At 41.2% G+C, this 67318-nt stretch overlaps 1 protein-coding gene across 3 annotated transcripts; it reads right to left on the bottom strand.

The window, feature by feature from the left end:
* Positions 1-6570: 6570 nt before the first annotated feature.
* Positions 6571-66543, bottom strand: lmo4b (LIM domain only 4b). Of its 3 annotated transcripts, XM_054788838.1 has the most exons (8): positions 66297-66543; positions 46689-46825; positions 46510-46595; positions 31691-31823; positions 26675-26924; positions 11719-11815; positions 10406-10561; positions 6571-7298 (listed from the first exon to the last, which is right to left on the bottom strand). In XM_054788838.1, the coding sequence occupies exons 5-8, from the start codon at positions 26917-26919 to the stop codon at positions 7290-7292; spliced, it is 507 nt and encodes a 168-aa protein (XP_054644813.1). In that variant the 5' UTR covers positions 26920-26924; positions 31691-31823; positions 46510-46595; positions 46689-46825; positions 66297-66543; the 3' UTR covers positions 6571-7289. The 3 variants fall into 3 exon arrangements, with proteins under 3 accessions (XP_054644813.1, XP_054644814.1, XP_054644812.1); XM_054788839.1 differs by lacking the exon at positions 31691-31823; XM_054788837.1 differs by lacking the exons at positions 31691-31823; positions 46510-46595; positions 46689-46825; positions 66297-66543 and adding an exon at positions 28425-28780.
* Positions 66544-67318: the final 775 nt, after the last annotated feature.

Here is a 67318-nt window from a genome sequence, read left to right as displayed (position 1 = left end):
ACTGCTTCTGAAAGACATATTACATTTTACGAAAAGTGCAATTAACATATATTTAAAAAATATGACAATATATTGCAATCTACAAATTCAATTTGTACTACATTACATTCTTCTGCACTCTGTGTGTATGCTTTCGGCCCCGCCTCCACCCACCAAGACAAAGACACTGTATAACTGACAAAAAGGGCTCACTCTGTTCATGCCCTTGTTTTATGGTACAAACATGCCGAGGTGACTCTCTTCCTGCCTGTTTGGAGGCAGGAGATGATCAAAATAGACATGCATGCATAGGGCAAAATCATCAAGTTAATTTTCATTTACTGTGTGATCAATTCATTAATTTATTATCATCCCAGGCCTAGTGCCTAAAATCTAATGTTTTAATCTGGCAAGATCTTGTGACGCCCCTACTGCTGACTACTGTTCTCTTTTTGATCAAGCCTCTTCTAACACTACAAAATAAATACTAAAAATAATTAAAGTATTATCAGTGTTGGATGATATTCAAGGCTGCAATATCCGTATTGTGTCAGAAGTCAAAAAGTTGTGTGGGGACACCCTTAGCCATCATCGTCTTCTGAATGCCTCATATTTTTATTTTATTTCATTTTTCCATTTTTTTACTTGAAAATGCTCAATTTAAGGAAAAAATATGCAACCTTTGCTTAAATATGAATATTTTTTATCTAATACGCACTATTCAACCACAAAACAGGATGATTTATTTATTAATATATTTTTAAAAACCGTGATAGTGTGAAGCTGCAAAATTTGAACCGCAGTATGGCGAGGGACGGCTGTATTTGTTTTGCTTTTCACATTTGTACTCACTTTTTGCAAATGCTTCATAGCCGATTATGCAAATTTGACAATGACGTCATTACAACATAGACATTGCAGTCCCGTGGGAAACATGGATGGATATGCTAAAAATACACTAAAAATGCAATAAAACAATTAACGTGACAAATGTCAACATCCATCCATCCATTTTCTATACCGCTTCTCCTCTTTAGGGTCGCGGGGGTATGCTGGAGCCTATCCCAGCTGACTTCGGGCGACAGGCGGGGTACACCCTGGACTGGTTGCCAGCACAAATGTCAACATTTTTTAGTATAAATAAAGTTAAAAAAAATGAAGTCGCCCACTAATGTCATGTGAAAAATTCATACCGCGTTTTGATTACAAGTGACAAGGAATGTCGCCCCCTCTTCAGAAAGCAAATGGTACAGTCCAGTCCATCTACATTCTACTCTGAACAACTTACACTCCATGATTTTATTATTTTTTTGACATTTGAATGGTTTTGAAACCAGGAATTGGCCAGCTAACGTATGTTTGAGCAAAAAAAAAGCAAAAAAAAGTACAAAAAGAATGGCTTACTACTGAGTGCAATTTCATTTCTCATTGTTATTTTGTCTTTGAGTTCAAATAAAAATCTATTTTACAAAGCTAGAAAGCGTGACCTCCTTTAACTCATCAGCTTCAGTAAACGTGTCCAAGTGTCGTGTTGGGGGGTTTCCTCTCTTTGTTCCGAGCTTGCATTAGGACTCAATTTCCCCCGCGAGGGTGTAAAACGAGCCTCTTTTTGTGTCCAGGCCTTCACAGTAAAAAGCAGATCTTCGCCCGTCCAATGAGCACATAATGGACGCGGGATCCAGTTTCTGGCTCCTTGAGGCCAAAGACCAGCGCCAACAACCGCCTCGCCAATAACTTTTTAACCTCTGCTTGTTGGCGGGCCTGCAACGAGACATCATCAAGCACATTAAGGTGGCCATTAAGGTTGGACTAAAGGGTGTCAGGTTTCGCGGCTCGGCTCGCCATGACCTGACAGATCTTCCCTGGGAAGACGACACTGTCACGTGTGGCTCAGGTTACAAAAAGAAAGACTTGCATACCTGAAACATTACGCTTTTTTACTCCGGATTTGTGCTCTTTATAACCAGAGCAGCGTCCCTCTGGGCTCAGTCCTAAGACCACTTCAATCAAAACATCTCAAATCAGTGTATTTGTGGTTTAATTACATTTGGACAGCCACAGATACATTTTTTTTTTAAGATTTGATGCCAATGGAAGTGCCCTCTGCATGTGCCATCTGACGAAGACGGCTTCTTCAATGGAGCCTTCGTCAAATGGCACTCGGCACATGCGCAGTTTGTATCTCATACTTATGACATAATTTGGACTTTTTCACCTCATAATTATGACTTTCCTATCTCACAACTATGACTTTAATCTCGGAATTCTGACTTTTTATCTCATAATTATGACTTTCTTATAATTATACGAGATCTTGTGACACTCCTAATGGTATGTCATAATTATGAGATAAAAAGTCAAAATTATGAGATAAAAAGTCAATTACGAGATAAAAAGTGATAATTATATGATAAAAAGTCAAAATCATGAGATAAAAAGTCATAAGTATAAGATAACAAATTCATAATTATGAGCTAAAAAATTAGAGATTATAAGATAAAAAGTCAATTACAAGATTATTATGACGAGACAATTATGACTTTCTGATACTTCCACGAGATCTTGTGACACCCCGATGGTAAGTCAGAATTATGAGACAAAAAGTTAATTATGAGATAAAAAGTCAGAATTATGAGATAAAAAGTCATTATGAGATACCAAACTGCGTATGTGCCACTTTATTCACTTGACCCTTCGTCACATGGCACTTGGCACATGCGCCGTTTGTATCTCATTATTTCAACTTTTTATCTCCTAATTATGACTTTTTATCTCATCATTTGGACTTTTTATCTCATAATTTCAACATTTTATCTCGTCATTTGGACTTTTTATCTCTGAACTATGACTTTCTTTTCTCATAATTATGACTTTTTATCTCACAATTTCAACTTGTTATCTCATAATTATGACTTCATCTCATACAGTAATTTTACTTTTTATCTCATAATTATGATTTTGTATTCTTTCATTGGCGTAAAAAAGTCCCACCTGCTCACTCATAAACACCTTATAATGAGACTGTCTGTGTCGCTTGTCGTTACAACTTCATACAGTAAACGGCACTGCTTCTTAACACACCTCATACATACCTGGTCTGCCAGAGAATAAGAAGATATAGCAGGAGGGAATTCAGTTTTGCTGGCAACTCACTCCTTAAATGGCTTTTTTTGATCGCTGTTTAAAATAAGACGCTCATTCAGTAAGTTGACTTTTGACAAAAAAGTGGTGTGAACATGTGTGTGTGCAGCTGACTGCACACAGCCTGTGTGTGTGTGTATAAAGAGCTTAATGGAAGCAAGCGGATTTCTTAATGGAAAAAGCCAGCGTTGTGCAGCACGACATAATGTTGTTATGATGTGGATTAGTGAGGTCACACAAAAACACAATCAGACCCAAAATAAACACTGCGGATTATTTTTACGTTTTCTCACATTCATCTGTGGATGTGCAGGTGAATGTCGGGTGCCACCACCTGACTGCTCAGGCCATTAGCCACCTGGCTGCTCCATGCCGGAATCTTTTGAGCTGTTTTTTTGCCATGACTCATCCAAAAAGACCTTAAATCAAAAGCTAAGCTAAATGAGGATGATGTTCGTTTAACCATGTGCTAATGCTGACAAGGTTTATGTAGCTCTCTTCTAATAAAAAATAAAACAGCTTCAGTTTTACTGTAAGTGCTTGGTGGACTCCGCTGCCAGAGGTCCACTTCCACGTAGAATTATCCTCTGAGATTCTTTTATTTTGGATCAACCTAAATGCGTTGGTGCATTTGCGTTTGGGTCCAAGAGCACTTATTGGTATTTGACTGTAACTGCAAAGGCTTCCAAGTCACACGTTTGCTGCTAAAAACGACAATCACACACAACAAACCCACTGGAAACGACTTTGGACAACATTTAAAACTCACATGAGAAGATGATTGGGTGTCGCCACTATTTTATATCCATCCATCCATTTTCTATGGCTGTTGTCCTCACTAGGGTTGCCAGGGTATGCTGGAGCCTATCCCAGCTGACTTTGGGCAAGAGGCGGGGTACACCCTGGACTGGTTGCCAGACAATCGCAGGGCACATATACTGTAGACAAACAACCATTCACACTTACAGTCATACAGTACCTATGGACAATTTAGTCTTCAGTTAACCTAACATTATTTTATAGTGGGGTTTTATTTATACTAACGTTAAATATGCTTTGGATAGCATTGCAGCCTCCTTGTACTTTTGCCGCTGAGCGGGTTGGTATGGGTCCTCCATCTTGATTACGCACTTAACAGAGCCACTGAACAGAATACAGATAGCTCTCCTACAGATAGCTTGAATTTAAAATAAAATATAAATAATTAATATAAAATATAATAATTTAATATAAAAAATTCTAGCGAGCCTCACCGGCCAGATCTGCAAAGCCAACTCGCCCTGGTCGGCGAGGCTATCATTCATCAGCTTGCAGGAGAGATTGCATTAATTAATTGACTTTCCTTTTCACTTCACGTGCATAAATGTGCTGTGGAGTGCGTGAGCTTTCCATGTTTTTGACTTGATGGCTTTCTTTATTTATTTATGTTTTTTTTTTTTTTTTATATTGACGGATTTTTCTATTCACGTCTATTACGAAAGCCCCTGTCAACTGCCCTTCTGGGACTTCCCATAAAGCTGAATAGCGGCTTCACTCTATCACGGCTTTTCAAAATAAATAAATTAACAAATTAGGGTTGTTTAATGGTTGACAGCGGCCTATTATAGGTGCTAAAATGTGCATATTTAAGCGGTTTTTTTTACATATCTTTTGCCTAAATTAATCATTTTCAAGCACAAAAATGGATAAAGGCACAAAAATACAAATATAAGGCATTCAGAAGCCACATTTGAATATGTGCAATGATATGTAGTATTGTACACTGGTCACTAGGTGTCAGTAATGTTACATTGATGAGACAATAGCCACTGCAGGAAGTATACACTGTCCAGAAAACTCTCCCAATGCTAACGTGAGTCTATATTATGTGTAATATGTCTTATTTGTTGTTATTATATTATGTCTACTATATTGGGGAGTGTAAAGGTGACTATAGGGGAGTTATTTCATGTCGAGGGATCTAATGTACAAAAAAAAACTTATTTAGAAGGTAAATAGGTTTTCTATGCTCTAACTACGAAAATATTCCATTTATCAATAAGGAATCTGACTGCGCGGAAATTCACTTATCATGCTTAACCAATTGACCGCTACAAACAAGGCATTACTGTATAAGGAAAAGACAAGCGACTTACCATTTTTGGTTAGCTTGTTGCCTGGTAGCAGCTAGCTAGGTTTCAGCCTGTGAAAGAGGGTACGTGATCAAGACGTCACCTTAAACTACCCAGGTTTATTTATTAGTGAAATATACATGGCTACATTGTCCATATCATTATTAACTAATCATTTTGTCATGCCATGTTACATTTTTAAGCGTTGTTTCATTTCACTCACTCACTCAACCTTCTTTCCGTTACATTATTGCAACCAATAAGAGAACAGATCGGTGTCACGAGGTTTCTTGCGACGCGTTTATGTTAACTCGGATTTTTTACTAATAAACAGCAGACCAAACCTCGCAGGGAATGAACAAAATGTACAAACGTTTCACCTGATATGTTAGCCATCAATGGGCAAGTAGCAATGAAGTGGTTTAGTGACTCTAAATAAGTGCTAAGCTCCTCCCTCTCAAAGTGGATCCACTTCTCATGGCGGTCTTGTCCTGTGCAGCCCGGCCTGAGCAGATAACCGTCTGGCCCATTAGCAAGGGGGGCTGCTCCTTTAGACCCATTAGGTCCTGCAAGGACTTCAAACAGCAATTTGTTCTGCAAATAGGCCGTTCAATTTGCGGCTGTCGGAGAGCGAGCGAGTGAGACACCTCCCTCTCGCTCTGCGCCGTAATTGAATTTTCCAAAGGGACGTTTTCCTCCATTTGTGTCAGCCGGCCGGGTGATGAATAGCGAGCGCTGGTGTGAACACAAAGAGGGGATGCATGTTTATCCATCTTCTGGTGGTCCTCATCGTGATGCGGCATGATGGCGGTGAAGGACCAGGATGGACCAGAACCTTCACCATCTCTCTTTAGTTACCATTGTTCAAAAGCCAACAACTATGAAATGTATAGGTACTTGACACTAATGAGTGATCATGTAAGATGATCCAGGAGCAGATTGATTTATTAAGTTGTGGCAACGTATGAGAAAGTTATAATGTATATACTTTTGCTATCAGCACGCAATTATGGTGCGTTGAAGGACAATGCTTGACAAAAAAAGCGTTATTAGTGAAGCATAAAGAAACAGGTAAAAATTGTGGGCCGGTTCATGTATGCTGTACATACTGTATTACCTGTATATAAATTACCAACTAGGGTGAATGAGGTTTTCTGCAGAAAAATAAATATAAATACATTTTTTTATTACCAAATATCTGCAAATTTGCTTGGTAGCAAATGCTGAATAACAAATGTGCTTGGACCCACTGTACATTATTTCCTGTGGGAAAACTCACAGCAGATTGTATTGAAAATCAAAAGGTTCAATGGTGAACTTAATGTAAGAAAATAACTGAAATAGTCCATATTTTTTATTAATTAAATACACCATACTGGAGCAAATGTCTCGGAAAATATCACAAATAAATTTCTCTTTCATTCAGCATTAAAATGTTGGGAGGCTCTACACAACTGGGGGGGGCATCTTCAGTTTGCTCCTGTTGTGGGTGGAGTCAAGAGGAGTGTGGGCGGGATCGGCAAGGTTGGTAGTGTGAAGGGAGTGGACATCAACGACATTAACATGCATACTGTACATACATGGTCATTTTACAAATACACCGAGAGTGTGTGTGTGTGTGACATTGTGCACAAAGAGCCATCTTGTAGACACACCAGCTAAGAAGAAGGGGGGGGGGGGGGAATTCACAATCCCTCCACAATGTCTAATGGCTAAATAAAGCGGGATCACCATGTTGACAATAGAAAACAGAAAAAAAATGACGCAGTCCCCCTCTGGAAATGTCTTTAGGCAAAAAAAAAAAAAAAAAAAATCTCTTGGACCTTGTTAAGTCATCAGTCTCTTCCTCAAGAGTCCTTTTGAGTCGGACTTTGATAGGTCAAGGTCCCGGGTCCGACTGGGACGCAGTAAGTGCAATTATCCACCCATGGAGAGTCTGAAGGCCCGGCGCTTATATTGCTGCCACGGCTGGAAAGATTCCTTCAGGGCGCTGTCTGTGGTGACGATGAGTGAGGGCTAACATGAAGGCACACATCCTGCTTCCTGCGCCGTGTCCGTCTAACACACCTGCAACAAGAGGAGAGGCGTCGTCAGTAAGGGTTTTTTCTTCTTTTTTGCAGTATTGATCATCTGCGCTGTGAGAACCATCTGGTGTCCCATTTCAAGTCTCTTTGGTCTAATTAGGAGGAGGCTCGGTGAGGATGGCGGGAGGCGTTCATGCGGCTGAACACGCGAGTGGAGATAATTACCCACCAGCCCTCAACTTTTACTTTATTTCCCATGATTCCACCGAGCTGATTTACAGGCTGGGCTGGAGTCTGTTAGCACGTTGCTAGCGGGGGCTAATTAAAGTGACTGGTGCTGGGAGGGCGGCGCGGGCCCCCCAGGGGTCAGAGCAGCGTGTGCATGAGAAGCTAGCTTAATAAACGAGCATCAAACACGGAGTCACCGCTCTGACTGCGTCATGTCCGCGCCAAATAAAAGCGGCCGCGGCGGCGGTGGGGACGGCGGCAGGGGCGGTGGCACTGCTGTTGTGTTTATTTAATAATTCTCTCTGCTATAATTAAAGCACCGGGGCCAATATACACATTGCACTTTAGCATCAATAATGCAGCACATTTCACTACAATTGATGTACGCACATAAATAAACAATGAGACCTCGTGTTTACTACGCCCGCCGCCGCCACGCAGCATGAGCGCGGGGGGGCGGGGCAGTGAGGACTTAAACATTTAAAATTAAGCTGCATAATGCAGCCGCTTTCAATTTAGATGCTGTGAGAGCGCCACGAGCTGATTTGTTAAAGAGACCTTAAAAGGCCCGTGACGCGGAGGATTTAGAGGCGCTCTAACGCTACTCCAAAGCACTCAAGGTGAAACGACAACGTAATTCCTCTCAGAGTGCTCCGCTTCGGGAGGCGAACGTGATTACATCTCCTGCAGGCGCAATGAAGAACGAGCGCACCCTTCGTGTATGATTAGGCTTCTGTTTTGCTTTCAATGGCGGCATGGAGATCGGATCAGGAGTCGGTGATGCGCCGCAGCCTGCCGCCGCCTCCCAGGGCTCGGCGGCTTGGCCCAGGTAAGCGCTGAAAGACGTCTATTAACACGTCAGTCGTCGACCGTGGGACAGATGGTGCGTTTGCCCGGGGCCGTCTGCTCAGACAAAAACAAAACAAAAAACAAAAAAAAGAAAGGAGATGTTTGGGCACCGACGTTTAATAGCGATGCTGAGATTCCAGCATGAATGATGGAAGCACGGATCCAACTTCCATCACACGCAAGACACGATTGGGTATCTGCTGCGCGCCTAGCGGTCATGTTGAGCCAAAGACATCAGTGAAAAACATCTTTACATTCCAAGCTTATGATTTTTACCAGCGAGGGCAGGCCCTTTTTATACTGCAAATGTCTGGGCAAAACGTGCACACCGTAAAACTGCCACAACAGAAGCAACATTTAAAAATATCTACATACAGTGGTGTGAAAAAGTGTTTGCCCCCTTGCTGTCTTTTTTTTTTTTTGCATGTTTGTCACACTTAACTTGCATGTTTCAGATCAAACAAATTTAAATATTAGTCATTGCCAACACAACTGAACACAAAATGCAGTTCAAAGTGTAACTTTGTATTATTAAAGGAGAAAAAAAAAGTCCAAAGCTACATGGCTCTGTGTGAAAAAGTGATTTCTCCCTAAACCTAATAATTGGTTGGGTCACCCTTAGCAGCAACAACTGCAATCAAGCGTTTGTGATAACTTAGAATGAATTTTGACCCACTCATCTTTGCAGAATTGTTGTCATTCAGCCACATTGGAGGGTTTTCCAGCATGAAGCGCCTTTTGAAGGTCATGCCACAACATCTCAATAGGATTCAGGTCAGGACTTTGACTAGGCCACTCCAAAGTCTTCATTTTGTTTTTCTTCAGCCACTCAGAGGTGGACTTGCTGGTGTGTTTTGGATCATTGTCCTGCTGCACAACCCAAGGTGGTTTCAGCTTGAGGTTACCAACAGATGGCCGGACATTCTCCTTCAGGATTTTTTGCTAGACAGCAGAATTCATGGTTCCATTTATCACTGCAAGTCTTCACGCAGCCCCAGACCATCACACTACCACTACCATATTTTACAGTTGGTATAGTGTTCCTTTTCTGAAGTTACTTTTATGCCAGATGTAATGGGACAGACACCGTCCAAAAAGTTCAACACACACACACGAGAATTCATGCTGCACTGTTAGCATGACGGACGACAATTCCTCCTCGCTTTCATTGTCCCCTAGCGCACCTCGCCGGCCAGGTCAAGTCGACTCTGCTGCCCTGGCCGGAGAGACCCACTTGCTATCATTCATCAGCTCATGTGAGAAGCAATGGCATTAGTGAATTGACTTTCCATTTGACTTATCTTTATTACACGCAGAAATCTTTGTGGAGTGAGGACGCAAGCCTTGTTTTTTGACTTGATGGATTATTTTGTCTTTCTATTAAAAGTCCCCCTTCAACTGTCCTTCTGGGACTTCCTATGAAAAATGGCAGGAAGACCATCAGACATTTTCTTTAAAGCAGAACAAGGAGTCAAATAATAATGATAATATTAATTTTAAAAGTGTGCTTTCCTTCAAATGAAAGCACGTGGCCTTCAGCATGCATGTTTCCTACAGGACTGCTATCTATTTGGGTTGCAGAGATGACGTAACGTCATCGGTAATTTGCATGATTTGCCCATGATGCATTTGCAAAAAAATGGTGAAAAAAACCCTACATAATTGTTTTTTTCTGTTACTTCTTTGAAAGTTTTTTTTTTTAATGTCACAAAACACAGGCTGCCTGTGGGTGCTCTGAGATGGGGCAGGGGCCCCACAACAGCACTCACTGCTCATTAAGAGCGATATGCGCTTTCATGACTCTCTAAAAGTGTCTTCACTAGATATGTCGTTAGTCGCTTTTTTGAAAGTGAGAATCAAGAGGGTCTGATTACTCGCTAAATATGGTGGCAAAATTTGGCAACACTGGTCCCAACAACAAGGTGACAAAAGTGAGTGTTTGCTCTTGCCGCCTCTGTTGCAGCCGTAAAATTGCCGGGCCAACTTCCTTCCTCCATTTTTTGTTGGTGTGGTTCACACAAAACAGTAACAACTAAAAAAAAAAGACAAAGCCGTTTTTTCGAAGCTTCTCACCTTCTGGTCGGGCAGTAGCGGATTGGTCTGCAGTGAAGTCAAATGGCCGTTGATGAGCGCTGTGGGTCGGTCGTGTTCGCAGAACAGGCTGCCGTTGATGTAGTGGAACCGGTCCCCAGGCACGAGCCGGTTCCGACAGGTAGAACATGTGAAACACTGGGAAAACAGCAGGGGGGGGACAAAAAAATGAAAATCAGGCCCACAGAATTAAGAACACACCTTGAAGCAAACTCTGTGCTACCTTGACTAACGACCTTCAATTTAGGAGACGCTCATTAACCCCGTTAGCGGCTCATGAGGGTTTTCTACTTAAAACGGGTCACCTTCATGCGCAAGTTTTTTCTATGCTAACTACATAAACTCCATGCACTGTTAATGGATGACATCATTGGCAGAAAAATTTAAACTGTTTAACACTTTCCAAATAAGTCCATAAAAAGTTCTGGATACATTTTGCGTAGGCATGTTGGGGTGAGTTATACCTTCAAAGTGATAAAACAAACATCAAGTGGCTCGTATTCCATCCATCCATTTTCTATGCCACTTAGCCCAATTAGGGTCGCGGGGGTATGCTGGAGCCTATCCCAGCTGACTGCAGGCAAGAGGCAGGGTACACCCTGTACTTGTCGCCAGCCAATCGCATGGCACATGTGGTTTGTATTAGTACAGAGAAATAATTCTTTATTTTATTTTCATGTATTTATATAACAAATTTATTTTATTATTTATTAATTTTAATTACAATATTTATTCAATAATAAATGTTATTTTATTTAAATGTATTTATAAAATTTTAGTTTGATTATTTTTATTTTTAATATTGTAATTGATACATTTATTTTGTGATTTATTTAATTTAATAACTTTAATTACAATGTTTATTTATTAATAAATTAAATCTAATGTATTATTGTTTGTTCCATTTTATTACACACACACACATATATATATATATATATATATATATATATATATATATATATATATATACATATACATATATACATATATACATATACATATATATATACATATATATATATATATATATATATATATATATATATATATATATATATATTAGAAAACACAATACACATTTATTATGTTTCATAGCTGTCTGGCCTCCACACACAGTGATGGAAACGTCTGCCTGGTGAGGACCGTACCGAAGTGCACCGCATAGTCCATGCGTCTAAGCTAAACACAAGATCCAACTATCAGAAAGTCCTTTTATTGACATTAACCTTTTGAGTCTTTTAATCCTTTGATTGCCTTGTGTGATTCCCAAGCCTCACAAAAGGAGCGTTTACCTTGAGATGGTAGACGTTGCCCTGCGCCCTCATCACCAGCTCACTGGCGGGGATGGACTGACCACACGCGCTGCAGGCGCCGCTGTTCCCGAATAATCTACAAAAAAAAAAGTTAGCATTTCATTAACACAAACTACGCTGTGTGCATTAGGCAAGATGGCCCACAAGTTCCAGTGATACCCATTAATTAATATGAGCACCATAAACTGTTTTTTTTTTTTTTTTTTTTTAAAGAAAGTCACAAATCCAGAGAATTTTTCAGGTCCTATTGGACACTTTGAGACTAGCACGTATCACTCTTAACGAGCAGCAGGTCCTACGGCACCCTCGCATCTAAAAGCACTCAGGAGCAGGTCGGTCTTGCTTGTGACTAGAGCCCGACCGATATGGGATTTTTGGGGCCAGTGCAGATGCCAATATTGAGGGCTGAAAAAAGCAGATATCCAATATATGAAATGTATATCCTGTAGATGAACATATATTCTTATAATACCCAAAATACACTTCAACACAAAGAAGCAGAAGACTACTAAATTAAAATAACGAACTTTAATTAGTAACACTATCAACATAAGGATATGCATCTTTGTGATTTACTTTTAGGTGTTGCCTCAAATTTGTAGCGTTCTTGGTTTGCTTTGCGGGTGCTGGAGCTCTGGCTAACTTGCACACTGCAGATGTTGCATCTAACGCCTGTTGAGTCTTTTGTGAAGTGCATCCCCACCTTACTCTTCCCCTCTGTTTGTCAAAGGAAAATATAATTTGACACCATAGTTGACCATTTTAAAATAAAAACAAGTGCCTGTATTGGGCTGAAAGTGATAATGCATAGGTTAACATGAGGTTACATTATGTGTTTATAAAAAGGCTTGTTCACGAAAACATCTTACCAATATCAGTCATATTACTAGCTATTGAAAAGTTCCATCTTCAGCCAGTGAGTATTTGCAAACAGGTCAAAAACAAATGCTGAAGCAAACATTAAAAAGTGGGGAAAAAAAGCCGACTACAAACAAAATAAGAAATTATCAAAACATGCATCACGTTACTAGACTTAATACAAGGGACGATTTTATGTAACAACGTAGCTGCTTTCAAAACATGCAATATATAAAATTACAACTGAATACATTACTTGGAAACTTTTCTGAAGTACAGTCAAACCTGTCTGAGCGGCCACCTGTACAGAACGACCACCTGCCTATAGCGGCCACTCACAAATCCCCCGCAGAATATTTACGTGTTATAGACCCTGTGTATAGCAGTCACCTGTCTAACGCGGCCAGCGGCCACCCATTTTGTATCCCTTGGTCAATATCTGACCGCATATAGCGGCCAAAATGCCGACTCAAGCAGAAGCTTCATGCACGAAAAAGTTTCGTTTTTTAAGCAATGAAGCCGTCGTGTGTACACTTTAATTACCAAGTCGTAGTTCGACATAAAAAAGCCGTCTTCTTACTTTGCAATGCCGCCCTGAAAAGATTCAATGACAGCCAAAACGGTAATCTTCCCACTTTGCAAAGCCGTGAATAGATTCTAAAATAGCCAAAACACCTGAATAAAACATCTAAAATATCACTTAACTGCCAACTAATTAGAGATTAGAAGCCCATTCAATAAGAAAGGAGCGATGGTATTGTTAGTTTACGACGATCTTCGCCCCTCCTCCGTACTCAATTGTTCACGCACACACCCATTCATGACTGCTTCACGCATATCCTGTACATACATTCTCGGGCTCGTTCACTAAAATTTTTATTTCTTGCTTTTAAAATCGTGTTTTAGAAAAAAATCAAAGATGGAAATTTGTGACGTTCTGCAGGACAGGAGCGAGCGTTCCCTGTCCTGCGCTCTTATTTGGCGGGCCGTGCCTTCTCTGGGGAGGAAGAGGCAGCCGCTTCATGCCTGGTGGCCGCGCAGCTGCGGTCAATTAACATTTGTGGCGGATAAAAGGCCAGTGCTGTCGAATGTGCAGCGCTGGTTCATTGTTATTGATATTACTAGTTTCCTCACCGGAGCTGTTACCTAGATTTACCTACCTGTTTATGTGTCAACAGAGCCTTTTCCCCTATGTCTCTTGGTTTTGCTCCAGTCTTTTTGTGAATACATGTTAATGTGTGCGCACAAATTCAAAATGGCCACCAACCTGTTTATAGCGGCCACCTGTCTAGAGGGGCCACTTTTGCCGTTTCCCTTCAGTGGCCGCTATAGACAGGTTTGACTGTATTTTAGTAATTAAGACATTAACTTATAAACTGCACTATAAATCCTGCATGGAAATATGAAGTGAAGTGGCACGCTGTGTATATCTGCATACTGTATATTTTTATTTCACTTTAAAACGTTGTATAACAGTCTTAGGATGGTGGACATGTGAAATAACAGTTGCATCTATATCTCACAGGAGAGGCAACTTACACAACCTTAAAACGCTGTAATACGCTCCCTAAAACTTGCATGAAAAAAACTAGAATGTTCTCCTTGACGGGCCCTGAAAGCGTGGCATTAAAGTGTAGTGTTATATTGTTTTACAAAGTCACAGCTTACCATGGTGTAAAAATAAATGAATGAATGAATGAATGAATATATAAATAAATAAATAAAGTAGTTTGTTTCGCCGTTTCTCTCATCTCCACCTGCACCCGAGTGAGTGAGGCAGACAGAGCGGCACCCAGCTGCTCAGTCTCTGGGTGAGAGGGGGCGGGGCCAGGTACTTGAGCAGGAAGCAGTACAGAGACACACACGGGAAGGGATCAACAGAATCTCGATATTGATTCATTGGTGATATGTCATTATCACCCCGCCAATAAATGGGTCAGGCTCTGCTTGTGCCATAAAAAAAAATTAAATTTATATGTCTAAACATATAGAGCTTCATCCATAAACATTACATGCAAGTGTCATGGTCAATGATGCAAATTAGATTGCGAGGTCATCAACCACTCACCGCAAACATATTGCTGTCCTGTGGGAAACAGAGTTCATTATTCTGTCATCTTTAAGGCTTTAAAAATGAAAGAAAGAATCACAGCATCCTCCCACAAATGATGACAACAAGGTAAGGCATAAATCCGCCATTCCTGCAGGCTAATAATGTGTCGGAATAGGAGCGTCCAGGCAGCCGCGTGGGGTTGTGGCCATTAGGACTGTTGAGGGCGCTCCGTCACTGCCGTGTTTCCATTAGAAAGCTGTAGCTAGTGGGCTTGATATATCATGTGCATGGGTTAACCTTTTCAATCATAGTGTCAACACTTTAGATTTGCTTCTACTCATCTCTTTCGTCCCCCCAGCATCAACCCCGCCTCCCCTGGCTGCCTCTTGATAATGAAATGCTTGCTCCGGCTTCCTTTCTATCTTCCTTCTGAGTCCACAATTTAGATTACTTCATCTCAGCGAGCAGCAAACTGAATGAAATTTCGATTTGAGCAGAAAGTAATTTACTGGGATCTGGACCCATTTGTCATCATATCTCACCGGGTGTTTGCTCTATCACTGCACTTTTCCTAAGCAATCAAATAAGAGCGCGGCATCTGACATGCTCCGGCGGGAAGGGTGGGAAAAGAAAGGGGTGATGTGGGTTGCGGGGCGGGGCGGATGGGATCAGATAAAGTTGTTTGGCACGATGAAAAGTGTGCTATGATTTCAGCCTTTTCTGATTCACACACATTCACCGTGCTTTTGCGTGAGAGTAATGAGTTAATTTGAGCCATCACAACCAAAACCCAACCAAATGGACCGTTGGAGGAAGGGGAAAAAGAAAAGCAAAGTGTGTGTGTGTGTTGGGGGAGGGGGGGCTTTCAATAAGACAGCAGCAAATTTAGTCTCTGCGTGATCTGGAAAGGCTCCATCAAAACTCAATTTCAGAAACTAATTAACTGGAGGCTGTGGTGACAACCGTGCCAGCTCGGTGCTTTCACTGGGACAAACATGACGCAAACATGTCGGGTTCGCCACACGTGCACCCCCACCACCACCCACCCGGTCCCCCACCACGCTCCAATAATAAAAGTCCCATTGTGCCCTTCCACCTTCAACTAAAACCACACAAGACACCTTAGAGCTGAGGATTGATGTTGGCTGCATTTACACTTCATGCTACACCAGTCTGGCTTCCTGTCATGTGACACACTTTAGGTATGGATCATGACAATGTAAGCACCAATTCTATATCATTTGATCCAAATCAGGCCTCCATCATGTGTGGCTAAATATGGTGCATTATGGGTACAAAAACTGCTAAATAAATATGGTACAATGTTTACCACAGAACTGCAATCTACTGTACGTGTGGTGGCGGTGTGTTGGGGTGTTGACAAATTTGCATGATGAATTTACAAAAAGTGAGTGAAAAGCAAAACATATGTTTAGATGTTCTTCGTTTTTTTTTAATGTCAAACAAACTGCATTTCGATGGAGTCGCCAACATTGACCCTTCCTGCCACGTCTTCTTATTCTCTGGAAGACCTGGGGCCTTATTTATACAGCTTGTGTACACACAAAACGTGGCGGAAAGTTGCGTACGCCGTTTTCCACGCCAACTATGGTACCTATAAAAAGACAACTGGATATGAGAATGGGCCCATCGCTACGCCACCTTTGTAGTTGGCATACGCACTTTTTGGAGTCATGGCAAAAAGGCGGCGTACATATTAAGTGGTGAGGTGAAATCATATGTTAAAAATAAACACGCAATGGAAGCCAATAAATGGGATAGGCTCCAGCATGCCCCCGTGACCCTAATGAGGATGAAGCGGTATAGAAAATGGATGGAAGCCAATAAAGATATATCCATCACTACATGAAAACATCACGCAGTTATTGACTTAAAACATTTGTGGAAAATGTTGTCATTTGACATGACACAGATAGATATCATTTGTCATTTATCATGAACACCATTACGCACCAGCGTATAGTATCCCGACTAAAAGATACATGAAAAACACAACGCAGCGCTTATTGAATACTTCATTTTATTTTGTAATCATTCTAATATTGTGTTCAATTAATATTAATTACAACAAACATCAGGTTGTCAATGAAATAATTCTAGGGATTAAGACTACAAGACAAAAAGTTTTTCGTTGCATAGTTCAAGTATGTAATCAATAGCAACATTTATTTACCATGCACAGCCTTTATTTGTGTGGACAGTGTCAGGGCCGTGTGGCACAAATGATGGGCTTTTCTTTTGTTGTGCTTTGAAATAACACACCTTAGTTCCTCATAAAATAATTATAATATTTTGATGGTGTTAGTTAGTGTCATCATTAAGTTAAATATTTTTAAACTATCCGTCTGGAATTACAGCAGTTAATTTTCAACATAACTTTATCCCCGTTTTGAGTCATTGCATCCACCTTTAAACGACACAGATTTTGCTCAGTTTATGGTCATCTAAAATGTGGAATCAATTAGGAGCAATGTAGAAACATGCTCACAAAAAAATGGAAATGTGCGCCTTCGTCTTCGGCTTCTCAGCAGCCATGTTTCAGAAGAACCGAGCGAAATGTAATCAAGGGTCATTAAATATGGACGCTGCATTCATGAGCCACTTTGCATTGACCATTTCCGGCAAATTGAAGGCGTGGAGAGGGCGTGACGTGGGCTGGAGCTGCGTCAGTGTGTGCGTACGCCACTTTTTTTGTTTTTTTTAGGTCTGAATATTTTTGTCCATACGCACATGTTGGGTTTCTGGCATATGCTGACTTTTAGTCAGATTTTCGCACAGTTTTATAAGTAAGGCCCCAGGTGCGTTGTAATGTGCTTATTAGCGAGGGCCAACCGATAGCGGCAAATGTATCTGTGGCGGTCTAAATGTGTGGTGGGCTGTCACAAATAAATGAATGTATAGGAAACACTGGTACATTTAAAGGTGCATTAAATATGATACAGTAGAGGTGTATTAAATATGATGTATAGGGGTACACTAACTATAATCCTATAATTTAACCCTCGACAAACTAAACCCCATCGCTTTGACGGCGCCCTCAAAGCCTACGAAGACGCCAAGGAAGGCTCGGGGCCCGTCCCCATCGCCACAGCGTCCTCCACCATTGCCGAAGACACCAACACCGTCGGCCAGCAAACCACTCAGAGACACCTCTATTTTTTTGTTTATGTTTTCTTATAGTAGTGATGTCGTGATATTCGGTAAAGAGACATCTACAGGAACAATTTGTCAAATCCAACCTTGTTTGAGTCATACCTCCATCCAGGTGTTCACAAACTACAGGTAAACCTGTACAATTAAAAAAAAAATAGCAGACATAAAAAGGTATCTGTGTCAGCAAGAAGTTATCAGTACCGATATTAGCTTGAAAAATAAAATTGTGCATCAGGGCTCAAGACCTGAAAAAACTTTTTTTTTTTTTTTTTTTTTTTTTTTTTTTTACTAGAAACACAGTGGCCCCTACCTTAAAATTTTAGGAGGGCAAGCAGAAAATTTAAAAAGGTACATTATAACTCCAATATCGCCCTCTTTCCTTCTTCTTTGGTGCTTGTCTCCTTTCGTCTTCTTTAGGAGTTAATGTGGATGGGCACACCCATTTGCACGTTTACTGTCAACTACTGGGCTGAAGTGTGGAGCACAAGTTTGTCAGCAACAAAATATATTCCATCCATCCATCTTCTATGCCGCTTATCCTCATTAGGGTTGCAGGGGTATGCTGGAGCCTGTCCCAGCTGACTTTGGGTGAGAGGCGGGGTACACCCCGGACTGGTCGCCAGCCAATGGCAGGGCACACATAGACAAACAACCTTTCACTCTCACATTCATACCTATGGACAATTTGGAGTCGCCAATTAACCTAACATGCATGTTTTTGGAATGTGGGAGGAAACCGGAGTACACGGAGAAAACCCACACACGCATGGGGAGAACATGCGTTCATGTGCTCACGTGTCATTAGACACAGGAATCATGTCTGAAGTGAGCAGTTATAATAAATACTAAGATATTCTTTGGTGGGCTACTCAAGGGATCAGATGGCGAGCTACTGCTAGTTCAGGAACTACAGTACCGTGATAGCGTCACTATTTTAAAGCTGGACACACTACGTGTTTATGTTGAACAACTTAAACACACAAATAATGTTTTGAAGACAAGACATAATTATTATAATGGTGACAAGAGAGCAAGGTTGTTATGTGACACTTTAAAAAAAGTAAGTTAGCACAAACCCATGAATGTGACAGCCATCATAGTTTCCCTATGGGGCAAAAACGAGCTCAGAACGAAACGCATTGCTTATTTGTTTTAAACAAAATGTCACTGTGGTAAAAAACAAAAAAACTCACAATTGGCGCCTGTGGACTAGGTAGATAACTATAGCTAGCTAGCTGCTCCCAGAGAGACAGTGGAGCCATGAAAAACAAAGATGGAAGAACAGTCGAACTTCAATACAAGTCAAATGTGAGCGATCACACGCTGGCATCGATAGGTCTAGACTGTGACAAGCTGTCTTCAAGTGACTACACATTTCAGATTATTTTTCATTCTCACGGTAATAATTCCTGGTCAACTGAATACAGAACACATACTTTTATCTGGTCACACATGCACGAGTAGATGAAAGATTCATTCGTAATGTCTCATATTTTAGTCGCAAAATGTGACCATATAGTCGCCGCCTGGAGCCCTGTGCATCCCTAATAAATATGATGTAAAATATGGTACATAAGGATATATTAAATAGGATATAATTTTGGTACATTAGAGGTGCATTCAATATGATGTAAATACGGTACTTTAGAGATGCATTAAGTATGATGTAGATATGGTACATCCAGAATGATACATTAGAGGAACATAGACCAAATGATAATGAATGATATCACATTGAATGTCAGTGTACATAAATCCAAAATTAGCCACTAAATCAGAACAGGGCACTTAAACCTGCAGTGTAAATGCAGCCAAGAGTGTTGGGTGCACAATTAAGTGGTGATCCAGTTTGAACTTGGGCTCTAATGGCCTCCAGTGCCACCCAACTACAGCGCCGCCGTGACATGTGACCGCCAGGACAGTGTAATTAACGTCGAGGGACCCTTTAATTGCAGTGACACATCTGTTTCAGCTTCTTACCCGCCAGAGCCCTTCCTCCACGCCCCCACCTCTCGCTTAGACATAGCAACCGTGTCTCTGCGCGACTTGATGTTGACTGATGTGTTTTCTTATCTGAGCTGCCATCTTGGATTAAATTAAAAGAAGAAAACATTGGGGGCTGTCCGTCGTCTCCAGGTGAAGAAGTATAGTGCTGCCTGTCATCAGTGCCGCCTTTGAGTGAGGTAAAATTACACCCCCCCCCCAAACAATGATTTGTGAAACACAGTCCATTAAAAATGCTTGTGTGCATCAGCAGCCAAAGCACCTTAAAAGCACCAGGCCATATTGAAACTGAAGCGGGGCTTTGCATAATGGCAGGCGGTGCATTAGAGGGAAGCTGGAGGGAGGGGTGAGGCTCTGGTTTGTATATGTGCACGTGTTTTGGGAGTGAAGTGGGGGGTGGGTGGGTTGGGGGTTCGGCCGACGGGTGGATGGTGCAGCCAAATTACACTTGGTTAATTCAGAGTAACAGATCTGGCCCCCGAGTGAGTTGAAGGCCTTGAATTAATTCCGTTATGACAAATCAAGATAAACGTTCCCACTAAATTGCATGCGATTTAATTAATTTCTGAGATCCCGCGTTTGCCTGGCCTAATAGTTCACGTTCTGCCGTGCTGTCACAGTGCTCGAGTGGGCAGGCTTCAAAGTGATATTAAATAACCAACTATTAGATTTACCTCGCACGTTCCATTGGAAAAGTGCCATTTAATTACCTCGGCTTATTCAATTAAGGGAGGGTGAGGGTGGCGGTGGGTGTTCTCCCCGAATCCGGGAGCCACAGGCAAATTAATTCCCTCCCGACCAACGGCCCGGAGGAAGAACGTCCCCAAAGTTTGACACGGCTTGTGGTGATGTTCATGAGCTTTCCTTTGTGGCTGATTGAACATCTGTTTAAAAATGTGCCTTTCATCATCTGACAGACGACACAGTCAATGAGTCTGTCCCTTTAAGATGAGACTAGGAAACACACACACGCACATGCACACACACACACACAGCATCAAATGGCCTTGCAATAATCCCTGTTCTCTATCTGCCTTTCTCTGCCACCGCCCCCCCCCACTCTCTCTCTCTCTCTCTCTCTCTCTCTCTCTCTGTCTCTCAAAAGCCAATTTGGTTAATTAAATGTTTTGTTTGCCGTGCGCCTCTCATTCATTTCGGACACGTCACTGGGAGAGCGGATACAAGCCAGAGACCAGATCTCATTAGATAAAAACCCATCAGGACTAAAGGAAATGGAGGGGGACTATAATTAAAGCTTTTAATTGTGTGGACTCACTGTCAGACCCCGCCCCCACCCCCAAATTTATCTCTGCACAGATCTCATGCTTGCATCAGATGCTGTTAGCTTTCCCTGCTCTCACCACAAGTGGAAAGGTGTGTTCCAACCCCCCCCTTGCTTATCCTACTGACGTTCTAGTGCCATTATGAATGAAGTGCCACCATTGACGCCCCCTCCTCTTCGTGGATGGGGGAGGGTTTACTAATACTCCACTTAAAAATTGTCAGCCACTACAATCTTATGCATGAAAGGACGATATGATTGCAGCTGTTTTGCCAAGGGGTGTCCTAAGTCTGGTTCAGGGGCCATTACAACGACAGTGTTTCCCGTACATCATGTCCGGCGTACGACAGGTCGCCACAAATAAATTTGGACCACCACAAATAGATTTTATCACTACCTGCTCGCTCCGGCTCATAAACACGTTATCATACACCTAGTCTGCCAGAGAATAGAAGACGTAGCTGGGGGGGATCACTGCTGCCAACTTATTTAGCGAGTAATCAAGCGAAGTCTGACACAAAAGCATGTATTGCTCTTCTCAACGAGCAGCGAGTTCATGTCTGTTTTGTTGGCAAAATTTTTAAAAATGACAAAAAAGATGCAACAGAATTCAGTTCATTTGTAGTCCTAAACATCTGTATATATTTATTGCATATTTGTTTTACTTTTCATGTTTTTTAACTCACTTTTTACAAATGCGTCCTGGCCAATTATGCAAATTTGACGTCATTCCTTCTTCAACCTACCACCACAACTAGATTGCAGTCCTGAAGGAAATGCTGAACTAGCTTTTTTATTGAAAAATAAAAATAGCCGCATTGGTATGTTACCAAGGAGGACTTGGACCACCCAGAAAAAATGTTCATGACAAGGATGTCCATACTGAAAAATAAAAAGGAGGCCGGCAGCATTTTGATTATTTTTCAAAGTAGCTAAGATGGAGTATTTCTGGGTTATTTCTCCATTTTGTCAGTATCCAGACAACAACCAAAGGGACAATGATTCAAAATCAGAAATATTGTGATTCATTGTGATTTTAATAAATCAGTGCAGTTTTTGCTAAAAGAGACAGTTCATTTTATGTTCACTGGGTTGTCTGTCTTTTTGTTTGTTTAATTTATTATGCTGTTGGTTGAATTTATTTGATTTAAGAGCGCTTGACATTCCAATTAAATGTTAAATACTCTTGAGGAAAAAATACTCTTGAGAAATTAAAGTTACTTTTGATATGGTGTACCCTCATTATTTAGGGTTGTGAAGGATAAACCGATGCAACCGGATATCTGGTTTGAGAAAAATGATTTGGCTGCGCCGGTAAAAGTCTCCTGTATCTAGAGCGGCAATGTTTAATCCATTAATCATCAGTTATCCAATTAATCGACAACTATTTTAGTAATCAATTATTCTTTCATTCATTTTATTTTAAAATGTACTGTAAATATCCTGATTTCAGCCTCTTAAAATGTGACTTTTTTCATTTCCTTGGTCATCCAAGCAGACCTATTATCTTTATGTTTCAGGCAAAACAAGATAGTCACACACATCAGCTTTGACTTTGGAAAAGAGCAATCAACATTTTTGCGTCTTTTTGATATCTTGCAAAGCAAACCACTGCAGAGATGTGTGCGTAGAGCGTGCGTAAGACCATTCCCACGCGAAGTATGGGATTTATCCACTTGTGCGAAGGAAAATGCGTACACTTATGCACAACTCTTACCACGCGTACACACAAACCCTAGTGGTAGAACAGTGAAACTACAAATAGCTATGCCTGAGCCTGTCCAGCGCAGGCCATATCATATTTCTCATTTATTTGTAGCAGTCTGTGCCACTGACCCATTGATTTGTGATGTTTGTCAGTTGATTGTTTATACTTCTCTATTTCAATTTCAGTGTCCGAGAAATTCCTCTTCTTTTTCTTTCTTTTTTTCTTCTTTTTTGCGAAGGGAAAAAATCCATTCATGCACTCTCAAAAGGTATTGCTGCTAAGAGGCGGAAATTAAAAATGTATAATTTTTTAAAATCTGATTCATGGACTAATTGAAAAAAATAATCGCTCAATGAATTGGTTTTTAAAATAATTGTTAGTTGCAGCCCTACCTGTAATGATAAGAATCAGCCATAAATCTTTAGATTTAACGGGTGCGGAGACATGCACCGGGTATCGCAAGAGAAGCAATCGGTTGACAGGGTCTTATAAACAATGCAAGAGCCTGGGCTGCCGGCGAAAGGATTGTCGCGCATGCTCTATTGCAGTGGTCAACAACCTTTTTGAGACCAAGATCCCTGGTCTCGGCCGTGAACCTGCACAAGATCTACCTCTTATAGGGGGACAAATAATCATCTGTGTTTTCAGTGTCAACATTTCAACTTTTTAAAATTTTTGCTGTCATTTCTTTCTTTGTTTCATTGTGTTTTTAAAGTGTGCAGCAGGTCAATAACAATTGAGCTGTGGACCACAAATGGTTTAATGATTTAAGAGGAGACGCTGAAACACCAAATACTACAAGATATCACACGAGTACGAATAACCGCATTTTTCCTGTTTAAGAACAGTTGGTCACACTGCTGTTTCAGGCACCACAATATGTTCTTCCAAAGAGCATGAGCAGTAAGGTTGTTCATATGATCCATCATCTGTACCAACGATGTCAAAATCAAGACCCCGCGGGACATGTGCAACCCACCACATCACTTTAGGCCAGGGGTCGGGAACCTTTTTGGCTAAGAGAGCCATGAAAGCCACATATTTTAAAATGTATTTCCGTGAGAGCCATATCATATTTTTTAACACCGAATACAACCAAATGTGTGTATACAGTATTTAAGGAATACTAGCAATTTTAGAATATCAGTCTCTGAATGTATTCTTTGTAATAATGTTGTTATATTGAAGCTAACCAATAATAAATAAATTACTTTTTACCATTAATGCAACTTCTGGTGCTGCATGGTTTTGTGCCCTACTCCGTATCTTTCTTTCTTTTCCTTTTTCATCAAAAGGGTTGTCTCTGCACAATTAGCTAGCTGACTATTTGATTAAAGGAGGTTTGATTAAAGGAGGGACAATCCCAATAATCAAGTTTTGGTGTCTGACACGGAAAACATGGGAAGGACAGCTGGCATTGCGCTAGAAAAAAAAATGGATAGGTTAAAATGCATTACAATGCATATTTTGAATTTTGTAATGTTTCTGTTTCTGTAATGTTTTACTTTAAAATGTCAGGAAAACAAATTAAAATAAACACATTTTATGGTGTTAAGAAATGTCTGAGAGCCAGATGCAGTCATCAAAAGAGCCACATCTGCCTCCCGAGCCATAGGTTCCCTACCCCTGCTTTAGGCCATCTGCGAAAGCCCAGAACTAAAGCAGGTCATGCCATACTTGCATTGTGTATTGAATTGACAAAGAGACATCAAGATACTACATCACACATTAGAACAAATGTGGTCATTTTTTCAGACTAAAAACACTTTGATGGTAAAAAAAAAAAAAAAAAAAAAAAGTTACTTGTTAACCAATATGGTGTCCTGATCTTTTCAGACAAAGTGAAGCATTAGTGTTAGATATGAGACATCCTGCTGCAGCAAAGCAGAAGCACAAAAACATAACATTATTTTTAATGTCTCGTCTCGGTGGAACCAGATGAGCATCGTGATGAACGAACCCGGGAAGCAAAACAAAACACTTTCTCTTTCTCCTCAATTTCAAATATCATATTGCGCTGATAGATTTTATTTTTAAGAGCGAAATGAAGTTTATCAATACACAAACTTTCAGTCACTGATATGTCCAACTTCTAAACTGTGACAACCAGGGACAAAGTATGAATGTGTGCAATATAAACCAGTGTTTATTTGTGGCCCGCAACAAATAGATTTGGTCCTGTTCACCCTTGCTGAAAATATAACATAACACCTGGCCTGCCAGAGAATAAGACCACGGAGCAGGAGGGACCAGTGTTGCAAACGAGACATTCTTTTTCAAAGAAGTGATTAGCAACATTGAAATCGGCATAAGTCGGCTTCATGGCTTATGTAAGCAATTGGTTTTCAGTAAAGACATACATTTACTGCCCATCCTTTGCTCTATATCAGTGGGTCACAGGTTTTTTTCCTGTGCACAAAATTGAGGTAATGACCCCATGTCCGCTTGCTACGCTGCTATGATGTGACTGCCTTGTTTACAGGAGACTGTCAAAGTTGAGCGGGGGGGGGAGGAGGACATTGAATGTGGGCTTAACGTGACAGAAGTCAGACACACAGATGCAGATATCTGCTGGACACAAGAGCGCGCCACGTTGCGTTGTGTGGGGGAATTCCGCTCAAAGAAGACTGCTAACGTTCGAAAGTTAGCGCCCTTTAGGCAGCCGCGTAGCCTTTAAAAACAGCCCTTTTAAATAAGATACTTGTGAAGTTTGATTTGAAAAATCACCGCTTGTCATTGAGGAGTGGTGGTGGGCAACGCAGCCAAACCAGTAGATAACCACTGCTCTAAATTAGTGGTTCTCAACTGGTGGGCCAGGATCCAAAAGTTGGTCGGAGATCCATTCCGGATGGGTCGCAGACGGCAAGTCAAAAATTACATTAAAATATGTAGTACAATTGAGGTCTTTACTTATTTTGAAGTAAAATGTAGCAATATTTTAGTCTTTAGTTATTTTGGCTTCCTTGGTATGTGATCACTGCACAGTGAAATATCTGATTTGGTAGTCTTTTTGATATCTCATATTTCATGCATTATTTGTATGCATGCAGTTATGTTCGTCCTTGACAAAATGCCTTAATAGCTTCCTATACAATGCACTTTGGACCTGTAATTGTGTTAATTGTGTAATAATGTTTCAAAAGATGACACAGGCCATTTTAAAAAACAAAAACATTTTCTTGGTTTTACTTAAAAGTATAAAAAAATTAATGAATTAATTCAGGAATAAATAAAAATGGCTTAAATAATAGTGTAAAAAAATAAGATAAAATAAAAATGACAGTGTAAAAAAATGTTAAAGAAAAATAAGTATAGAATATAATTTTAAAAAATGCCATAAATGCACAAGCAAATACAAATGGCATAAAAGTGCAAAAAATATATATATAAAAATAAAAATGACTGAATGAAAAATTAAAAAAAAAATGTATAAAAATAAATGAAAATAAAAAATTACTTAAAAGTGGTTTACGACTTAAAGGCTATTGGAAAATGTGAGTTCCAGGTGGAGACCATTTGAGAATCCCTGCTCCAAATATTACATTTTCATTGAAAAGGTTGTCAGCACTATGTTTTTTCATAACAGTAATGGGCTGTTGTGGCTTTTGGTTTGTCCACTAAACACAAAATAAAGGTATTGGCCACACTGGATGAAGAGGACATAAGATGTTTGATTGATGCTTCTGGCAACCAATGGAGTTGCATGTCTTCACTTCTCGCTTAGATATGCGCTAGTGTTGACCCAACATGGAGGCGAATGCAGAACAACACGTCACAACATACCCGTTTCAAGGCAGACTGATTTGCCGTCCTTCAAGTAATGAAACCCTACAGTCCCAGGTGTACATTTCCTCACCTGATGTAGTCGTTCCTGCAGAGGATCATGCCGCTTTTGGTGTAGCACGATGTGCCGATCTCGCCCAGCTGGGCCTGGCAGCACGAGCACTTGAGGCAGCGGCTGTGCCAGTAGCTGTCCATGGCGTAGAGGAGGAAGCGGTCGGCGATCTTGCCCCCGCATCCGGCGCAGCGCTTCCACGACAGGGAGCCGGTGCCCACCTGCGGCGGCAGCGGCGGCTGGCTGTTTCCTCCAGGGTTCACCATCGTCCCTGGAGGGGGGACAAAAGAGAAGGTCGCCTCTTTAGGGGCCGCGCAAGGCTCTAGTTCAAGTGTGAAACTGCAGCCATTTAAAAGACTAGTTTATAATTTTGGCGATGAATCTGCCCTTCATCACCATCTCCTGTCTGGGCTTTACTGGAGCCTCATGATGGACGCTGGCCAGTGACACCATCCTTCTCATTTCTTTTCAAAATAAAACAACAAAGTGAACACACACACCTTTCACTGCTCTGTCAATGTAATTGTAAAACACAATTCATCCCAGAGAGATGAGTCTCTACTCCTGAGTGAAGTAAGTGAGACCACAGTCCAGGACCAACAGGACCGGAGAGGAGGATCGAGACCCATCTCTCAGGCGGTCTTGGCCCACCTGCCAGCAGACTCTAGCCCTAAGTGAGGTGAGTGTGAACGCACCACGACACCAGATAGGATATTACCAAATGTGAGCGTAACCAGGCGACACGTAGAAACACCCAACAGAAAGCTGGGTAAAAATCATTAAGAAATCAGTTAAATGTTAGCCCGGGGGCATAAATACGGTTGTTTAACCCACCTGGATCTTCTAAACAAAAAGAGTCGTGCTGATAATTACATTTTGCTGAAATCTTCGGAAATGACATACCCTTGCAACATATCTCCAAGAACCTTTTTAGCCTCCTTATATCATTTATATCCTCTTCCTTACATCTCAGCTGGTAAAACAACTCTTCATAAAAAGGCAGGTCCTACAAGTGTTCGTGACCCAGAAGATATTGCACAATGTGTTTTGGATGCTTGAGGTTGTCGGACAATGTACACGTCACATATGTGGCAAAAATACAAGTGTGAACGCAAACCAGAACACACTAAAGTCACCACCAAACATATTGTGTTTTGGTCCGCACCAGCGTACTATATACTATAAGTGTAAACGCGCCCTATGGCGGCCGAGGAACCGCACTAACAGAGCAAAGAGACTCTAGCCTATGCCGAAACACACTACATGTATCCCCTTCTAATTTGGTGTGGAGGGAAGAGTCCAACGCTTAAAGCCAAATCTTTGTTGAAAGGTAGGCTAATTGGGTCTGGGGAAACAGGAGGACGGGGATGTGGGGAGGGTCCATTGACTAAAACCATTAGCGATGGCTCTTATGGACAAAGCAGCAGCCAACCTTTATAACCGATTACGTCTGAGGAAAAGGAGGAGGAGGATGCAGGAGGCGACCTGAAAGTGACTCCCCGGGTAAACACAACACTCACCATCGTCAAGTTTCACCCACCGTGGGGGGGGGGCTGCTTTTAACTTCACTCAGGTAATTACACGGCCAAGAAATTCGAAAGCGGGGGATACCATCGTTTAAAAGTCTGAATGATATCGATAAGAGTAATAATAGCAAGTGTGCTGTTATAGTTTTTAATAGCAACGCTAACACGAGGAAGTCCAGCTAGCATACTTCAAAAGTGAGGTTAGCTCAAATTAGCGTGACACTTTGGAACACAAAAACACTAACCTTGTTTCGAAATTGTAGCGTCGGATGCTGTTAGACTTGATTTGAAAGGAGGTCGGTTAAACAGTTCCAAAAAGTGCAGGTAGGTTTAAAAAAAAAAAACAACAACAAATGGAGTTAGTATTTCCACCGCACTACAGCCTCGGCGATCTGTGCTCACAAACGGAGTCCATTGCGAGACACGTTGGACTATCTTTTGCGTTGCCGTAAGTTTCCTCGCTGACACGCCGAACCCAGTGTCTTCCTGGCCGGCGACGGACTGTCTACTTGTCTGCTGTTCTCCGATGGAAGCTAGACGTCATCCAACGTGAAGAGCCGCTCCTTCTTCATGTGGCGCTGACCGTAAGAGAGCGCCTCTAGAAATGCCTTAGCCCGCCTGACGTCAGAGGCTCTGCAGCCAATCCGTGTGCAGAACCGTTAAGGCGGGATTAACGCCGGTAGCCAATCAGGGCAAAGAAAGGGCGGCCTTAGCTCTCACTAAAGGACGAACTATAAAAAAAATAAACAAATAGTACTTTTATTAATGTTGAAAATGCTTCGTATTTGATGATGACAATCTAATAATAAACTAATTAAAGGTTATTCAACACAAAGGGCGTGTGGCTACTTGATTTCGCTCCCTTTGTATCTGTCAGTATGGGACCAGTTTGCCCTTATTTACCTTCCCCATGGAAACACACAGAATGCAGCCTTCATCTCACGCCTGACTTTAATTACGTGACATTCCATAACTATTCTGTTTACCAAGCCCTGCCAATGTATTATACTATCTGCAGGGAGTGGCGCCATCGTATGGCAGAGAGTGTAACTGCAACAAGACTCTCTACTGTACAGTTTCCAACCTCAGCTTCTCGTCACGTTCACTTCAGGACCCTCATTTAGTTGAGATGACAGAAGTACGGTGGTTGACAGGGGGCAAACGCACAGCAACGTCCGAATACAGAAATGATCCAAAACTAAAAAAGCCCACAAACCCCCAAAGCACAGGAGTACCCGCGAGTCCCGATTCAATAATGTAAGTTTTGAACGACTCTATTCTGCAAAGCTGTAAGGCCACAATGTGGAAAGAGCAGCCGTTGAAGTCGGGGGCACAAAAACAACAAACTTACAGTACGTGCGAAAAAAAACAACAATTGTTAACTTTCAATAAATGACACAGCCTGTAGAAAAAGTTGTTTCCGAGATGTTTTACATGACAAAACATCTTCATTATAAAATGCCCTCGGCCCGGTTGAAAAGACATCAGATGTATAAAGACAATCTGTAATTGTTTTATTATTCCTGGAGCTCCGAGGAGACTCCGAGCTCGGTGTGGAGCTGATTTCCCCTTTGGCAAAAGGCGACGCGAGCCCACTTTGCTTTGGAGCTCTCTTGACAATCTCATCAAGCCTCTTGCTCGCTGGAAACAAAAAAACCCCACAGAAGATGGTGCAGAATATCTTTGCCACCACGCAATGATTAATTGATTTCAATGATTAAAACAGTGGGAAATTATGGGATGAGTCTGAAAAGGGGGGAGGGCCTTGCAGGAGAAGCTTTGTTTGTTCCCGGCTTGTTTTAATGAGCTTTTCACAAGCGGCCGAGAGAAATTACTCTGCGTCTTCTCTTTCTGCAGCTCTTTTTGCTAAATAATTACGGCAAGTTGCGGCAAGGGAGGCGGGGGGGGGGGGGGGGGGGTTGCGGGTGTGAGTGAAGGCAGAGGGGTCAGGGAGTGTTTGGAGAGGAAGGGGAACAGGGGAGGGGGGGTCTTCCCTCAGAAATTGATCATCTCCTTTCTCCGCTGAGATCTTTGAGTCCTGTGGTAGTTTCTAAGCAGCTGCATTATGAAGCCCACCAGATTAAAAGACACACAAAACAATATGGCGGCGTGAGCGTTCAGATGTTGATACTCCCCACAGGGGTGATCTCACACTGAAAAGGAAGCCTCGGCGCTTCGTAATGAAGCCGCGTGTCCTGTGGGAAAGAAAGCAAAGGATGGTTTGCTTCTGTACATGTGCACACCACAGGCTGTCTTCTGACCAAACAACGACAAACTGAAAACGACCGATGGCAATTTCGCCCCAACAATGTGTGGTTTTGTCCTGCCCTCTCCTCCCCATTGCACCTGTTTCCTTAAACACACCATCAGTCACACCAACTTGAAGGAGAATCTGTGTTCTTGCATGACAAAATCTACGATATACCTACTCGAAAGGCCTAACTTAGCTTAGCATCAGAGTGCAGGTGGCCCTTGTGTTATGACGTTATGTGTTACGACATTTCGTGTTATAATGTTTCATGTTATGGCATTTCATGTTACAAAGTTCAGTGTTACAAAGTTTCGTGTTATGCGTTTCATGTTACGGCGTTTTGTGTTTGACGGCCTTTCATGTTACGCCGTTTTGTGTTCTATGACGTTTCGTGTTATGGTGTTTTGTGTTACAACATTTCATGTTATGGCATTTCAAGTTATGGTGTTTCATGTTGCGGAATTTCGTGCTATGGCGTTTTGTGCTACGACGTGTCATGTTACAATGTACTCTCATGAATTCTTAATGCTGTAAAAAAATAAAAATAAATGAAATTATGAGTGAGCGCGTTGTTTCATGTTATGATGGACGGTGTTACATTTGGTGTTTCAACGTTTCGTTTCGTTTTACGACGTTTCGTGTTTTGACATTTTGTTTGATGACATTTTGTTTTATGCGTTTCATGATACGGCGTTTTGTGTTTAAGTGTTTTGTGTTATGGCATTTCAAGTTATGATGTTTCATGTTGCGGCATTGAGAGTTATGACGTTTCATGTTGTGAGGTATTTTGTTACAACGTTTCATGGTTACAATGCACTCTCATTAACAATTAATAATTAATTAATCATTAATAATTAATACTGTACAAAAAGAAAAAGAGAACTAGTTATATGTGAGCGTGTTATGTTTCGTGTTACAGCGTTTTATGTTACACCGTTTCGTGTGATGCCATTTTGTGTTACGGCGATTCATGTTACAAAGTTTAGTGGTATTAAAGTTTTGTGTTTCATGTTGCAGCATTGGGAGTTATGGAGTTTCATGTTATGACGGTTTGTGTTACGACGTTTCATGGTTACAATTCACTGTCATTCATTACAGTATTAATATTGTACATAAAGAAAAACAGAACTAACTACGTGTCAGCGTGTTATGTTTCATGTTACAACATTTTGTTTTTCCGACTTTTCATGTTAAGGTACGGTTACAATGCACTCTCGTAACTTATTAATATTGCACAAAAAGAAAAAGAAAACTAGTTACATGTTACACGAAGAATGCGTAGGTGGAAGAATACGTAGAGGCAGGACAACGTCACTTTTGTTGTGTTTCGTTAACTTTGTCCCCTTCGTTATGTCTCCCAAGCCTGAGGCAGAATCTTCTGTTTGCAGTGTGTCTAAGAAAAGGAAAATGAAAGTGAAAAGTAAAGTGAAATTAGTAGGTATGCTCTGATCAGGGTTTTATGCTGCGGATTCCGATCATCCATGAGCAAAATTGTCTGATACCGATCACATCAATTAAGTGTACATTTTAAATTTTACTATTGGCTATATGATGTGAAAAAAGGAACCATAAAATCACCTTAATTTAGACAAAAACATTCAAGAGAACATATATCACTGGTTACAGAGGATGAGATGCCTTCTTTAGGGAAACTTTGGATATGAGAGCACGCAGCTTGAATCTCGATGTCCTCCACCGCCAACAAAGGCCGACCATCCAGATGTATCCAACCACTTTTCAGGCTATCCGCCTCAGACCTGCCACGCACATGTTGGCGAGTGCCCAGTGTTAGCCACATTTGCCGCCGCCGGACAGATGATCACATCGCAAGACTCAAAAACTCACCAAACTGCGGCAAATGCTCACCCCCCTAATCCCGCACCAAGCTAAACCTTTTTAACGTGCCACCTCGGCGAGGTATTTTTCATGGCATGCTTTGCAGGGTGCAAAACTTATATGACGCTCACAAACGACAGGTAAGTCCCACATGGCAGACATGATTGGCTTTTGGCTTCGGCACACCTGTGCATTGTGAGGGATAGTGCCGGGAGACGCTCGCTACAGGCTGCATGCTGCATGCTGCAATAGTACAAGCCACAGGTGATCGGCTTTTGTGATCTGCGTTGAAAGGCATTTATGGGCATATTGCTTTTGCTTGCTTTTTCACGGAAATTTGGTGGGCGGTCAATCGGAGCAAACCTAGAAATTAGACATCATAAACAAAAGTCGACCAACACTAGCTGCATGTCCGGTCCAAGTGGCTCAAACGTTGCAACTATCATGAATGATAAAGATGGTATCTTTGAACATGTGAAAGGATCTGCTCCTATGAAATAGACAGTGATAACTAGGCAGTGTAGTGGTCGCATTATTGAGATTTCCACCTCCCAATAAGCCTGTCCCTCCCTTCCCCTCCCTTGCAACGCCCCTTCAAGTGTGTAAAAGTAAAGAGTTGTCTTTTTTATGACTGTTTCATTTAATTCTTGCATTTATTTTATATATCAAAGCTATGTGGTGACAAGCAAATAGAAACTGTCTGGAAAAGGGTAAGCACTTTCAAAAACAACTTTGATTTGCAGAATGTGTCGCATCCATGAGGTTTTCAATTCAACGTACACATAGAAAATTAGAGTACATACTGCTCGCCTATATGTTTGTCTGTGTCTTTTGTCATCAACTTGTGCAGTATAATTCTGATAAAACTGCTGCCCAGGGAACATTCACATCTCTAGTTGCTTCTCTTTGATCGACCTTTGCATTTTTTGACCTCCCAAAGGCTTCAAAAGCTCACATTGTAACATTAAAGTGCTCATGACATCAAAACACATGTTAATCTTCTTATTTCTGCCATGAAAAATAGTTTACTGTGTTAGATGTGAACTCCATTCCATTTCCCTCTGCTTCTGGGTCCAGGTCGCGGCGGCAGCAGTCTCAGTAGGGAAGCCCAGACTTCCTGGTCCCCGGGCCACCTCCTCCAGCTCCACCGGGAGGACACCAAGGCGTTCCCAGGCCGGCTGTGAGACATAATCCCTCCAGCGTGTCCTAGGTCTGCCCCGGGGCCTTCTCCCGGCTGGGCATGCCCAGAACACCTCACCAGGGAGGCGTCCGGGAGGCATCCCGACTAGATGACCGAGCCACCTCAACTGGCTCCCCTCGGTCCCCTCCAGTACCCTCGCAAGGGTGTAGAGCAGGTCCAGTGTTACGCAACGAAAACCACATTGCACCTCCTGTCGCCGAGGTTCGATTAAAGGGTGTACCCTTCTCTCCAGCACCCTGGAATAGACTTTCCCAGGGAGACTGAGGAGTGTGATTCCCCTGTAGTTGGAACACACCCTACAGTTACCCTTCTTGAAAAGGTACTGTTCCCGACTTCCACACAATGTTGAAGAGACGTGTCAGCCAAGACATTCCCTCAACATCCAGAGCCTTGAGGAATTCAGGAATATACGACTACAAAGTCGATCGTAGACCTGCGGCCTAGGGTGTCCTGGTGCCGTGTGCACTTATGGACATCCTTATGTTCGAACATGGTGTTTGTGATGGACAAACTGTGGTTCGCACAGAAGTCCAACAACATCACACTGCACGGGTTCAGATCGGGGAGGCCGTTCCTCCCAATCACGGCCCTCCAGGTCACACTATCATTGCCCACATGGGCGTTGAAGTCTCCCAGCAAAGCGACAGAGTCACCAGTTGGGGTGCTCTCCAGCACCCCTCTGATGGACTCCAAGAAGGTTGGGTACTCTGAACTGCCGTTTGGCGCGTACGCACAAACGACAGTCAGGACCCTTTCCCTAACCCAAAGGCGTAGGAAAATGACCCTCTCGTTAACCGGGGATGACTCCAACACAGAGGCACCAAGCCGGGGGGCTATTAATAAACCCACACCAGCTCACCACCTCTCCCCTGCAGCAACTCCAGAGTAGAACAAGGTCCAGCCCCTCTCGAGGAGTTTGGATCCAGAACCCAAACTGTGGGTCCAGGTGAGTCCGGCTATATCTAGTCGGAATGTCTCAACCTCTCTCACAAGTTTGGGCTCCTTCCCTGCCAGAGAAGTGACACTCCATGTCCCAAGAACCAGATTTGGCCGCTGAAGACCAGGTCGCCTATGTGCCCGCACTCGACCGCCACCCACAGCACAATGCACCGGACCCTTATGCTTGTCGCCGCACGTGGTGGGTCTACGGGTGGAGATCCCGTGTGGCTTGTTCGGTCTGAGCCCGGCTGGGCCCCACGGGTGAGAGTCCGACCAGCAGGTGCTCGCCTGCGAGCCCCTCCCCCAGGCCTGCCTCCAGGGTGAGAACCCGGTATCCCACGTCCGGGCGAGGTGCGGTCCCTCCTCATGTGTTTGTTCATAAAGGTCTTCTGAATCACTCTTGTTCTGGCCCATCACCTAGGACCTGTTTGCCTTGGGAGACCCTACCAGGGGCATATACTGTAGCCCCAGACAACATAGCTCCTAGGATCACTCGGGCACAAAAACCCCTCCACCACGGTAAGGTGGTGATTCACGGAGGAGTGAACTCCAATATTGAAATATTTACTATTTTTAAAAATGTTTGTGTGTTCTTCCAGGTCTGGAGGAGGAGGAACAAGTGACGTCTAAGCCACACGGTCCTAGCCGGACTTCTTCACTACGATGCATTCACTGTTATTATGCTCCCGTTGTGGGTGAATTTCTGTTGTTTGTTATATATTTGTATATTTATATCATGCCCGCTCGTTGTGTTGAAGGCTTTTGCTGGAACACACAAAGAGATGGAGTAAGCTTGTTCACATTTCTTAAAGACTAAATTCGCCTTGTCAGATGATCAACAAACTTTGTGGGACAAATGTTTCCATACTGCCCCGCAGATGGAAATAAAAAGTGAAAAAGACACAAGACGTTCGACTGTGGAAAAGGTAGCAGTAAGTCAATTTACATTTCTCATGCTAATATGCTCCATAGTAGCGAGCTTAGTGCTGACGGCTAATGCAGTGTGGATTCCTAACTGACTGCTCTGTTGTACTGTAGCTATCACTGCCAGCAAAACACACCACACTCCCCACAACACAACATTAGTGAATGCTATTATTGTTGTAAATGTGTCACTTTATTCATGCGCATTCATGGCTGTGCTTGTTAGCACCTGGTTGCCGGTGTCACCCGCAACTGCTTGCGAAACATAGATTGCAGTCACTCGTCTTGCTAGCTCATTTTGCAGTGGATATGTCAGTTTCAGTAAGTAAATACATTTTTTTACTACTATTCTATGAATCTTACAAGAATGTTATTGGGTTTCATTCCAGGGCTAACTGGTCTTTTATTCCGCAGTGCCTGTGTCACATACTAAAAAACATACCTACATACACCATTTTACGGTGTGTGTGATAACTACATACAGTAGTTATCACACACACAATATCACTGAATTTTATTATTGTGCTATTGTTGTGAAAATGTCACTTTCTAGGCTTTGCTGTGAGTTCGGAATCTTGCTGTGTGTTTGAATCTGGTTCACAGAACGTAGTCTGGCAGTGATGTCACTGCAGTGAGGTTCAGAAAAGTCACTGGGGGGCGTGTTAAAATGACCACTTCATTTCACTCCTATTTCATAGTTATTTATCTATGACAAAAATATGAGAAAAATGCTTTATTAAGTGAGTACTTTCATTTGATTGTTTTTTTTTTTTTTTTTACTTTTTTTGGTGTCATGAGCGCTTTAAAGCTGTATGCTTCACTAACGCAGCCAGTAGACCACAAGACTCGGACTGTCCTTTAGAGCAGGGGTGCTCACACTTTCTCAGCCTGAGAGCTACTTTTAAAATGACCAATAGACAAAGATCTACCTCCTATTACAAACTTAGAGAATATATTTATAAATATATAAATCTGTAAAATATTTACTATATTTATAATATGGGTATTTATATACATAAGGGGTGCACACACCTTTTCAGCATGCAAGCTACAAGTCTGCAACATATACATAAAATCTAACGGTATTCAGAGCTTCAAGTAGTTTATACTATTCAACAATTCACAATTCAATTCAATACGGCAATAATTACACCTAATTCCTCAATAGTTGTGTACATAACCTGAGTAGTATGTCAGTTAAAATAGCCACATAGCGTTCATTATACACACAGTTCATGTATTACGTCCAGTTAGCTAACTGAAAATGCTAGCATTTGTGATCAAACATTCCAGACATACAAGAAATGAAAATGATTATCCAAAAGACAATGCAGCCGAAGTCAAGGCAACATATTAAAAATGTTTCTGCAATGGGCCCCTTTTGCAATTATTAATGAAATAATAGTTTAACAGGTGGAAATGTACAAAACCCGCATTTCTATAGTGGAGTTCAGGACGCGAAGCGAAGCCATCAAACAACTGACTTTTTTCTACATAACTAGCCCTTACAAATATCACATGACATCTACAAAGTGACATTTATGCGATCGACCCACACTACCTTTGCGATCTACCGGTAGCTCGCAATCGACGTAATGGGTACCCCTGCTTTAGAGCAAGCGTCCCTGACCACCAGGCTTACTCTTGCACATCAGGGTCAAAGTTTGGCGCATGCGATCAGGTGCTTTCCTGCTAATGTGTGTTTCATACAACCATAGGTATCGGGGGTATCGGGATTTGGACACAACTCGAGCTTACAAAGGTTGGTTGGCTGCTTTACAGAACTTCCTTCAAGCTCAAAGTATACCTAAGTCAAAGTAAGGGTTGGGGAAGAGGCCGGGTGAGGGGTTGAGGGCTTTGTTACGTTGGGTTTCAGGGTAGAAGATTGTGTCAAGAAGATTTGAGACCCATAAAGACTTTTTGTCTTACTGTCCTTGTTTCCATAATGATGTTCACAGCCTTCCAACAACAGGAGACGTCCCTAAATTCCCTTGGATTGATTTTCCTCCCATCCATAGCAACAGTTTAGGACGAGGCCGTCGAGTGAGTAGTGACATTTTCATACAAATGAAACGCCGCTACGTGATGGATCCGAGCGTCGTTGTCAAAGGCGCCAGAAGCCCTTGACGGTAATGAAAGTGCACAGAACATCCCGGCAATGGAAGGCAAAGTAATGGGATTCAGCCGGTAAATGACAGAGGAGCCAAGCAGCCCCCCTTTAAGTGCTTTAATCGTCGGATAATTAATTCTACGCACTATTTCAGACTCCCGGCGTGTGCGCGCCTACAAACACAAACAGAACAGCGCGCGCCGCCTCTAACAACATCGCCTTAATGAAATGTCGTGAATCCTTAATGAGTCCCGATGCCTTGTGATAAATTTCATAATTATTCAAGCCCGCGCGAGCACGAGCGGGAAATCCATCAGTCAAAGCAAATGAGTTGGGATCCATTAGGGTTCAGTGTCTTGTAGGGACATTCGCTTTATTAGCTCCTTACAAGCATTGCCATAATTGAGTGCATATTTCATTTGTCTCCAAGCTCACTTTACTAAATGACTGATCCTTTTTTTATTTACAGCAACAGGCTTCCTTCGATGCTGAGCCAAATCCAGCAGGCCCCTCCTTAGCGACTCGTCCCCAACTTTGCTAAAAGACGAGACGCGGCAATATCTGCCGTCTTTAATGAATGCGCTTGAAACAAATGAAAGAGGGGTTTGTGGCATTCCGGGTAATTCGTTCAGGATGACTGATGGCGGCCTCCGCACAGACGCCTCTTGTTTGGTCTCTGGGTTCATTTTATGCTTTGCAGACATGGCGGCAAAGCGGCATTCTCAACGCAAAAAAAAAAAACGAACGCGGATGGAAAATGACAAGGTGATTTGTAGTTGGGTGAATGGTAAGAAAATACATTTATAGTCAAATTATGGAAAAAAGTTTGTTTATTTTACGATTTTAACCACTTAGCGGGCTTTTTATTTTAACAAGTTGAAATTGCCACTCAAATGTCAACAATCGTGATTTCTAAAGTAGTAAACTCCTTTTTAATTGGTTTGGGTTGGTTTGGTTTAGTTTATTTGAACATGAAGGTTACAATGGAATACATCTCATGAATCATCCTTTCACAGTTCCACATGTCCAAAAGGAGTAGGAAGAAGCAGAGCTTATTTAATCCTACCCCCCATCCATTCTACATCTAGTACAGTACATGTAGTTCACTTCCTGGATTCCATGTCATATTATTCCATATAATATTCAGGGTAAAAATAAATAAATATTAAAAAATAAAACAAGCATGACAGAACAATAAATATAATAATCAATATAATAATAATGAAATACGATGAAGACAAGCATTATACAGCAAGTTCAAGACTCTTCTGCCTTGTATTTAGCAAACATCAACTGCTTGGATTGTTTTTTTAAATTCTCTTTACATTGTTTGACTTCCTTACTCAATCCGTTCCATAATTTTACTCCGCATACGGAAATGCTGTGGGTTTTCAGCGTAGTTCTCGCATATAAGTGTTTTAAGTTTAATTTTCCTCTAAGATCATATTTCTCCTACTGTATGACGTTTTTGGGTAACAAGTTCTTGTTAACCTTATGCATTATTTTAGCAGCTTGGAAACTGATTTTAATATCTGTGATTTTAAAAAGAACAGTTTTGGTCCAACATTTACTAAATAATTGTTAAACATTTCAACTACCTCATTCATATCATCCTTATTAGTGTTTCCAACCTTGAAACAGTGGGGGTAGTCTGCTTTCTTAATGTTGTTCTTTATAATACTATTTAAGATGCCCCAAGTTGCTCTCATGTTATTTTTATTCTTATAAAGTAAATGACGCACACTCTCAAGATAGTTGTCAGCTTATTTTTATAAGTCTTATATTTTTTTTCCGCTTCTGTAGTTTGTTGAATGATGAATGTCCTGTATAATGTGTTCTTCTTCTTACAGGCGTTCTTTAGTCCTTTTGTCATCCATGGCTGGTTGTTTTTCTTTTGCTTCTTGGACTTTTCTTGCCAGGGACAGTTCTTGTCGTAGAGCTCCATATAAGTGCGTACAAAGTGATCATATGCTTCGTCCACATCTTTTGCACTGTCGACAGTCTCCCATCTTTGTTCTTAGGGTGGTCTGTTATTCAGCTCGGTCTAATGATTTTAGGATACAGACTCAAACTGTACATCGTGTCTATGAAGTCATCTATTTCCTTCTACTTATGTGGATTCAAAAGCTCAATATTGAAGTCTCCACATGTAAAAATAGTTTTTTGACCCATGTCTGTCAAGGTTGTCTTAATCCAGTCCTCAAACATTCCAATCCTTGACTTTGGAGTTCTATACACACAACTTATTAGCACATTTTTGCTTTTTTCTTTCCAGATTGCAGTCATTAAACATTCTAGGATGTTGTCAATGACAAATGACATACTCTTCACCATTTTGTAGTTGACATGTTTGTCCACGTACACAGCCACGCCTCCTCCACGTGAATTGTTCCGGTTTATACTGATCATTTCATATCCTTCCAGCTCAAAGTCCATATCTTTGTTAGCATTGAGATTACTTTAAAGGGTTCCTTGAATTGGTTCAAACATTGTTTGATGTTATTAAAGTTTGCATACATGCTTCCGATATATTGCCGATATTAAGATTACTGTTGTACTTGTATTGCTCCTCAGCCATTTGTGATGTGAAAAAAAAGGTTGAGTCCGGATCTATATCTTTTTTCCAAATCCAATTGTTTGTGATCTGTGAAACAAAAAGTGTCCAATTGTAGCTCTTGTTGCATATTAAAGCTGTTTTCCTTTTCCATGTTGGGAGACCTCAGTATTTATCTAGATCCTTGGTGTCTTTGGCAACTCTGGCCTCTGGCCCCCCAATTAATTTGATGAAGACTTTACAATTTGCACTCCATGTACCTTGGATCCTTTCCTGCTTCCTCAGATCACGTGCTTTCTTAGCCATTTCAGCGTTGCGCTTTGTCAGATGGTCATCCATGTCGACGTTTGTACCTTTTTGCCTTGTTTGAGCCGTGCAGTCTTGAATTTCCTGTTAGTGAACTTGACGATGATGACGGGTGTAGTGCTGCTCCTGCCATACAGTGGGATGCAAGTGTCGTTAGTTTGGATGCCTACGTTCACCTCCTTCGATTGCAAAAAGATGACAACTTGTTGCTCCGTTGAGGCGACATCCATTTGGTCTGGTACGCCGTTATTCGCCACTGCCCTGGCGTAGGACCGAGGTTTGATCCGAATCCCCGTCACGACCACGTCATTTAGTTGTGTGTTCTGATCCATGTCACCTATGGTGGTTTCAGTTGCTCAATGATTTTGTCTTTTTCTTCAGTCTCTTTTTGAGAGTGACTCTCGGTGCTGCATTACTGTCCTGTAATTCTTTCTTCTCCACTCTCAGATATTGAACTTCATCCGTCAAGTCCTGGACCTTCTTCATTAAGGAGCCCATGTTTTGTCGCAGGGAGCGCATATATTTTTGCATGGGATCCAGCTTCATTACCTTCTGCTCAATATGCTCCAGCTTCTTGTCAAGTTTCAGTAGCATTTGCGCTAGGGTATCTAGCGCTATGCTATTTTCTTGCTTTTCCACGATCTCCTGGAACTTCTTCGTAGCTTTCCCCATTTGTGCATCAACATGATTACTCAGTTGACGCTTCCAATAGAGCATGTACTCATCGGCGGGTACGGAACCGGCACCTTCAATGCTTTAAACCGAATCCGGAGTGCTTCGACCTGAACTGCTCGAGCCACCGTTAGATCCTCTTCTTCTCTCTTTTATCTTTGGCATTATTGCGGTTGCTGAGCAACACCGTCTCGAGTGTTGTGAATTAGCCGTTAGCTTGTTTTACACTGACTTCGGTGTTTAATATTCGTTGTAACAGCGAGTTTGTGTCTCTCACCAGTCCTTGTTCTCTCCTCAAGAAGACTCCAAGATGTTTTAAGAGTGCGGCTTCGTGAGCAGCCGTCGATTCAAAGCCGCGGCTAGCTTGATAGCTTGCCTATAGCGGCTGTCGGCTCCTACTATACGTTTGTTTTGGTGAGTTTAGTCCACTCGCTGGTCCGAATTAAGGCAGAAATCTCAGCACTCACTTCCAGAGTTGTAATCACAAGCTATTGTCAGGAATAGTTACAAAAAGTTTAAAACTCCGGTAATAAAAAAATGGAGCTCTTTCCGTGAGCGTCCTTTCCGTACAACAGGAAAGGACGCTGTTAAAAACTGAAATGACAACTTTATTCTTGTAAGACGACAAATTTCTCTTGAAAAATATGACTATTACTGTAACATGTAGACTTTATTTTTATTACATTTCAGTTGACTTCTGAACAAAAATAATGATTTGTTATTCATTATAATATTTTTTGTTACATATAATATATATTAGGGAAGCACCAATCACGGCTTTATGCTGCCGATTCCGATACCAATCATCAGAACTGAAATCGTCCGATACCGACCACACTGACTAATTATACGTCTTTAAATGTATTTATAATGAGTGCTATTGGCCAGAGGTCCCGTATAATGGGGAAAAGTCTGGACAATTCCAAGGTCCCTTGACTGCCAGGGTGCCCAAAAAATACGTAATTACTATTACTACTGCACCCCTGCAACAGGCCATATGATATGGAAAAAGGAACCATAAAATCACCTTGGCAGAGTTCACAATACAACACAAAAAAAATTTGAAAAAAGAAAGAAAACTGTCAATGCTCGCTTCAATCCAAACTACAACTTTTGTTGTTTTGTTATTTGTATTATTTTTGAAAGCAATCATGTGTAAAAGCGTAAAATAGATAAACCTGTCTGGTCACTTTCTACCTCTAGCGGTGCTAGTGAATGGCCGTCGTGTGACAAAAGACATTAGCTTGTCCGCAGCGTAGGCTAAAAACCGCTTTACTGATTGAGTTATTAACAGAGTGACATAATACAAGTGGGTTTTACAGAAACTGCTTTATTGATTGATTAACTAAGTGCCTTCATATACTGCAAGTACATTAAAGAAATCATTGTTTTACCGATGAATCTATTCATTGAGTGAGTGATTACAAGTAGTTTCTAGAAACGCTTTATTAAACTCTCAGCGGAATATATGAACATTGGTTTAAGTAGGCGAAAGGGGAGAGGGAACAAAGGTAAAGTGCATTCACATAATCAGCAGTCGGATAGGATGTACTAGAGTATGCTGGGGCAGGGCATGTGCTATTTTGTACAGAAAAAGGTGCTGTTAAGAGTCCTACCACGTCAGGTAAGATGCAAGTCTCAGCTGTTGCCATCACACACATACTGTATCACCAAAGAATCCAAGGGATAAGATATTTTGGTGCCGTTGGTCCGAGGAAAACAACTAGAAAAGGCAGAGGGGACTAGCGATCACAGCTGATTCTCTCTCCTTCTGGTCAGGAAGCCACAGGAGGACACGAGGAGGGACAGTTAGCCCAGATATCCGAAGAATGTGACATTTTCCTGTCTGAATTACTGTATATTAATCTTCAATTGGAGTGTGTCTTTTTTCCTTCTCATAATTGGAGATTAACGAACACGTGAGGGGAGGTGAAATTTGTTTAATTAATTTACTAAAGTGGTCCTTGTGGTCTTATTAGGTTCTGGAGAATTTCCTGTCCAACAACAGCTGTGTTTAATTCTAATGTAAATGTTCTGGTCATGCATCGTTCCATCTGGCGTAAGACTTTCGCTGCACCGGCGAGCGCTAAAGAAAGCCAAAACGCAGAGGCCTCGCGTGGCGAGACGTCTTCATCTCATTCCGCCCACATCGCGGCCATGTTTGTCCAAAAAGCCTCCACTGTGCAGCGACCTGATTAGAAGGTAATAAAAATCCACGGTGAACAAAGGAAGGAAATAAGCTACATTCAAGTGCAGGCACACGCACACACACGCACACACACAGAGAAAATAGCAGCCTTATCATCCGTGTTTCATTGAGAGTTGATTGCTGTCGGATTATAATGCAATCACCGTGCCGCGTGAGCCGTCACTATGGGAACTGGTTTTAACTGTTTATCTTTGCCACAGATCTTAATTTAAGTTTGAACACTCTGGATCACTTAGATGTGACAGACACCAGGAAATTGACAAAAAACGGAGGGGCGGGGGGGGGCAACAAAGAGGAAAATGGAGAGAAAGACCCCCCCACACACACACCCACACACACACACACACACACACACACAGATTCTTGTTCTTTGTGTTGTATTTCGCACGCAATTTAATTTGTCTTTCAGGGAGAAAATCAATTTATGAATACGATGTGGAGGGAGCCGCGTTCCTGTCCTCCATGGGAAAGTCTGGGCCACTAATCTTGGCAAAATGAATAGTTCACACATTATTTGGACATCTGTGTTAGTCCACCCCCACCCCCTCTCTCTTTCACCCAACCTTCATTCATTTGTGACACTTTTATTAGCGGCCGTGCAGGTGGCTGCAGTGCGTGGAGCCAGAGGGGAAGCAGGAACAGGTCCAAACAACATCCCCAAATATTTGTGCTTTCAACTCATCCGAATGCTGCCATCTTCTCTATGATGTTGCTTTTGAAAGCCTGTCTTTGCTTCCTCAAATTCCGGGATGGGCAACTTCTGTGATGCAGGGGGCTGTTACATATTATTATTATTATTACTTTTATGAAGGCCCTTTTGAAGCTGCTATATTTATTATTATTATTATTATTTATCCTGATTTAATCGCATTTTTGAGTGCTTTAACATGTATGAAAACTCACCAAACTTTGCAAGCACGTCCGGTCTGGGGGTCCCAAACACAAACTCCCAAAATTCACTCAGTAGCGCCTCTTTTAAATTTGGAAAAAATGAGCTCGTGCCACCAGTTTCATGACATCAATCATGACACGAGCACAAGCACCCATGTTCCAAAAAAAAAAAAAACGGAAGTCGGCCATTTTGGTCTCTGGCGGCGATTTTGGGGCGAAAACCAGGGGTTGTAGTTCTCTGAACTAATCCTAGGGACTTTGACCAAATGAGCCCAAATGAAAATCAAGATCTTGCGCAGGTTCACGGCCGAGACCGGAGATCTTGGGCTCAAAAAGGTTGGTGACCGCTGCATTAGACAATCACTTCATAGCATCACATGTCCTTCAAAACTGATATGAGAATTAAGGGCTGGGGTCTGATCATGACTACATGATGCTGTAAAACTACCTTCTACATGGTTCCCATCGTTCCATAATGTTTTATGGTGGGTTGGGGCATCAGGCAGGACATGACCACATGGCCACCTTGGCACCAGTTTCAACTTCCTTCTTCAATAATCTTTATACATTTTTCTTCTCGTAATATGCAGACTTTTTCCCCAATGTAATAAAATTGCAACTTTTTTTTAGTGTGTTTTTTAAAATAATACTAATATTTTTTAAATGACATATTTTTTCTTTCATATTTTGTTTATATGGTACTAAAATAAAAAAATGTCTTTCATAAAATTACATGTTAATCCTGTAAAATTGGGACTTTTTGTTATTAAAAGACAACATTTTTCTCTTAATATTTTGACTTTATTCTCCTAAAATGACAGCTGATTTTTGTTTTTTTTCTGATTTTTGCTTTTTGCTGTTTTTTTTTTTTATTTTCCAACTATTTCAACTTTCTTCTTGTAAATTTTCTTCTCGTAATTAGGACTTTTTTCTCATAATATTATGACTTTATTCTCGTAAAATTATAACTTTTTCTGCCACCTAATTTTCCCCAAATTGCAACTTCATTTGTTACTTACTTTTTTTTACTTTTTCATAAAATTATGACTTAAAAAAAAAAATCCTTGAATATTTCAATTTTATGCTACTAAAATTGTTATTTTTTGTCATAATATGGCGATGTTATTCTCATAAAAAATAGTAAATTGTTTAAATAATTTAATAATTTTTTCTTTTACAGCAATACATTTTTTTTAAATATATTTTGACTTCACTCTTGTAAAATTACTGCTGATTTCCCTTTTTTTTTCTTTTAGTGTTCTTGTTAAATTATATTTTTAGAATGTGCTGCGGGCTGATAAAATAACAGCCGTGGGCTGCAAATGGCTCCCAGGCCGCACTTTGGACATCCCATGTCTAAGAGCTTAGTAGTGTCAGTCTGCTTCTCATAGAGGCCTTCACAATATACACACTCACCCTCCATGACACACACGGTGCACAATCAGTATTGCACAACACTTACATACAACCAATGGAGTAATACTGAGAGTACTAATACTGGGACTCAAGCCCTGTCCACACAGATTTTTTTTGCGCGGGTTGAAAAAAAAATCACATCCACACAGTGAAGGATGAGTAAATAGTCACATCCAGAAGGGAACAGATCACTGGATGAAAATGATGTAATACATAAGGCACAGTAGCAACACATTACTGTATGTAATAGTGCTGCATTACTGTATGTCATAATGACAAAAATGTTCACCACATGTTGTAATAATTGCCGTATTCTAGAACGCATTTTGTAATAACTAGTTACATATTGCAAACGAAATGCGGATGCTGCACTTTCTTTGGGAAGAAAATGTAATTTGGTGCATTATGACATAAACCATCAAACTTCATGCCTTAAACAGAAAAACCATCACAACATCATTAATCATTTCAGCTGAATTCAGCTTCTTGTAAATGTTCTTCTCGTAACGATGACTTTATCCCCTATAATATTTGGACTTCATTCTCATAACATTATAACTTTTTCCACAACCTAATTTTTCATTTTCTTTATTCATTGTTTTGTTTGTTTTTCCTAATATTTTAATTTGTATTTAATATTTCAACTTTATGCTACTAAAGTGACATTATTTGGTATATTTTGAGTTTATTCCTGTAAAATTACTGCTGATTTTTATACTTTTTTTTCCTTTAGTTCTCTTTTGAAATTACATTTTTAGAATGTGCCGGGGGACAATAAAAACCACCCGCGGGCCACAAATGGCCCCTGGGCCGCACTATGGACACCGCTGCTTTACAGTATCCCTTGCTGTGGAGGACGTACTGCATAAGCGAGCACTTCTCTTAGACTGAATGGTGTACATTATTTGGGTGATATTTGGCAAACCAAATACAAAGTTTGGGTGGGCCAGGTGTGGCCCACGGCCTGCCTATTGAGGACCCCTGCTTTGTGGACACAACTGAAAGTGATATGTTCATTTACCTCAGAGACCATGAATTAGTCCTTTGTGGAACTTGAGTATAGACTGGACCTTGAGGAGCACAAATGGGCTCGTCAGAGTGACGCACCTGGAAAATCACAAAAGTAGGGAAAGACATTAATATGCAAATGTGTACTGTGCGAGTGTGTCATGTTCATGGTAAATTATACAAGGTTTCTACCGTTGTTGGAGTCTTTAGCCAAGAGAAATGAGCTCCGGTGGGTGTCAAGCAGCAGGGAATTCAAAGCGTCCTCTGCCTGCCCGAGCCGACTGCCGGGTCCTTGAGCTGCAGTCAGAAGGCTGAGGCACTCTAAATGGCTGAGAAATCCATTATCAACAAGAGCAACTTAATGGCGGCTTTAATGAAAGCGGGCGTTTGGGAGATAAGACCGGCTGACGCGGCCACACTGTATTTTAGCGGAGCACTCTGCCTTGTCTGAATGTGCCGAATGGAAATAAGTTGAAGTGGCAAGGTCAGTAATCAATAGCCAGTTAATTAATGAGGAGTGTGCGGCGGGCTCGAGTATGGATTTCCAAATGCCTACAATTTTGCTTCAATCATTGAAATGTCACTGGCATTCTCTGAGAAAAACGCTCAGACTCCCATTCACCTTGAATGTCTCATCTTAGCGAAGAAAGGAAATATTTAGCTTGAATGACCAGCCTGCCTGACAGACACAAGTAGCTTTTGCGGAGGCCGCAACATCGAAAACTATTTCTAAAAGCCCCTTCCGGCCCGTTTGACAAACTCCTTGACGACGTCGCTTTTGTTTTTGCACACACACACAAAAACCCCCGCTGCGGCGGCGAATGAGGATGCCATTGCTTTCAGTTCACATTCGTTTCATCAAGCTTTCACTAAATAACAAAAGACGCAGAATGAAAAAGGAAGAGCTGAACATTAAGTACACCTGCTCAATGAGATACCGCTCTATCGCACAAGAGCGATACAAGAAGCAAACAAAGCCGATGCAAAGTTTTCAAGTGGATTCTCGAAGAGTCAAACTTGAGGTCATACCATTCATGTTTTGGCATCAAAGGATTAACTCTGGGCGTTTTTCTTCTTCTTTAGGTTGTTTGCCGCACTTTTTCCCAAAGTAGAATTAGCCTCAACAAGAGAACTAGAAGAATATAGACAAAAAATGACGTGAAGTCAGTGGACTCACATTCAAAACGCCATGCGCTCAGCCACTAAAGTTCATTCTTTCATTACTCGTAACACTGCTTTACTTATTTTGACACTTGCATGACAGCTAAAAATGGTTTTTAAAAAGATGGGGTGCACAAATCACCTTTAAAGTTAAAGGAAAACTGCACATTTTTTGGAAATTTTGCCCATCATCCACAATCACTGTGCATTCCAAACAGAGAAAACAGTTAGCATGAGGGAGCTAACAATGCACCTCATGGGACACATCTATTTCGACAATAAAGCCCTCTAAAAAACCTCCAGCAACGTTTTATTGTTTTATATACATGCTGTGACCATGCACTAACAGGTACATTCATGACAACATGCAATACTTACAGTATTTTGCCGTATTTTGATCATTTCAAACATTACTGGAACTCCTTTCCTGGGCGCATTGATTTCACATTTAGTACCACTTCCGTCAACAACAGCACCGTGTCAAGCACATGTCTGTTTGTTACTACTAATCACGTCAGACTTTGTGAGAGCCGCTGCCGACGACTACTTTTGGACAAATGAGGATCCAGAACCTTCTTTTTGAGCCTGAAAATACGGAGGATGAGCTACAGGTTTTAGAAGCTGAGCCCGTAAGCAAGAGCGAGAGTGAAACTTCAAAGGTATAAAGTGCTTTACAGTACAGAAGAACAGAGGGTCATCAACGTGAACTACTATCTCACCTATGGTCCCATCTACAAAAATGTCATTCGTTTTTTTATTATTACACCTATACATTCAGTTTCATAGAAGACCTTCTTGCCACACACACTCACACAGCACAACTAGAGTTACACACCACTCACAGACTAAGCCATGGAAAAGTACTGAGAGGAGAAGATAGTAAACAAACACGCTGTCAGCATAGTTAGAATCAGTTTAAGTGAGCCTCTCTCACACAAACTGAACTTTTCACTTTCCAGGCACACAAGCTTAAGTTTCACTCTCTACTGGAGCGCCGCAACTGCCATAGAGACTCTGTGTACTTTCATTCTGGGCTCTTTCCTAGATTGTCCACATTGATGATAGAGTCCAGCGCTGTAACCAGGTATATTGCTCTTATGTTTTAGTACAATTTGAAAACCTTTAAATTGTGTAATCACTGACTACTTCTCTGATAGCAAAGCGGTCCAAAGAAACAAGAAGAAAAGAAGAAAAAAAACTGCGTGCGCCTTGTTTGTGTTGATGGGAAAGTGCAATTGAGACACCGTGGCTGACTTATTTTTACACTTGCGTGACAGTTAAGAACGTTCAAATGTGACTTAACACATATCGTGAACAGTTGTGTTTGTGTTCCCTTTTTTCGCGGGGTAAAATAGTGACAAAACAAAACAGCGACATAAGCAGCTTAAGAATGTTGTCATTAAACTGCAAACATGCATAATCGGTGTCATCACAAAGAGCGTTTAAAGTGTATTTGTGCACACCGCCAATGTGGCGTGTGAACAGCGTTGCCGTGCAGCGGAACAAAAATGGAAAGGAGGAGGGGGAAAAAGTTCTGATTACAATTACGGGACATGACACTTAGCTGATTTCGAATCAGCAAGGCCAAATTTCACAAAGCCTGTCAATGGCGGCGGGCACGTTAGATCCCTCCCCAATCAAAAGTTTGCTCTATATAATTTTACGCAATCAGATTTCTCCACAGTCATCCAGTGCAATCAGGTAATCAGAGGGGAGCATTAACAAGACAAATGGAGTTTAAAAAGTGGGTGCACTCTGTTTGCAGGAACTTCCTACTGAGAAGCCCCCTCCCCTGCTTGATTACCCCTATCACCCTCATACAGTGCAACATCCCCGCTAAATAGCGTTCCACGGCTCCGCCGCCATGTTGGCTGGGGGAGTGATGTGATTGACTTGTATGTAAAACTCGACAGGTAAATGATTACTCTTAGGGCTATTCATGTCAAGTGATTATCTCCACTGTTTGGCTCAGCCAGTCACGAGCCGCCTTCCACTGAGCACCCGCGCTCGGGGTGATTAGCCGGAGCCTCATTATGTGCATTTCAATGACATGCAGACTTGCAATGGGTCTGTCGTCTTTTAACGAGGCCGGCTGATTGGCTCCACGCCCTGCAGAGCGCTAGCGTTGTGGCACGGTAGCGGCTAGATGGCAAGGCCACGCCAGGGGTGTCCAAAGTTTTTCACGTCTTGTGCATTAAAGATACTAAAACCAATACAATGTAGGTCAATATATGCTAAGATAACTGAACAAAACATGAACATCTTAGCTTTGTGTTATAGCTGACAAGGCAAATAAGTATTAGTGTAATTTCTAATTGTATTTTTACCATATGCCCAGGGCCAATAAAAAACAGCTTCCGGACCAAAATGGCCCCCAGCAGTGTTTCCCATACATTCATTTATTTGTGGCTAAGCAAATACGCATTTATACTGCACAGTGGTCACTACCTCACCCATGGTGCAAACAACAATAACAGAAAGCTAACATCTGCACACAGTCCCGACAGGCTACACTGTATTTAGCGAGTAATCAAACCCTTCTAGATACACTTTTTTTAAAAATCCAGCGACTTTGTCTGGTTATATTGGACCCTTTTGGAGACTGACATGAAAACACGTGTTGCTCTTCTCAACAAGCAGCAGGTCCGCAAACATACAGTAATCACTCGTTTATTGTGGTTAATTGGTTCAGACCTGACCGGAATAACTGAAAAAGTACGATTCCTCGTTTATAAATCAAATATTTTGGTAGTTAGAGGATAGAAAACCTGTTTATGACCTTGTAAATACGTTTTTTTTTTACATTATTAGAGCCCTCTAGGCATGAAATAACACCCCTATAGTCACCTTTACACTCCTATTACCCAACATAGGAGACATAACAAGTTGAGTTTTAGCTTGGCACGAGTTAGCCACAACAGCAACCCGTGTTAGGGGTTATTGTGTTATTGTATCGATCATTCAAACCTGCAATAAAGTTGTCCCAGCGATTAAGTCTGGTGCTTGAGTGTCTCACCCAATATTACAGTAACACTACTGACACCTAGTGTCCAGTGTAGAATACTACATATCCTCCCAAAGTCTTTGAATGTGTCTTCTGAACGCCTTGTATTTATATTTTACTTCATTTTGCTATTTTCATGCTTAAAAATGCTTTGTTTAGGTAACAAACATGTAAAATTGGTTTAAATATGCATGTTTTTGACTAACAGTAAGCCATATTCAACCACAAAACAGCATGATTTCTTTAATATATTTTTGAGAAACCGTGATAGAATAAAGCCATGAAAATCGAAGCGCTAAGTGGCAAAGGACTACTGTATTTGTTTGGCTTGTGTTGCTTTTTTCTCACTTTTTGACTCTCCCACAGCGTCCATAAAGCACATGTCATGGCCAATTACGCAAATTGGATTATTTCTTTATTAAATGTAAGACTTTAAAATCAACTATAAACTATTGTAGGAAGTCCAATATTAATCGGTAAAAGGCTAAAGCGCTAACCAGTGATCTAAGCTAACCAGTGATCTAAGCTACCTGTTACATGCTCTGTATGCCGGATAGCGTTCAAGATCAGTCCGAAAGAAACATTTTTGTAATTTGTTTCTCTAATAAGGTTTTTAAAATCTCATAAACACTTACTTTCTGTTGTTTTTTTTCCTTATGTTGTCTGACCTTTCAGTTTTTGTAAATGAAAATAAAGTGGTCCTCCAGAAAGGGGGATGTGGTGGGACGGTGGGATGAAAAAAAAAAACAAAATTTGGAGATGCTAGTTTAGATACTTGGACAGCGACTATGTACTGTTTGAACTTTTGACCTCAGCCACTTCAACGATTCTCGCCTCGGCTTGCCTCGGTTCCGATTTGAACTTTCACCCCAGCGAGCTAGAGTCAAAAGCCAGTAGAGTTGTTCCTTGGCCATTGACTGAGTTAGATAGCGCCTTTAATGTGCTAGAAATATCCCAAATAATCCTAATAAAGCTCTCTGAAGGCTCTAAAGGTCGCCCTCTTCAGGCGCTGTCGCCATCGTCACTCTAGATTGTCTTTGCCCCTCAAATTAAAAAAAGACGACGACGTGAGAACAACAAAGGATGAGAGTGAAACCTAATAGGCTCTGTGTTTGGCTCTTGGGCTCTTTACAGCCGTTCTAATTAAGGCCATCCAGAAACAAAGAGGCTGGATTGAGGCAGTTTCTCATCAGGGTCTCTCCATGAGCCTCTTTTGTCATGAACACACAGCCAATTACAAAGCTCCACAATGGACCACGGAGGGACCGGGGGGGCGGGGGCGTGGAGGGGTGTCCTGTACCCTCCATGAAGACTGCAGAGACGAAAATGCCCTAAAGACTCCAGTGCCACTAAACACCAAGAAGGCATCCGTGGACAAAAACAAAGACGCCAAACAAGTTCATCCAGGTGACTTTGGGCAAAAGGCGGGCTGAACAATCACAGGACCTGACAATTTTAGACAAACGTGTTTTCACAACCATCAAAGACCCTTTGGCGTGTCATCGAACATAATGTACGTGTTTTCGTAAACACAGAAGACTGTTTAACATTCACCCATTAACCTTTGTGACCATCAAAGACAATTTACCTTTTGAATGAATGTAGCATGTTTTTGTAAACACCAGAGACAATTTTCAGTCTCTGTTAAATGCAACATAAGCCTTTTTTTAAGTGTCAAATACCACTTCCATTAAGATCATGTCTTTTTGAACCAATATCTTTGACTCTCAGTTGAACCGAAACATACAGTACGTGTTTTGGCGCTTGAAAGTAATGTGTGCATTTTTGTCAACATCAAAGAAAATTCGGAGCCTATAATGAGTCGAATGTGTGTGTTTTCACTCACGTCAAACACAGTTTAGTCTCGCAGAACTGAACGCGCACGTTCTCATAAAATCCAAAACATGTTGGTGTTTCTAGAACCTGTTCGTAACAAAAAGACAATTCAGGTGCATTGAACCCAACACGCGTATTATCAGAAACATCAATAACGAGGTCTTTCGTGATCATCGAGGGCGACTGAATCTCAGGTGAAGCAAAGTCTCTGATAAAGGTACCATACATGTCTTTGTAAACAGTGACGACTTCAATTCTCAGATGAAACAAACACACAGTCCCCATTTCGACAATCATTCAAGACATTGAAGTTAATGTGTGTGTTTTTGTCAACATCAAAGACAATTCTGAGCATTTGATGAAACTAACATGAGTGTTTTCATTAAACATTAAAAACAATTTAGTCTCCCGGAAGTGAATGTGCGCGTTTTCATAAACACAAAAACATTTTACTGTCTTCTAGAACGTCTTTATAGCAAAGATCATTTAGGTTCGTTGAACCTAACATGCATGTCGTTAATCTCAGATGAACCCAACAAGTGTCGTGATCACACAGAGCAGTTTTGAGTCTCAGGTGAAGCTGGCAGACGTGTTTTCCGGAACAATCAAAGACAATGTTGAGTTTCTGATAAACGAAACACATGCGTTTTCGTAAAACACTGAACAAGATGCGTTCTTTGTTAAAGCTACGTGATTTACCAAACGTCAAAGATCATTTCAGATAGGACAATGTCTTTGCAAAACACTGACAACAATTTTGATTCTCTGATGAAGCAAACCTACAGTTTGTGTTTTCATCCCAGATACTGAACCTATTGTTTGCGAGCCTTTAATGACCTTATGTGCATGTTTTCTTTAACTTTTTGGAAAAATTAGGGACAATTAGCAGCTTGCTGAACCTTTCCGTTAACATCAAAGGCAGTTTATGTTCAACAAACCTGACATGCGTGTTGTTGGAAACATCAGAGAAAATTGTAAGTCTCCAGTGAAGCCAACAGGTGTTTTCATGATCATCCAGGACAATTTTGAGTCTCCGGTCACACCAGTGTTTTCCTAAACATCAAGCAACAATTTTGAGCCTCTGATGAACGTAAAACACGCGTGTTGTCGTAAACATCGAAGACGATTTGAAGCACCCGTTCGTTCAAACACAACAGTCTCCAGTTAAGCCCAACAAGTGTTTTCATGATCATCAATTTCAATTTTGACTCTCACTTGAACCTAGCATGGGTGTGTTTGTAAATGTCAAAGACAATTTAAAGTCCTAAATGCACACAACAGTTTTACAAACAAGTACAGCAAAAACTTTAAAAATGACATGACTGTGCAGGTCAACGTTATTTGTCAGGAAACGTGTTCTCCTGCGTTTTCTCTTGTGTGTTATTGTTGGTGGGGAAGAAAATAAGTGATGGAGGAAGTGTCTCAGAGCATAAAAGCTAACTACCGGCAGATTACACAGTCGCACGGCCGCACAAACAATCTCCTCGGACACGCCTCCCGTCCCAAACTGGTTATGGGAGGGGTGCTTGAGAGACGCCAGCCCTGACAGTCATGGTCAGGTGGGTAAATCTGTCAGTCAGACACCATATTTACCAACGTAAAGCTCTGCTGCTTGGCCTCATTTATAAAATAGATTTTATTGCTTTCCCTTCAGAGAGGAAGACAATGACAACCACAAAAGTCCACAGTGGACCTCTGCCAAGGCTCCACAGCTTTTATGCTTGTAAACGCTACGTACTGTTCCAGAGCCCACACAACCCTACTGATTTTGAGCAGAGACAAGATGTTCAAGCTGGTGGTTTGTAAAAAAAGTCAAGCCTCCAGAAGCAAAAGGTAACTAAACGAACAACACCATCAGCAGCCAAAGTAAATTCACATTGCGGCACCTTGATTCTGTCCTGCTGTGACCTTGAAAACAACCTTGGAGCCAAAATAAAGACAATCCCTCCTTTCATTTCCTTTGCACCTTCAGGCCTTCGCCCCCACATGATCCCCCCGAAACCCGGCGCCGTGTCACACAGGCGGTCCGAGAAAACACAGATGAGCCGACTCTCCCCGTGGCTGTTGATGTTTGGCCGCTGGGAGAACGTGATGGGAACGTTCTCTCGCCGCCACCGCCGCCGCGGCCTGCGAACATCCCACAAATGAGAGCAAAGTGGTTGTTTTTGGAGGGGGAAAACCCAACGTGGTCCTTTTGCAAGTTTCCAGCTGCTGTGGCCAACAAATACAAAGCAGCGTCTCTCACTTTTAGGGATTTCAGCCAAACTTTGGGAGGTTGACAGCGTCAGTAAATCAGCGCAAAGGGACGTTTTCCTTCAGCAGCGTCGTCACCAGGGTTAGCATTGGTCAGAATGTGACAGGGTAGCTGGACGTCTGCTGGGACATGTTGCAGTGTACAAAGAAAAGAACTGTTTTTGTCTATTTTATATATAATATGTATTACATTATACTGTAAAGTAATAAACAATAAAACAAATGATATATTATACGATAGATTTAATGTTACCGTACTTATAAATGTGTCATATATATTTTTACTTAAAGTACTCATGACACCAAAACACATTAATCATATTATTTCCGCCTCGAAAAATAACATTTGAAAGTCATATTTCCTGTGTTAGATGTGTGCTCGAATGTTTAAATATTTATTATTTTTTATCATTTCCGTCACTTCTTCTGTGTCTGGAGGAGGCCGAGCAAGTGACATCGGATCCAGACAGTCCCACCCGGGAGTCCTTCTTTACTACAATGCATTACGCTCCACTTCTCTACGTGTGAATTGCTGTTGTTTGTCATATACTGCATGTACTGTATTTATATCACGCCTGCTCGTTGTGTTGAAGGTTTACTCGAGGAGACGGAGTAAGCTTGTTCACGATTCCAAAAGACAGCATTCGCCTCGTCGAATGTGTTCGCAGATGGCAATAAAAAGTCAAAAACCCACAAGACGTTCAACTGTGGAAAAGGATGCCAAGGTGGCAGTAAGTCAATCTACATTTCTCCTGCTAATATTCTCCATAGTAGCCAGACTAGTGATGGCCGCTATCTGGCTTATTCCGACGCTCAAGCTAGGCGACTAATGGTGCATCTGTTGTAGTGTGCAACAAAAGGTCAACTTTGATTGCAACGTCACTACCAATCTTAGAATAACAACATGGGGTTTTCATGCCAAACAACAGTGGTTGTCTATCATCTTCAGCTCTGTGCTGCGTGCAAAGAGCAAGCTGATGGCTGTGAGTGGCTATCACTGCCAATAAAACACATCATACGCCTCACAACACAATTTTAGTGAATGTTGTTCTTGTCTTTCTTCGCGTGCGTTCGCGGCTGTACTTGTTTGCACCCGCACTCGTCTTTGTAGCCTATCATGCAGCCCATCTGTCCGTTCCAGTAAGTAAATACACTTCTTTTTTTTTAACTCGATCTATTCTACGAATATTACAATAATATTATTGGGTTTCATTCCAGGGCTAACAGGTCTTTTTTATATTTGGCAGTGTCTGTGTCACAACACAATGACAACACAACAACAGTGAATGTTGTTGTCGTGTTGTTGTTGTGAATATGTCACTTCCTTGGCATTGCTGTGAGTTCATGGCTGCATGTGTTTGAAACTGGTTCGCGGAACGCAGTCTGATGGCGTCGGTTCAGGATGCTCGCTCAGGGGCGTGTCAGAATCACCACTTCATTTCCCTCCTATTTCACAGTTCTTTATTTTATCTATGGCAGCGGTATGACAAAAATGTTTTATGAAGTGAGTTGTTTTATTTTGTTCTTGTTTTTTTTCAAACAATTTTTGGTGTCATGAGATCTTTAATATTTCAATAAATATATTCACAATTGTTGATATAGTTTTAGGTTTGTTTTAAAAATCGTTTTTAATATCACTTTAAAATCACTCTTGTTCCGCAGTTTCCTATTAGTGATGCACTGAGGTCCCCTAGACATACTTACATATTGCTTCACGAAATATTTTACATTGATATATTTATTCGATTCAATTATTTTTATTCAATATTTGAAATACATGTCTTTTTTCATTCATATTATTTTTAATCCATGATTTAATATCAGTAATGTGCCGAGGTACCCTAAATACACCGTATCATCATATATTACATATATATATACACACATATATATATACATAATAGTTGATAAATAATTATATTGATATATTTATCAAATACAACTATTTTTTAAATAAATATTTAAAATATATGTATATTGTTTGGAATTCAATTAAAACTATCATCATACTGTTTTAATCCCTGGTTTACTGTTAGTGATGTATCGAGGTTTCCTAAATATAATTATATCCACTATTATGATGGAATTATATGACTATTATGATCATACTATGGTTATTTTTATTGTGGGAAATGGCATTGGTTGAGTTGTAATTGAGGACATATGTAACCATCTGCGTGGGTGGCTGCTATATGTATATTTTTTGTTTATATTGTTGTTTTTAAGTACGACCTTGTTTGTGATTGACAAAGGGGCAGAGATAATAAGACTTGTCTTCTTTCTGCTCCCTTTCATTCTGCATTGAAGAGTGTTTGTTTAAATGTCATATTGTTTTAATACTGTTTGTTTGTTTGTTTGTTTTCTTCTTTCTTGAATGAAATAAATGTTTCAACAACAAAAAAATCGGTTGTTACAATATTGTATTCTGATATAAATTAAATGCAATTATTTGTCATTAAATATGTAAACTGTATATATTTTTCCATTTGATTTCAATTCAATTCAAATTGATATCATACTGTTTTAATACCTGGTTTAATATCAGTGATGTACCGAGGTGCCCTAAACATACTGTATCATCATATATTATGTTATATACTGGTTGATATATTTATTAAATTCAACAATTATGTATTTTTTATATATATAGTTTTTGTTTTGTTTTGTTATCATACTGTTTGAATCTCTGGTTTACTATTACCGATGTATACGGGTTGCCGAAATATACCGTATTATATATGATATTTTATATCACTTAATAATATATTATATTGCTATACTTATTAAATTCAATTTTTTGCATTCAAAACAAACCAAATACATATATTTGAAATACTGAATTACATTAAAATTGTTACTATACTGTTTTAATCCCCACTTTACTATTAGGGACGTACCAAGGTCTCTCTAAACATACTGTAATATCATATATTCTATTATACATCAGTTCATAAAATATCACATTGATATATTAATTCAATTCAATGTTTTTTGTCTTAACTATTTAAAACATATGTTTTAATCTCCGGTTCCCCATTAGTGATGTACTGATGAATGTTTTCTTCCCACGGTCAAGTATCGCAGCTACATTTGAAAGCTATTTAGAACATATTCAGGGCTAATTTGCCAAAGTGTGAGGAGCGTTTTGCTTTCGCAACTTCGAAACACAGAATTGAGTTGTCTTCCAGCCTGAAAAGTATGGCACACAACAAGCCAAACTGACTTCAAAATAAAAGGCTCCCCGGGGGTCATTTAACTGTCCCCCCTCCTCGTCGTCCTCATGGACAAGAGAGTGCAGACACATTTGATGTGAGCGAGGATGAAACAAGTCTTTCTTTCATTAAAATGAAACACGAGATGCTGGATAATCTCATAAATATGTGTTGTATTTCTCTTTCTGCACTCTCGGGAGGAAGAGGCAGGCCTTTGTTTGGAGCTTCCTGGCTGACAGGAAGTGATTGCAGCAGGACAGCGAGGGACACTCATCTCTTGGGAGCAGGGAGAGGTGGGGGGGACACTCGAAGACGTATCCCTTTTTGATCACGTCCCGCTGACGGACGAGGCTGGAGAAAGGCAAATGGGGATCATACTGGGGCTCGATGAAAAGAGGCCAATTTTGATGTCCCCTCATCTGCTTTCAAGCCAGGATCTGTCTCAGGATCCTGGGAAAGTCAGGACCTCACCACCGTCCCATCGGCAAACAAACGGGACAGCCAACACTATGTGAGGGTCACACAAATTAGAATTCAACCACAGTTTGTGGGAAAGACATGCCTCTACCGTTGCACAAAACTTTATTGCTCAAACCAAGCCAGACCTCATAAACGCTCCGTTCAGCAACTCCAGCGTCACCATGCGCATCCTCACGTCTACGCAAAGTTAACATTTTATACGATCACCACCACAAATAGATGTGGCGCCACCTGTTCAGCCTCACTCATAAAGGCATTACATTTGGTCTGCCAGAGAATAAGAAGATGTAGCAGGAGGGATCAGTGTTGCCAACTTGGCAACCTTTTCACTAGAGTGGTGTGAAAAAGTGTTTGCCCACTTCCCGATTTCTTTTTTTTTTTTTTCCATGTTTGTCACACTTAAATGTTTCAGATCATCAAATGTAACTATTAGTCAATAACATAACTGAACGCAAAATGCAGTTTTTAAATGAAACGTTTTATTATTAAGGGAGAAACCTACATGGTCGCGTGTGAAAAAGTGATTGCACCGCCTGTTGCCCCCCCACCCCCAGATAGAATGTGAGAGATCTGAGATCTATCAGTCTGGAAAAGGTTATAAAGCCATTTCTAAAGCTTTGGGACTCCAGCAAAGCACAGTGACAGCCATTATCCAAAAATGGCGAAAAAATGGAACAGTGGTGAACCTTCCCAGGAGGGGCCGGCCAACCAAAATTATCCCAACGACGATTCATCTAAGAGGTCACAAAAGACGTCCAAAGAACTGCAGGTCTCACTTGCCTCAGTTAAGGTGAGTGTTCATGACTCCACCATAAAGAAGACACTGGGCAAAAGCGGCCTGCATGGCAGAGTTTCAAGACGACAACCGCTGCTGAACAAAAAGAACATTAAGGCTCGTCTCAATTTTGCCACATGATCTCAAAGATCTTTAGGAAAATATCTGTGGTTTGACGAGACAAAATTAGAACTTTTTGGAAGGTGTGTGTCCCATTACATCTGGCATAAAAGTAATGAATGCCGCATTTCAGAAAAACAACATACCAACAGTAAAATATGGTGGTGGTAGTGTGATGGTCTGGAGCGGTTATTCTGCTTCAGGACCTGGAATACATGCTGTGATACATGGAACCATGAATTCTGCTGTCTACCAAAAAATCCTGAGGGAGAATGTCCGGCCATCTGTTGGTGACCTCAAACTGAAACCAACTAGGGTTGTGCAGCAGATCCAAAACACACCAGCAAGCCCACCTCTGGTCATTTAATTCATTTTTGTCACGCCAATTTTGCAAATTCTAAGATTTCTTTTTTTTTTTTTTATTCTACACTTGTGTGACAGTTAAAGGGACTGATTGCAACACATTTTTTCAACCAAAAAAACAGAAGAATGCCGCCCCCGGCTAGCATATGTTACCAATATTGGTTTAAAAGAACAGATTGAACAAAAAAAAAATGTGTCTGTATTTTTCACAATCACAAATTAAAATTGACGTAAATTGTCATTCGATGACTGGTCACTCACGGCTGTCTGGTATTCTAGTAGGTTCCCGTAGCGAGCGCGTCCAAAAAAGCAGTCTCAGAGAGAAGATCAATAATTTGCTGTCATGTTGTTGTTACGATAGGCCAGGGGTGTCCACCGAGGGCCACATAGTGAAAATGAAAGGATGGAAGGGCCACTTTCATATTTTATAAAGCAACACATGTAAGTTTTGTTTGTTTCTCATAAAATTACGACTTAAAAACAAACCCTTTTCTTCTTTCATATTTCAACTCTATGCGCTAAGTTATTTTTTCCTCATATTATTACGACGTTATTCTCGTAAAATTACAAATTTTTCTTGTTAGATGACAATTTTTTCTCTTATTCTTGTAAAATTTCTGCTGATTTTTCCATTTTTGCGGTTGTTTTTTTTTTGTTGTTTTCTAATATTTTTAGCAAACGGCCCCCAGGCTGCACTTTGGACACCTCTGCAACTTCACTTAATCACGTTTTTTCAAATATGTATTAATAATCATGATTATTAGTAAAAAAATATGCTTATTTAAACAAAGTGTACGTATTTTTGGCTTAAACTAAGAGTTTTCAAGCATAAAAATGGATAATGAAGTAAAATACAAATATAATGTATTCATAAGAGTTTGTCTACATGTGCTTGGCACATGTAGACAAACTCTGTATTCTGTCACAAGCACATGTCACAAGCACCAGACTTGATCTCCGGAACAACAGGCTTTTATTGCAGGTTTAAATGATCACAACAGGCACCCTCACATGGCAAGCTAAAGCTCAACTCTGAACTCCCGACGTCACTGCCTGTCCGCCCCCCACTGAGCTCCCCTAGCACCGGAACACATTCACAGCAACACACACGAACACAAGTCTTATTTATGTTTTATTTTCTCTTATATGTGTACTATATTTGCTAATAGGAGTGTAAAGGGGACTAAAGAGGTGTTATTTCATGCCTAGAGGGCTCTAATATTGTTAAAGATCACATTTAGAAAATCATAAATACTGTAGGTTTTCTATGGTTTAACTACAAAAATATTCCATTTAAATAAGGAATCTTTCTTCGTGGAAATTCACTTATCACAGTCGGGTCCAATTAGCTGCGATACATGATGGATTACTCTACATTCAAGTTAATATTAGTAGCTAAATTTAGCCTCTACTTGGTAGAGGGCGGGATACAATGCTTGCAGTACGTACATTCGAGTGTTGCAGATGGGGAATTTGCTGCATACAGTCCCTTTAATGCTACAAAAATGAGATCTGCAATGAAATTCATTAGGTTTTGATTATTTGTCATTAATGTTAGGACTGAGTAATTCATTGTTTTTATGCTTTGAGGTAACAGTGGCTGTCTTCTTTTTACTCTTGTATAACAGTTAAGAATGAGAAAAATAGTTTCTAAATCCAAAGAAGCGGGTGCCCCTGAAATGGATAGTTCACTGCATAGATGTTCGCTTTATTTCTTGGTATTTGGCCAGATAATTAACCAGGAGTCCTTCAGCTGTGGTCATTCTTTTGGTGTCCAGCAATGCTTTCATTAAAGCTCTCCCCTTAGGAGAAGAGAAAAAGGAATTCAAAGATCGCCAAGGCAACGTGGCGAAATTAAGAGCTGTGTGCGAGCAAAATGAGGGCGCTGCTTTGTTTCGCCGCAGATTTGTTTGATTCAACGTGGTTGACCCCCGGCGGGGACGTTCTACGTGGACCTCAAAGGCCTCGCCGTGTTTGCAGTGAATTAGCGCGACAAACTCTGCACTGTACCACCCTCACTCGTCCCACCTGGCCGCCTATTGCTTGCAGATGTGGCGCTCTGATTCATAACGAAGCAATAACGCTTTTGTTAGTACAGGACTGTTTTGCTTTCCTGCCTCGCGCACACGTAGCGGCCAGCTAAGCCGCACGTGAAACCGAGACTTTGGAATGTGTTGTTGCAGGACGTCTCGCTTCGGGCCTGCCCGAGCGTCACCTGCGAGTTTGATGACGGAAATAAGCGGAGCGCCGAGCGAAATCACATGACACGCCGCGCGGCAAATTAATGACGCCGTGTTTTGGTACAAAGGAGAGATCAAGGACTCGACACAGGAGATAATGGAGAGGAAAAGATGGAGATCTAAAGGCATCAGTTAATAGCCTCGTCCCGCTTTCATGGCGGAGAGGCGGCGCTCGAAGGCGTCCTCGCTGCATTAATGTCATCTTTACACGTTAAAAAATGCAGGCTATGAAAGAGCAGGTGTTGCTATTGAAATGTACATTAAGTCGCTGGTGAGAGCTGTAAAATGTGCATTTCGTCACTGTAATTAAAAGCATGCATTATACAAAAAACTTACACATTTCTACAGGATTTGGATGTTAAAAATCCTTAAAAATTGTAAAATTTTGTCACTTTTTTTGTTTTTTCCTAAATCACAACAAAAATATTTTTAAAAGGGGTCATATTTTTCTCTTTTCATCCCAAAATACTCATAATAAATCTCAAGTTGTGTATCGAGTAAATCTGCATTCTTCTTCTCTTGGCCAGCATGCTTGGATTCTGCAGGGGTTCAGGGTGAGCTCCAGCCCCTCACCGCTATCCCCCGCCATGGCTCAAGGCTGCACAGAGACCCCCACAAGCCGTTACGTGCTCATGGTTATCAGTAAACAGGAAAGAAGAATTGGATGTAATTGGGTGGATATTGGAGAATCCAGCGTGGAACTGTGTTTTGTTCACAAAACACATGTCCGTGAAATGGTGAGAGCAGAGGAGCAGTGACCATGAGGTAGGTCTTTAACTCCCTTGAAAACAAAAATCTTCCCTACTGCCTTACTCCAGTTTAGATACATTAATCTTACATCCAAAAAAGCACTTTCTGGCTTACAAGAGTACACCACTTCAAACAGATCCATATATCCGAATAGATACAAATATAGGATCATGCCCCTTTAAACATGGGGATACAGTAATCCCTGGTTTATGGTAGTTCATTTGTTCCAGACCCGAATGTGATAAGTGAATTTCCGCGAAGTACAATTCCTTATTTATACAGTAAATGGAATATTTTCACAGTTAGAGCAATCTGTTTACGACCTTCTAAATGCGGTTTTTAACATTATTAGAGCCCTCGTGGAATGAAATAACACCCATATAGTCACCTTCACACTCCTATTACCCAACATAGCCGATATAATAAGAGATAATAATTTAGGACATGTGTTGCTGTAAATGTGTTCTGGTAGGGGATCTGGGCGGGGGCTGGGGGCGTAAGTGACGTCAATAAGAGTTTTAGTTTGCAGAAGGTTATGGCTGTAACAGTAGCCCGTGTTAGGGATTATTGTGCCTGTTGTGACTTTATTGAAACCTGCAATAAAAGCCTGTTGTTCAAGTCTGGTGCTTGTGTGTCTCACTGAACACTACAGTAACATTACTGACACCTAGTGACCGGTGTTGAGTACTACATATCATCACGTCTTTGGATGCAACTTCTGAAAGCCTTATACAGTCATCCCTCGTTTATCGTGGTTACTTGGTTCCACACCCGGCAGCGATAAGTGAATTTCCGCACCATTTTTACCATTATTAGAGCCCTGCAGACATGAAATAACACCCCTATAGTCACCTTTAGAGTCCTATTATTCTTTGTTTACAACACATTTGTCAACTGTAATGTGCAGGCTATGGGATCACTGGAGGTCACAAGGGACAGCCGGCACTTTAAACATAGCATGCTACCGAGCTAAGTAGTTAGCCACCAATTTATGTATTCTAAACTTAAGGAAGAGCCCTGTGGTTGGCTGACAACCAGCCCAGGGTGTACCCCGCCTCTCGTCCAAGGTCAGCTGGGATAGGATCCAGCATACCCCCGCGACCCTAATGAGGATAAGCGGTTTGCTTATCATACGCAGCTCGGCATCGGACAACCAAAACGGTATTTGCTCACATGCTAACATATGAGCATTGCTGCACTGAATCGATGATTTATAGCTCAGGTCACTCAGGTCATTCTAGCATCGAAATCCTTCCCGCTGAGCACGCAGCCAAATCTAAGAAAAATCAGCTTACAGCCATCGTTAGCCGTCATGTATTTGGCATTGATCAGCTTATATCACTGATTTATCCCTGATAAATTGGGTCGATCGCCATTGCTCGCATCAAGCTCGAAGGAGGTGGTGGAAAAAGTGTATTTATCATATTGATAACGTGTCTACAAGGAGCTAAAGCACACGCACAAATGTAAAAAAGCACATACTGTAAATTAAATGATACAGAGCGTCCCAGATACTTTGTAATACGCATTGTCTTGGAAACTGGAGTAATGTGCAACTATAATTAAATGATACCTGTGTGGGATGAGAAATGTTTTTAAGACACCAGTGTTGTTATATAGTGTTCCCTCGTTTATCACGGGGAATCCATCCATTTTCTATGCTGCTTGTCTTCATTAGGGTCACGGGTATGCCAGAGCCGCGAGAGGCAGGGTACACCCTGGACTGGTCGCCAGCCAATGGCAGGGTTAACAGTCATTCACACTCACATTCATACCTATGGACCAATAACCTAACATTTTTGGAATGTGGGCGGAAACCGCAGTACCCGGAGAAAACCCACGCACGCACGGAGACAACATGCAAACTCCACACAGAGATGTCCAACGGCAATTCCAACCCAGATCTTCCCAATGCCCTGGCCAACATGCTAACCACTAGCCCACCGATATGTTCCCAAAATAACCGTCAATAAGTAAGTAGCCAACTTTATTTGTTGACAGTTGTTATATATGTTTTAAGGCTGTAGCCCGGAAACCAGAAGGCACCCAGTCACTGTTGTTGTGTCCCTGTGCAAGACATTTCACCCACCTTGCCACCAGTGCTGCCCACACGAGTGTATGAATGTGAATGGTGGTGGTCGGAGAGGCCGAAGGCGCGAATTGTCAGCCGCGTTTCCGTCAGTCTACCCCAGGGCAGCTGTGCTACAGATGTAGATTATCACCACCAGTGTGTGACTGAGGAGTGAATGAATAATGGGTTCACTTCACTGTGAACAGCTTAGGACAACTTGAAAAGTACAATGTAAAATCTTATCCATTATTACATTATTATTATACAATTTAGCAGTTTAACTCTATCACGGGTTTTCAAAAATATATTAATAATGATGCTGTTTCATGGTTGAATATGGCTTATTATTTGTCAAAAACATGCATAGTAAGGTTTTTTTTGCCTAAGAAGGCATTCAGAAGACACATTCAAAGACTTGATGATATGTAGTAGTCACTATGTGTCAGTAATGTGACTGTAATGTCGGGTGAGACACACAAGCACCTGACTTGATCTCCGGAACAACAGGCTTTGCTTGCAGGTACAATAATCCTTACCACGGGCTACCGTTGCGGCTGTAACCCACACCAAGCTAAAAGTCAACTCTGAACCCCTGACGTCATTTCTTGTCTGCCCCCCCCCCCCCCCCCCCCACACACACACACACTCAGCCCCCCTAGCACCAGAACACACACGAGTCTGATTCATGTCTTATTTTCTCTAATGTCTACTATATTGGGTAATATAATTGAGTGTAAATGTGACTTTAGGGGTGTTATTTAATGTCTAGAGGGCTCTAATAATGTAAAAAATGTACTTAGAGGTGTTGTCAACATGTTTTATTTGCTCTAACTACAAAAATATTAAATTTATGAATAAGAAATCCTACTTGGTGGAAATTCACTTATCACGGTCAGGTCTGGAACCAGTTAACCGCGATAAACAAGGGATTACTGTACACTTATACTTCGACTTATACTTCAGTGCGACTTATATACTGATATACTATATACTGATGCAATTTATACTACAAAGTGACTTATAGTCCGAAAAATATGGTACTTGTTCATGAATGAGCACATGTTCAAAGAGAGCCACGTTTTCCTTTCCACTTTCTCATGCACTCTAAATCATTATTAAAGTTTAAAACAATAAACTTGTGAGTTTTAATATTTCATACAAAAGTCATTCTATTGCACTTTTCCTATTTGGAAATGGTAAATGTCCTACTTGCAAGTTTTCTGGAACATGGCCCACCTGCAAGGTTTTTAATGCATGCGCCCTCAAGCGGTGGTCCCGGTTAATGACAGCAAAGCTAATACGCGCGTGTGAAAGCTATTGAAGCCACTTCCTGTTGCTTTTCTGCAAAAGGTTCACGCCGCACAGGCCAGGACAAAGCAAAACTCACCATGTTTTGGTTGTGATGCGTGCCCATAGCGAGGGCTCACAGGGGAATTTGTGGGGAAAAAGCAAACATTGCAAATGGAAAGAAGGAGAGCGAAAGTAGGAGGAAATCCACAGGAAAGAAGGAGTGGGGATATCGTAATTAGTTCCACCTGTTTCCTTGAAGCCGGCTCCAGTTTCCCTCTACAAACGCATGCAGATTAGCCATCAAAGCCCCCTCGCCGCCGCCGTCATGGCCGCTCAATGGGCCCTTTGTTGCCAGTTGTCAGGAGGGGAAAGGGGGGGCTGTGCACTGAAAAGTATGAAACACAAGCAGACCACATTGCTGCTCCACTTCTTACAGTACATGCCAGCCTCACTCTGCACAACAACACCTTACGTCATTACTTTAGCTTGTTGTCAGGAAGAAAGAAAACTTGGCATCCACTCACAACATCATCTCCGTCGTAGCCAAGACTTTGGTCCTCCATCTTTTACAAAGTTACTTCATTTGGACTGCAAACCACAAGCACAATAATAAATACGCAGTGAAACCTCTTCAGAATACATTTCTAGCACAGGAAATCATCCAAATAGGAATAATCTCCGCCAGGGTCAAGCTGCGGCCATCCTAACAGCTTTATCAAGCAATCCAGGCAATGTTTTAACACGCATGCTCGTTCTTGACTGTCATATGGGTGTAAAAATGAAGTTAACTGTTGTTTGCAGTCTTAAAACCTCTTTTAAATTTAACAAAAATGTCGTAACGAAAAGGTGACGTGTTGCAGATGACACCACACGTGTCATTTTTGAACATTTGAATGATTCATACAAGTATCAAATTTAGCTAGCTGGCATTAATAGTAAAACAGAAGAGTAATAGAACACTTCAATGACAAATAACAAAGGCGATTTGCACCACAGATGGATTCTTAAAGTGTCGTAAAAGTGTAAAAAAAACTGAGGCAGTGTTAATAGCTAATAACTAGGGGTCTTACAAGATCTGGGCACTAGGCCTTGGCCGATAATAAATTCATGAATCACAATAAATGAAAATGAACTTGATAATGTTGCCGCCCTCATATTGCCATGTGCATGCGTGTCTGTTATTAGTAAGGGTGTCACGAGACACTCAGATTGGGGACACGAGAACGAGAATTTAACAGTACTTTTCAGAAAAGTACAATGGAAAAAT

The sequence above is a fragment of the Dunckerocampus dactyliophorus genome, chromosome 10, assembly GCF_027744805.1.
Source record: "Dunckerocampus dactyliophorus isolate RoL2022-P2 chromosome 10, RoL_Ddac_1.1, whole genome shotgun sequence".
Classification (NCBI taxonomy): domain Eukaryota; kingdom Metazoa; phylum Chordata; class Actinopteri; order Syngnathiformes; family Syngnathidae; genus Dunckerocampus; species Dunckerocampus dactyliophorus.
The sequence above is the reverse complement of the archived record's forward strand: the minus strand, read 5'-3'. Positions and strand labels throughout refer to the sequence as shown.

What these genes read in the sequence shown, in the direction of transcription:
- lmo4b (XM_054788838.1), bottom strand. Translation starts at nt 26,919, where the DNA reads ATGGTGAACCCTGGAGGAAACAGCCAGCCGCCGCTGCCGCCGCAGGTG. An exon ending in TGCAGGAACGACTACATCAG is followed by an intron (nt 11,816 to 26,674) that starts GTGAGGAAATGT and finishes TTTTTTTTGTAG; the next exon opens with ATTATTCGGGAACAGCGGCG. An exon ending in GCAACGTCTACCATCTCAAG is followed by an intron (nt 10,562 to 11,718) that starts GTAAACGCTCCT and finishes CTGTTTTCCCAG; the next exon opens with TGTTTCACATGTTCTACCTG.